The sequence below is a fragment of the Vicia villosa genome, unplaced genomic scaffold (assembly GCF_029867415.1).
Source record: "Vicia villosa cultivar HV-30 ecotype Madison, WI unplaced genomic scaffold, Vvil1.0 ctg.000010F_1_1, whole genome shotgun sequence".
NCBI lineage: Eukaryota > Viridiplantae > Streptophyta > Magnoliopsida > Fabales > Fabaceae > Vicia > Vicia villosa.
This window is the reverse complement of record NW_026704940.1, coordinates 250-72338: the sequence shown is the minus strand read 5'-3', so window position 1 is coordinate 72338 and position 72089 is coordinate 250. Positions and strand designations below refer to the sequence as shown.

At 33.6% G+C, this 72089-nt stretch overlaps 7 protein-coding genes across 9 annotated transcripts in view; 3 read left to right on the top strand and 4 right to left on the bottom strand.

Moving 5' to 3' along the window:
• Positions 1–1592, bottom strand: part of LOC131621669 (transcription factor bHLH155-like) — a 5987-nt gene extending 4395 nt beyond the window's left edge. For all 3 annotated transcript variants that reach the window (XM_058892695.1, XM_058892696.1, XM_058892697.1), the window contains exons 1-3: positions 424–1592; positions 140–310; positions 1–52 (exon numbers count right to left, since the gene is read on the bottom strand). The exon at positions 1–52 is cut by the window's left edge and continues 33 nt beyond it. In XM_058892695.1, the coding sequence (XP_058748678.1) occupies positions 1–52; positions 140–310; positions 424–524 (324 nt within the window). In that variant the 5' untranslated portion in view covers positions 525–1592. The remainder of the gene's footprint in view (positions 53–139; positions 311–423) is intronic.
• Positions 1593–36644: 35052 nt separating this feature from the next.
• Positions 36645–44022, top strand: LOC131621667 (autophagy-related protein 9-like). The gene is made up of 11 exons (XM_058892693.1): positions 36645–36931; positions 38220–38291; positions 38554–39198; positions 39304–39624; positions 40057–40279; positions 41217–41396; positions 41487–41693; positions 41826–41903; positions 42019–42089; positions 42248–42358; positions 42887–44022. Exons 3-11 carry the CDS (start codon positions 38627–38629, stop codon positions 43782–43784), a joined length of 2661 nt encoding a protein of 886 aa, XP_058748676.1. The 5' UTR covers positions 36645–36931; positions 38220–38291; positions 38554–38626; the 3' UTR covers positions 43785–44022.
• Positions 44023–44151: 129 nt separating this feature from the next.
• Positions 44152–45579, bottom strand: LOC131621668 (RING-H2 finger protein ATL16-like). The gene has a single exon (XM_058892694.1). The coding sequence runs from the start codon at positions 45422–45424 to the stop codon at positions 44453–44455; it is 972 nt and encodes a 323-aa protein (XP_058748677.1). The 5' UTR covers positions 45425–45579; the 3' UTR covers positions 44152–44452.
• A 5524-nt stretch (positions 45580–51103) lies between these two features.
• LOC131621572 (ethylene-responsive transcription factor ERF098-like) lies at positions 51104–51604 on the top strand. The gene has a single exon (XM_058892611.1). The coding sequence runs from the start codon at positions 51104–51106 to the stop codon at positions 51533–51535; it is 432 nt and encodes a 143-aa protein (XP_058748594.1). The 3' UTR covers positions 51536–51604.
• A 210-nt stretch (positions 51605–51814) lies between these two features.
• Positions 51815–52873, bottom strand: LOC131621620 (F-box protein At2g26160-like). The gene has a single exon (XM_058892658.1). The coding sequence runs from the start codon at positions 52871–52873 to the stop codon at positions 51815–51817; it is 1059 nt and encodes a 352-aa protein (XP_058748641.1).
• A 1282-nt stretch (positions 52874–54155) lies between these two features.
• LOC131621619 (F-box protein At2g26160-like) lies at positions 54156–55866 on the bottom strand. Its single transcript, XM_058892657.1, has 2 exons — positions 54794–55866; positions 54156–54402 (listed from the first exon to the last, which is right to left on the bottom strand). The coding sequence occupies exons 1-2, from the start codon at positions 55864–55866 to the stop codon at positions 54156–54158; spliced, it is 1320 nt and encodes a 439-aa protein (XP_058748640.1).
• A 237-nt stretch (positions 55867–56103) lies between these two features.
• Positions 56104–59869, top strand: LOC131621571 (small ribosomal subunit protein RACK1-like). Its single transcript, XM_058892610.1, has 4 exons — positions 56104–57133; positions 57185–57285; positions 57406–57636; positions 59681–59869. Exons 1-4 carry the CDS (start codon positions 56104–56106, stop codon positions 59867–59869), a joined length of 1551 nt encoding a protein of 516 aa, XP_058748593.1.
• Positions 59870–72089: the final 12220 nt, after the last annotated feature.

Here is a 72089-nt window from a genome sequence, read left to right as displayed (position 1 = left end):
ATCTGCACAGATCCACCGATGTTTTCCAGTAACAGCTACCTGTCCAACAACACTGTACACAAAGAAGGATCTTAGGACAAGCACTAAGTAATCGAAAGTTTCAAATCTCAAGTAAAATGTTACATTTGATTAATCATACCCTTCCCCTAATGAGTATACATTATTCGACATCTTTGCCACAGCTAACCCCAAAGCCTCATGAGAAAACTTCCCACCCTTAATCTGTTCCAAGGCCTTTTGACAGTACTTATTTTCTGAAGAGCCAAAATAATCTGAATTATCATAGTAAGCATCCTCCAATGTTAAGATCCTGCAACAAAAAAAGCACCGCGTCCCGAAAATTTAAGGTAATAGTACATAACTCTTTGTGCTAAGTGCATTAGTAACATAACCAAATGAACAATAGTTGTAGTAATAACATACATTGGATTTGGAGCACAATGTTTGAGCTTCCAAAATATAGCATAATTCCAATGAGTATTGAAACAAAGACTTCTGAGTAGTTGATGTAAATTGCTACCCATCTTGTTCCTTTAAAAACTTACAAACCTTGAAACCTCCAAAAAAAGACGAAAAAAACCCCCCAAATCCAATCACACAGAAAGAACCAATCAATCAACTTTCCCCTAACTATCTAGCTCCCTCTGTAAGACCCTCTTCCAGCTTGCTTCCTCCGCAACCCAGCTCGCCGTTTTAATGGCGGTTCTTTTCCAACAGATTGTAATAGTAACACACGATCCCCACCCATCACTCACACCACAAAATTCCCACCACCTCACCAACAAAAGCTTCAAACTTTACCTCACAATCGTTAAATTAAACACAACCAAACCCTCAATTACGCGGAAAAAACAAAACTACTAGCACAACAAAATTTCCCAATTGCCATCAAATTAACGCGCATTTAAACAAACACCTTATGTTCTTGAAGCTTAATTCCGAAATTTAGCTTATATCTGATGACATATCAAAGTGTTTAAGGTTGTTGCGGTGTTGAATTTCTCTGAAATTGTGATAGAATTTGCTAACAATGAAGAATTGTGATAATTATAAGGTAAATTCAGTCCCTTTTCACAGAGGAAGAGAGAGAATGAGCTTACAGATGTTGGCAATTTCTGAGAAGAAAGTGAAGATGCAAAGAGTGAAAGAATGTATATGGTGGAAGAGAAGAAGAGTGTGTGAGTTCTTTTATTTTCTAGTTGGAAATTGTGACACTTTGCTCAACTTTTAATCTCAACCGTCCGATTCATCTTAAAATGATGTAAAAATTCTTTAAAATAATTTTACTATTCACCATTACTAAAAACAACAACTGATAGTGCCGTTAAATCAGTTGAGTTGATAGTTGTGGAAGGATATCAGATACAGTAGTGTGAAACCGAATATACAACATTTTAGTTGTTTATTTTCTAAAAAGTGAATTCAACAACTAACTCAACTCAGTTGATTAAGTCGATTCAGTTTATAATTGGGCAAAGATATCTTAGGATAAAACTCGGATAATTGTTAATCGTGTATTATGTAAAGGTGCTTGTAATTAAAATGATGAAACATTGTTTACTATGAAGACTAGTAAGGGAAAAAGTCCCAAAGGTAAGTCCATGAGGATTAGGGGGTGATTAGAGGTGGGTATTTAAGATTAAGAATCACCATTAAGAAAAATCCAAAAAGGAAGAATCCAATTGAGTAATGACTTTATGGTGGTGAGAATGGATGGCCAACAACATGATATAAAATTGAGGACATGCTTCCTTATCTTTTCTCCAAGTTCTCAAACCTTTCTTTGACATTCTAGTAAAAGGAGTCTCTTTATTTACCTACTTTTTCAACAATGGTCTTGTTGTGCCTTATTGTAAAAAGAAAATAATCATCTTATTGATCTAAAGTTATCACACCTTCAACCTCCACATTGTTTCATCATAGAAAATTATAAATGTTTATTTTCATGGCAATTTTTCATGAAGTCAATGTGTTTATAGATTGCTTCTTAGACAAGAGATGTAAATGGTGTTTTAGGCAGTCACGTTTCTACTGAATTGATAAACACTTGGATTGCACCACCTACTTCGTATTGGAAAATGTTATGTGAATATTGTTTTTTTTTAATTAATTTTATTTAATTTAATTCGAGTGTTATAATGCTCAAACATATTATTTAATTATTTAATTTAATTCAAGATAACTGATTTATATAAAAAATAATATAGAAAAATCACTTATAATAAAATGGTATCATTTATTAAGTCAAACGTGTTATTTCTTTGATGAAGTCAATTTTTTTTAAATTATCAAAAATAAAAAATTTAATGAGTAAAAGCTATCTCAAAAAAAAAAAAAAAATCAGAATGATGAAAATTTTCTTTATGATTGATTTTGAACATAATTATTGTGATTACAACCCTTAAAATTTGTAAATTTCTCAACCATGCAGAAACTCTATTTTGGGGAATCCTATGATTTGTGTTACCCTATTAGACCTTTACATATTCTAGAGTAATTAACTATACACTCTCATGTCTCGTCTGAAAAAGTTATATTTTTATTTTTATCATTTTAGATTACTAATGCAACTTTTCGTTTACAAAAGAAATTAAATTTATAAAATTTTGTATATAATTATTTTACTAACTAAAAATATTTAATTTAATTAACTATTTTTCTATAGATTGCATACATTTAAAATGTAATGTCATTTAATATGTGATCGACGAAAAAAAATTATATTTACAAATAGTGGTACTACCATACACTTCATCTTTTTAAGTTTATCGTTATTTAACATATTTGGGGTTAGTTGGTAGGAAAAAACTTAATAGACACAATTATTTCGGAGAAGTATCAAGAGGCATAATCATGCTTACTAGTACTAGTTGTTTGTTATTCATTAGTATGCTTGCATTTTTGGGAAGCAATTACTCCTCTAGATTTCCTTAATTATCTATTGTATAAGATAATATGAGTTACTAGTTTATTTTAAAATTTTAGGTGGTTTATAATTTCTTTTCATATTAAATTATAATTTTGATATCTTTGTCATTTTGTCATCTGTTCGCGAAATCAATCTTTCTATTTTATTTTTAAAATAATTTTGGTCTCTATTTTTTATTTTCAATAAAAAAAGTGTGGAAAAGAATAATATGTGTCAATTAATGAATGACGTGTAGTATATCAATTAGATTATGTGCCATTAATGTAATTTTGCAATTCTCATATGACTTAAACACACTCCAGATCCAAATACATATCTGATATAGACGTAACACATTTCTGCAATTCGAATATGACTCAAACGTACACCTCACATACGAGGTTTATTAAAAGCAATTATGGGTACACTATTACAAAAAGTACTTTTAACCTCGGACGCGAAATGCGTTTTACCTCGGCTATATAAGCGAGATAACAAAGGACGTCATAAAAAGTAACGACTTAACACCTCGGCTTTTAAAACACCGAGAGATAAAATTATTTGCGCATGAGTTTGAACTCCATCATCTGCACTTTTATTATTTACAATACTAACGCCTCATATATATATATATATATATATATATATATATATATATATATATATATATATATATCGATTTATCAATAAAACCGAGAGGTAAATTAGTTATTTTAATTAAAACTCGTTACATTGTTTGCATTGAAAATTAATATTTGTTTAAAAACAACATTGTTTATCTAAAATATTACATTGTTTACATAGAAAAAATTAATTTCCCCAAGATATAGATTTTAGATCTTCAAATCATATAATTCTGAGAAAGATCAATTGATGGGTGCATAACATTTTTTATGGCTTTTGCTTGCATTGCATTTGTTTCTGATATGAACAAAAAAAGGATTAGATAAATAAATGATTTTCTGCTAAAATAAATATATTTAAGAACATTAACCTTAAACCCAAATAATTTTATGCTCGTGCAGTTCATCATAGATAACTCTTCATAGAAAACACTTTTGCAAACATTAAAGTGTAGGATAGTTTCAAGCACTTCATGGTGTTTTATTATCAATTTTTTATATTCAGAATATTTTTATAATGGAAGTTATTTATGTTTCACGCGGATCACTAATGGTCGTGTCTTGAGCGTTGATAGTCAAGAAATGGACGTTGAGAATTTGATGAAGGACGGTGATAAATATCCTTAATTTTAACACTAAATTATCCCATCGGTTTTTAGGAAAACTGAGGTGAAAAATCTCTTTTTTAAGTTACATTGTTTACATAGAATATTAAAACACAATATTGCAATAAATCCAACTTTTTAGCTATGAGGAGTTATCTATCCCATACATTGGAAAATGTTATATAGATTGAATGCATCTAACTTCTAAATGAGATATATGTTTCAACAATTGAAAAATATTTTTATGCACTTGCAATCCATCATAGAGTTCTTTTTCAAGCTTCTTAAAGGAAATGATAAGCATCTTTCCCAAAGAATGATGTGTACGAGTTATGATTGGGGTTTAGGGTATCGGGTTTAGGGTTCAACCATTGGAAAATGTTTTTCTGCACTTGCAATCCATCATAGAGTTCTTTTTCAAGTTTCTTAAAGGAAATGATAAATATTTATCCTTAAGAATGATGCGTACAAGTTAGGATTAAGGTAAAATCTTTTTAAGCAGTGCTTTTATAAAAAATATAATAAAAAGAGAGGTTCCAATTTTATTTTTCCCATCGGTTATGCGAAAATCCGAGGTAATATGTTGTTTTAAAAACTAATTAAAATGTGGCGTGCATACATTGGAATCATATCACTAGAGCAACAATAATCATATATATTCAAGTCGTAACGTCTCTTTTGGATTTTCAAGGAGACTTTTGAGCTATTTAAATGTCTCATTTCCAACTTTGTGACTTCAAACCTCGTATTTTCAACGTCTTATTTCAAACTCTTTGTGTCTTGTTTCCTTGTTTCAAAGTTTATTTTATTCAAAAATGGATGCAAATATTTTGTTCGTTATCAATGAAAAGTTTGTTGATTTCAATGATTTCGATCGTTTTAAACTAAGGAAAGATGTTAACAAACAAATGTTGAATGGTTACTTTTACATTCTACATGACCCATATACACTAATCTCGTTAAAGAGTTTTGGATGAATGTCTCCGTTGTTCCAGCTGGTCATGATGAATTCATCTAGTCTTATGTCAATGGCTCTCATTTCTTCACTACTCCATCACTGATTGCTATGACAATCAACTGTCAAGAGACAAGTGGTTGTGTTGAACATCATCAATTCAACAATATCTTCTCAACCCACATTCACCAAATTTATGTCGACCAAGATAAGTCCGCCAGTCCTGCTTCTCTACTCCCTATTGAAAAAATTTGGTTTCAATTTCTAGTGACAAATCTCCGCCCAAGAGAGAAACAACTGGAAATCATTACTTGGTATGACAAGCATCTCTTGTACTTCCTCACCGACAACGTCAGAGTTAATCTTCTTACCATTTTCAACTTCTTGAAGGAAATGATAAGCATTTTTCAAGAGGAAATGACTTTCCTCATACCATATGGAAGAGTTATTTCTAAACTTTTCTCCAAGTTAGAGATAGTTAGAAATAATGTTGAAGTTGAGTGGACTGAGAAGTTTAAATATGTGGAATAGTTCTCTCTGTTGTCTTATTTTTTTTATTTTCAATGAAATATATCTTTTTTTTTCTATTATTGCCTATTCTTGTCTATTGATAACAAATTTTTTGAGAATTACTAATTAATAAAGAAAAACATGAAATTTGGAAATGATGTCAAGTGATAAATCGTTGAAAAGGATTTTAAATGCGGTAATGGAGATTCAAAGCGAGATACCTTATAGCTATATTACCTCGGTTCTCCAAAAAAACCGAGAGAATATGTTTATTATTTTTTTATGTATAAAAAATGGCGCTCACTTATAGCTTTGTTACCTCAGTTTTCTTAACACCGGGGTAAAATATTGTTTATTTTATTAAAAAAAATTAAACATCGCGCTCCCATGACATATACTCTCAGTTTTTAGAATGTTTGAGATGAAAGCTTCGTCATAAAAAGTATTATTCGTTATAGTGGTAACTGGCGCACCTCCCTCAAATCTAGTCAATCCTAGGGCGTAGATGGTGGAGCCTGAAGATGTCCCCCTCAATCTAAGCCAAGCCTCAGGGGCAGGGACGGGAATCCTTCCCTTGGCCAGGGAATGGTCCTTAGTGACTAGAGTACAATTCAAAATGCAATCACATGACATCCACTTCGCCGATCACGGGCGTCGCCCGTGAAGCACAAACAATTTGCCAAATGTGACGTATGTATATTCAAAGTAATACACCACTATCACAACAAACTTTGAAGACAACAATTGAATATAAAAGATAAAAAGGATGGAAGACATCAGTTGACACAACGAGTTAATTTTTTTTACAGAGGCGTATTTTCCATCTTATTACAATCAAATACGCTGATTCTTTCATAAAGCGGAGTAATAAAGGCTCTCACTCTCACAACAAATATTGTGCCATCAGCGACAAACATCGGCAGTCCAACCTTAATTGTTAAAGTAAATAAAGACCTTGCAGATTAAGTGAGCAATCCCAGAGCAGTAACAAATAGTCAATAACAGTAATAATAAAGCAAAGGCCGACACATACCTCTAAAGCTAACAATACTTGAGATATCAAGGGAAATTATTTTATTAAATATCCAAAATTGTTACACTCTGAGGTACGAAAGCCCGAGAACTTTGCAGGAAGTAAATAATACAATGCAAAAAGAAAATCAAACTATAACATTTAAAGCCGAGGCCATCTCCCAGATTCACCCTAGAAGCGGATTTAAACAGGTCCAGAGCCTCGGCAAAAATTATTTTACCCAGACATAACTTCTCCTTCTGCTCCATAACTCGTTCTTAAACTCCGACCATAAAGCATAGTCTGTTCAAGAGAAACATGGAGCGCCATCCTCAGGCAGACCACCTCGTCTTGGAGAAGTTTCAAGGCCTCTACGTCTTTCTGGTATTTTTTTCACCTAGCTAACATTCTCCTTAATAGAAGCTAAAGCAACCTCATTGCGCTCCTCTGCACCTCTGAGGGCATCTTTCACCTCGGCCATGCGAGCCGCCAAGGAAAAATGAGACCTATGTGTTGTCACAGCCTCTTGGAAAGAGTTAACGAACTTAGCTTCCTCTCGCAACTTAAGAATCCCCTTTTAAAGGTTGACACACGTCAACTCTATAGCTTCACCATTCCCTTTTCAAGATACTTTTCCTTGAAGGGACTACTCAGGTCCAATATATCACCCAGCCTAATAGAAATGAGACATAAGGTAGAAGAGGCTTTGAACATGCTGTAAGCAAGCTCAAAATCCATTTTCATCTTATCCCTCCCAGGAAGGTTTTAGATGAAGGATAAACAACAGCTTCTTCAAGAGTGCATGAAAGTCAGAAAGAAAAAGTGTATGCCATCTTTATAAAAGAAGTCACCCTCGTAGAAGCATCGCCCTCAATAAAATGAGTTCGTTTGGGAGAAACCTCAACCCAGGCAGATTATCTTTCTTTTTCCCGAGCCCTATTAGTCAAAACTGAGGGAGAAATTGGTCCCCCCCACTACCAAAACGGATGAAACATCCACAATATGAGCCACCTTGTGCACATAAGCCATTGATTTTATAGTTGGGGTAGGAGAAGGGGTCGGATTAGGAGAGGATGTAGAAGAAGTATTAGTATTCACAACAGTTCTGATGCCCTAAGCATCGGCAAGGTGGTAGAACATGTTCAGTTTACTAATTTTATCCATGTTGTCTACAAAATGCAATCACGCATGTTAAAAATATCATGAAGACTCCACTTTCATAAAAAATATTTCTCATCTCCTGAAGACTAATTGCACTCAAGATAAAGCAAGTATCAATTTGCCTTTTCCTCACTTTAGTAAGAGGCACCTGACCAGGGCCGAACCCTTTCTCATAACCACATTCCTAAAACAAAGATTGTAGCTCCTCCTTTGTTATCACCCTGTCTGGAGAAAGAGAACCTGTCTGAGTACAATAAGATCTAACATCCTGATTAAAATGGATCTTAGACATATACTTAGGATATGAAATCTGAAAATATTAAGGAGAAACAACGGGGATATAATAGAAAGTAGAATGAGTTGTAGGAGTGAAGGGTTTCACTAAGAGAAAGTGTCTAAAAAATCACCCATACTTCACGCCGAACTACGATGTAAAGGCCGATCAAAATAATACTTAAAGCTTACCTCGACCCCTTCGGTGCCCGGTTAAGCCTTGGGAGCAATGATTCTAGACCGGCCAAAGGCCTAATTGACCAAGGATCAATCCATCAAATACCTAGTTTATTCGACTCGAAATATAGCCTTTAATGTGAACAAAACACACCAATTCGTGTCCTCTTCCTTTGACTCTCGTTGGTCTATTGTGAAAAGAATGTTGAGGTGTCTTATTGAAACTCTCTCTTATGGATTATTTGTATCTCCTTCTACCTTAGCTCACAAATTCTCTATGAAATTCTATAGTGAATCTCACTGAGAAAATGATATAGATAATAGAAAATCCACATTTGATTCTTGCATTTAATTTGAACCAAACCTTATGTCATGGAGCTCTAAAAAGTAATCTTTAATTGGACATTGGCTCACACCACCTTCGAACTAATTTGGTTTAAAATCTCTATTGATTGGATTGTGCATTCCCTTATTTCTATTTACACTCACATATAACAACTTAAGAACAATTTTTCTACTCCATAATTCAATTCTTCAAAACTGCATTAACCATGTTGAGATTGTTGATTCAACATGTCCTTATAGACACAAAGACATAAGTGTTTTAAGAACCTAGGTCTAAGATAAATGCAAGAATAGATACCATTTCGAATCTACAAACATTTAAATACTTTATAAATAGATCCTCATAAAATTTTAAATAATTTGTATAAATATAAGTACCTAAATTCAAGGTCCTAATTAAAATAGTTTTAAAACATACGAACCCATTAAATATTTAGTTTGAGAACTTATAATTACAAATTACTAGCAAATTTAAAGATCTAATTACAAACTTTTTAAATAGAAAGACTTATTTTTAAAAATTTAAATAGTTCAAGGACCTATATAATTACATATTTTGTAATAATCAAAGGACAAAACTTAGGTACAATTTCTTAGGCGTGCTTCTTACTATTTTCCAATGAAAATATGACAAATATGCGTAAATATGATTTAGTGAGTGAAAATAGGAGAAATTTGCATACGTGTAAAAGGAAATTATACATTTGTCATATTTTCATTGGAAAATAGTAAAAACCACACCTAAAGAATTGTACATAAGTTTTGTCCATAATCAATACTATTTTACTTAATAGTACAAAATATCTAATACAATTGAAAACTTAAAAAAATCCAATAAAAGAAAATTTTCATGATGGTGTTACTTTCTTTGCTTTACCTTTTTTGCTTAACATGGTTGGGAGCCAAAATGATCTTAAATAGATATGTAGCCTAACTTTTAGCTAACAAGTAATCTAATCAACAAAGGTTGACTCCTCAACCTCCAAACTAATGAGTAGTGTGTTTCATTTCATTATGTATTCACACTCCATTGATCACTCTCTTTCACTAGGTCAATATCGATGGCCATATCAAAATGCAACACCTATATTCTTAAGTACTAGTATTAATTAATATAAGTAATTAATATGATAACTAGAACTTTTAATATATAGTCCAAAACCATGTTGTCACTTTCACTTGAGGTGGGAAAATGAAATTACTATTTACTCTCTCTCTCCTTAACTATTCATAATCTTGTATATAGGACAAAAACTATATCATTCTGATTAATAATGCTAGTCAATTGTGATTGTCTCTTTGTTAATTCAGTGGATCTAAACTGTTAATAATGAAATATTTGAGCAATAGTTTTGTCCTCTAACTATTCAACATTCTTTGTGCAAGCAATCATGTAAATGGGAAAATGTTCACCACTACACATATGGAAAGCACTAGCCGCCAATCTTGGATATGGAAATTAATGATGGTAAAATTAAAAATTCTTTAAACTTGGTTCATCAATAAGATCTAGCTGTTCAACATGGAAATTATGAATAATAATAATAAGACATATATTCAACTTTGAATTGTAAGTAAAAAATTGAAGTACAGTTAAAATCAAATTATAGTGTATATCTTTGCTATTTAAATTAATTCTTTCTTATCTTAGAGTAATCATATTGAAAGCCACTAATTAGACTGAGAATTTGAAAAGGAGTTGATAAATTTTAGGAAGATCATATTAATCATCTCATAATATTGGATGAGCTATTGTAAAATAATATGGATGAGCTATTGTAAAATAATATGTTAGATGGAGGCGCCAGATCATATTAATCATCTCATAAACCGAAAGAAAATCACCAATACTTGTCTTTCCTCATGCAATTATTTTACCATGCATTAAACATTATGATAATTGATGAAAATTTGTTTAGCCACCTCCCCATGGGGTCACCCCCAGCGAAAATCCCAAAATACCCCTGCTTCGGAAATGAACTTCCGAAGCGCTTTTTTTTTAAAAAAAAATTCCATAATTCGGAAGTGCATCTCCGAAAACACCTCATGGGGGGTGTCTTCGGAGATGAACTTCCGAAAACACCTCATGGGGGTGAATTCGGAAATGAACTTCCGAATTATGCAGAAACTGTGTTTTTTTTTATGTTTTTTCTTAAACTGTCTCGCATTTTAATTAAACGCAAACGCCAAATAAAAATAAGCAACAGATAAACTGAAAATACTAAGATGATAAATCCAATCCAAAAACACTGTGCGAAAGATACAATCCGAAATCAAAACAAAACAAAACAAAACACGTCAAACAAAACAAAAACACGTTATTCTGCCCGACGAGCGTTACAAAATACACATCAAACAAAACAAAAACACGTTATTCTGCCCGACGAGCGAACTCCTCCGAATGAAGATAATTATACCAATCCTCATCCCACTCAGTCTCAGAACCATCAGCGTTGATCATGACTCTCACGCCTGAAGACTGAGCCTGCACGTCCGAGCCATGGACCCCCAGGGGACGAGAAGCAGAACCAGTCAAAACCTTCTTCTTCACCTTCACCTCCTTCACCTCCTTCACTCCGCGAGAGCACGAGGTTGAAGAACCCTTTCTTCCCTTAGCGCCACCCATTCCTGCGTAAAAATGAAGAAAGAAAGGTCCATGAGACCTCCTTTTATAAAAGAAGAAAGGGGACAAAAACGCTTGGGAAACAGACAAGTCATTAAAGAACAAAGACGTTGGAAACCATCGACACGCCGTCAAAGAAGTCAGAACGCATGCACACAAACTTCAAAGAAACAGGCACAATAAACAAAGGCGTTAAAAATAAAGTACTTGCAAATTAAAACGGACACTCCCTACCCTCTCTAGCCGACGCAGTCTGGGTCTCCCTACCCTGTCTGATGCGTGCTGGTTGGTTGTCTGACATGTTCCTGTAAACAATTGAAATCCATTAATATGCGAGACAAAATAAAAAACTAAAAAATTTGAACTTCTGATACAATTCGGAAGTTCATTTCCGAAAACTGGGATGGAGGTGTTTTCGGAAATGAACTTCCGAAACATCCCTGCGATGGAGTTTTCTGCAACTTCCATGGCAGACCCCAAAATCAAACATAAAACCAATTCAAAAAGCTTCTAAACAACCTAAATACTACTAACAACCAGTCCATATATCATTTATGCAATTGAAACCCTAAATAACATGCATTTGAATAATGAATCTAACAAATTTAAAACTTACAAATTGAGTGATTTGTGGGCTTTTGAATATTGTATAGCAATGTGATTGGAGCCTTGATGCAGCCTTGGAAGTGTGTTTGCACAAATTTTCGCCTTTGCTTGTTTGATTTGAGTTAGGGTAAATGAATGGGGGAGGGGGAGTGTTTTGATAAATCTGCATAACGCGCAGCATTTCGGAAATGAACTTCCGAAATACTGTTTTCGGAAATGAACTTCCGAAATAAGACAATTTTTTCAAGAAAAAAGGCGTTTTCGGAGATGCATCTCCGAAAACACCTTTTTCTTGCATTTTCGAAAATGAATTTCCGAAGTCAGGGGTAGTATGGGGTTTTCACCAGAGGTGGACTAGAAGGTAGGGAGGTTGGCAAAGAAATTTTCTAATTGATTCCATATAAACCGCTGTTTTTACTTTACTTTCCTAATGAGAAACCAAAATGATATATTTATGGTGAGATCTAGGCTACCCTTTATAAAATTAGGGATAATTTACCCCCAAATAATTTATGCCAATAAAATTTTGTTACATAAAATAAAAATTTAAAATTACATATTAACCTAAAATCTTAAGACATTTGGTCTATGCTTTTTAACATTCTTTTTTCCATCCAATATGAAAATCATTACTCACACTTCACATGCCAACATCTTACTATTTAAAGATCAAATCATATATTCTTTCTTTTATTTAATTTTGATTTTTTAAGTTTTTGGTTAATATGTGATTTTGAAAATTTAATTTATGTGAAAAAATTTCATTGGTACACATATTTAGGGTAAATTACCGCCAACTTTACAAGGGGTAGAAAAAAATTACCTACATTTATGCACAAGAATTATTTAAACGCGAAACCAACGAGCACAAAAAGAACAAAACATAAATAAAAAATAAGGCAATAAAATTCACACACCCAGTTCAAAGAACAAATAACTAAACCAAAATAAGGAACCAACTTAAGATAAGACATGTTAGATGTCAGTCGAAAGAAACCACAATCTACAAAAATGCATTCTCCAAAGACACCCCGAAGAACTCTCATATGTAAGGTCAATGTCTCTTCTCTAATGGCTAAGACACAAAGTAGGATTCTCAAGACAGATAAAAAAAAGTCAAGAGTTTCTCGTATGCATACCAATATATTTTTTTGTCAAAATCCTCGCCAAGTTGCTTATGGGTCATCTTTCATTTTTTATGTTTGTTTCAACTCGCCTAAAGGGCTTTGAGCCTTATCATTCTCTTTAGTGGTGGAGGCCAATAATGTTTAGGTTTTAGTAAAATTTCCTCCTTCATTGTATTCAACCTAATTTTGAGATCCACAACATAGATGTTTGACTAGCTATAAGCATCAAGCATCGCTCGTTCTAGCATCAGCACCTTTAGAAGATAAGCTTCTATAAAGTTTGACATCCACCCATCCCCCAATTGAATCACCATTTTCTGGTCATTAGGGAAGTGTGTGGGGAAGTCAGCATGATTCCTCATAAAGCTCCTCGCATCAACATCATATTCCCATATGAAAGGTTACTACTTAAAGGAGTCAGGGAAGTGTTTCCCTATGATGGTGTTTCCTCGAGGTCGACGGTTCATAACACACTACTACAAAAAACACATTTAACCTCAGTTGAATATGAGGTGTTACCTCAGTTTCAAATGCGAGCTAACGAAAGGCGTTATAAAACGTGCACCATTTTACCTCTCGGTTTTAACTCAACTGACAACTAATGTGTAAAGGTCATGGGTTCGATCCCCATGGAGATCTTTTTTTGGAATTTTTAAATGGCGAAAATACGTTTTCCCTTAGATTTGACATTCCACCGACGGGTATAACACCTTTCACATTGGTTTTGACATTCCAACGATGGGTAAAACACAGTTGTGTTTATTATATCTAATGTAGATTGCTTATTTAACTAAACCCTAACTGAACATACAACTTCTCAAAATTGGTTTGAAAAACAATTATATGAACAATTGTGTTATATTTGAAAAACAACTTACACTAACCAATAATTTTTTAGCATTTTGTAACTCATCATTCATCTCACGTTCTTTAATATTTAAAATCTCTTCGATGTTTCAAGTTCTTTATTCAACATTTTCTTTTCTACTAATTCATTCTTGAAAGTATAGTACTTGATTCTTTGAAAACTGAACAAATATGGAAGAAGTTGAACAAAACCTAGAAGTATCGAAGAAATTTTAACGATAACATAACATGAGATGAATGATGAGTTGCAGAATGCAAGAAAAACATTAATCAATGTTAGATATGTTTTAAATACAACATAATTTTTCATATGAATATTTCCAAAATCAATTTAATAGGTTATATGTTCAAAGAGGGGTTAGTGAAACAAATAATCGACATTATATATATAATAAACTCAACTCGACAGAACAAAATGAGAGTCGCACAAAGAATCACAAAAACTAATATCAATATCAATATCAAACTCAAACTCAGTAATAACAACTAAACTACAACATATAGATTTTCATAACTTTGGATTGTAGAACAAGTAAACAACAACAACAATAACATCAACAACTCAAAAACAACAACTAACATTAAACAACAACTAGAAAAAAATCTCTCAATAAAACTACAAGAACATCATCAATAAAATTGTAACATAAATATGTTTAAACAACAACAACAAAATTAAACCTCTAGGATTTCAGAACTCCACAACAATAACAACTATAAGAACAACAACAAACGACGACAGTAACAATACCAACAATAACAGTAAAGTAACATGAGTAGTGATGTTTGATGTACCTGATTTGTGAAGAAGAAGTCAAAGAAAATATTTTGAGTCTTTCATCAAGTCAAGTACCAAACGAGAGTCCTAAACACATATCATCTTTGTATTGAGGATGATATGTGTTTAGGACTCTCGTTGTTTAGAGTTATGTTGTTTGCTCTCTTATTTATGGCTCTCTGTTAGGGTTTAGGGCTCTTTATTAGGGTTCCGATTATGTTGTTTTAGACAAGTGAAACTGAATGCTACAAGCTACGATATAAAACATAATATGAAACTGTTGGGATTTGAAGCATGTACCCTGAATTAGTTTACCCTCAGTTTTCAACTAAAGCCGACAGGATTTTAACCTTCAAATTTATTACAAGAGAAATATGCTCTTGAATAAATACTTTCAACACAACACTAGACAACAATTCTCAGAAAGGAACTTTTCACTTTCTTGGCACTAAGATCACTATAGTGAAACTACAAGTTTCTAAAAGAATGAGATAAAGAATTTTATAAAAAGGTCTTTATTTAAAAAACTTGTGTTTGAAATGAGGATAAACCTCCTTTATATATGAAGAAATTCAGATAAAAAATGAAAGAGTCCATGGATCATTTTAATGATTTAATCGATTAAATATATGTATTAATCAATTGACCAAGCTAAAATAGGAAAGTTTGAAATTCTACTTTTCTTAATCGATTATTAGCCTCCTTAATCATTTAGGAGGCATTACACTTTGATTTAATCAACTAAAAAAATCTCTTAATCGATTCGATAATGTATTTTATATTCCTAATTGATTAACCAAGTTTATAATCAATTAAGCGTATGTCTAAATTGATTTTAAGAAGCTTTATCAAAAGAGAAGAGATTTGAAAACACTTTTGTGTGTCTGCGTGTCTATGTGTGTGCGCGCACATTTGTCTTAGTATCTCAAGACTTACTCTTGTCTCTTTTACAATTAAGCTGATAAGAACCCTAAGCACAAGATCATACGAGCTTTCATACTTTAATTTCACAAATTTCAAGTTTTCACATCTTTAAGACTTCAGGGCTCACAACACAACTTTAAGATCATTTGCTTGATTTATCATTTACTAGCACTTTCAAATTGATCTTGACACATTTGACTGGTGAGGTTTGGGATATCTCTTTGTTTTTCGCATGTCATCATTAAAATTCTTTGGAAGAATTGTCATGACCAAATCCATTTGAGAGTATATTCTTCCCCTTGAGAGTACACTTCTCTCTCTCTCTCTTTTGCATTATCTAAAAAGAAGAATAAACCAACAACACATAGAACCCAATAGTAACTCATTTGAAAAAATAAATACATTAAAAAAACCACTTAGACAAGCCACATCAGCAAAAGTGAAGATTCCTTGTCAAGTTGTCACTTAAGGCGCCAAAGCAATACAATCTTTATATTACAAGGGGGGATCCAAAAAATATTACAGGGGGTAAACCAAAACTCACTCACATTGCAGGGGGTAACATATATTTAACCATATTATAAATGAAACAAGATATGTTTTTATAGCCAATATATGCTACAAGTAAGTGGTTGTAATATGAGAATTTTTAACTCTTTTTTTCCAACAGTTTACCAAAAGTTCTCCCGTACTTTAATTTCATTTACTATTTGTTATATTGTTTACTCATCTACTCTCCTCCTAAAGAGGAAACCCATCAATTATCAACACAAATGTTTGTCAATTGTCATCATCAAAATCAATACCTTTTGACAATAGTATATGCACAATACATAAAACCATATTTGAGTCCAAAAGAGGCCAACCCATATCTCATTTAGCCCAGGAAAATTATAAGAGGGTAAAAGGTGGGAAGAAACAGTGTTATGTGGCAGGCACGTAACAGCTCTCGACCTGGCCCGAAACGCTTAAAACATGTGTCGCCTACCCCAAATCAACCCACTCAATCTCCAAATCATGTGCAAATGTGTCAGTTAGTGTACTAGGCAAGTAACTGACACTACTACCATTCTAAAAAACAATCATTTCTCTTATTAAGGGGGAATGACCGATTTCCCTTATCCCCACGATTTATATATGCAGGTAGAGATGGAAACTGGTCAACGAACACCATTTGATCCAAGGGATCGATCTTATAAATATTCAGACCACATGATTAAAAGGATCATTCACTTTTTACAGATTAAGCATCCTAAATTCCTCTTGCTATCTCTATGCAAGTAAAGTTTACATTATTTTATTTCTCACAAGTGCAAAATTCTTATAAGTAAATGCAACTACGTTAAAATTTGAGAGGCAATATACACATTAAATTAAAGAGAGATCCTTAAAGTAGAGAAAGGGTAAAATTAAAGATTCTTAAAGAATATATTAGGAAAACTAATTTGACATCCAATAAAGAGGATAATTGAGCTTGATTTAGAAATGGTTATTCTGTCAAATAAGCATATAGTTTAGAGAAGCATATAGCTTAGAAATTGTGATGATCAGTTGCATGGAACGATTATGTTCCACCAAAAGTTACATTGTTAGTTTAGAGAATGCTCTAAAATAGGATTCTAACTAGATTTAATTTGATTAAAATAGGTGTTTAAGATAATAATCAATTTAAGTACCTACTCAAGTGTAGTATAGAGAAAAATACTTGTCACTTATTTTTGACTATCGATTGAAATCAAAGTCATGGCAAAAAAATATTCTACATTGGCTGAAAAATACATTTTGGTTTTCATAATTCTGCATCGATTCGATACATATTCATCAATGTGCAGGCTTGATTGGCAATGGAAACTTAAAGTTGGAAAGGCTCAGCTTCATTTGGTTTACTTGTATCTAGACAATGTGGAAAATGGTGCAGTAAGGAGATTTCAAAAACTTTGGATCGAACTTTAGTATAGTCGAAGGGTAGTTTATTGGTTCGACAAGGTTAAACATGAAATCGAAGATTGTTCACATGTTGGTGTCAAAATGTGCATGTTGTAGTCAAAGATGGATCTAGCATGCAGGTTCGAAAATGTTAGGGTTATTAGCATGTTAAATTAGGTTTAGTGTTTAAACCTTTGTTTATTAAGTTAGCTTGTATAATGGGCCTTGTGAAAAAGCTCATTAGTTTAGTATGTTAGATTTTATTATAAATAGCATACTAGTCTCTCATCATTGCACATTGCAAATCCTAATTTAGGGCAATTGATGTTATTTGTTATTCTTGTAAACATGTAATCTTGTTTTTTAAGAGAATGTAAAAGAATAACAGTTATAATCAATTCTTGTGTTCTTCTTATTTGTTCTTTATTTTTTTTCTTGTTTTATACTTCGTTATTTGACATTGAGTTCACAACATAACTTATTATTAAGAAATATTTTTAAAAAACTCGCAATTAATTAGGGGTATATTTTTTATTTTAATCAAATTTGTTTTGTCTTCTATTTTCTCTCAACAATTAAAAATTTATAAAATTATTTATATATTAAATATTCTATTTATATAAAAAGGAGTATGTTTTCTAGTTTTATCAACAAACTAATGAATGAGAGCTATTAAAGACATTGTACAATCTATACATTTTGACAATATGGGAACACAAATGTAATTAATGTAAACTATCACGCGCAATGATTCCACGTTATTTTTAAAAGTTGTATGTTAAATGAGTTTGGATTTTATCAGTTTCAAAACCATACAATCAAGCTCTATTGTTGTTTCGAATCAAACCACAACATTCAGATTGAGAATCTCAATTCTTGTTTATTTTCAACAAGCCCACCTTAGAAGCTCCCAACCAACAAATTAGTCTTTGAGTTTTTGGATGAGATGATAAGGAATTTCTTCCAACATAAATAATATTTTAAAATGACACTAAAAATATTAATTTAATAAAAAATATTCAAGTTAATATATAATATAGCATGTTAAGTAAAATATATGATGATTTCGTAATAAAATATAGCATAATACATAACCAAACGATCCCAAAAACAATAAATCCAAATAGATTGCACGAAAACTAGTGACCCTTATTTTCACCCTATTCATTTGCAAGATAGGCTTAGTTTCCTTCAAAGTCTCCTGAACTTATGAACACCAGTGCTCTCATGTAAAGTCCCACGAAAGAATTACTTGGTGACCAAGTCTTGTACGGGAAGGGCTTTTATTATACGGTAATTTTGATAACTTTAGTTATCTATTTACTTTAAAATATTAATATAATTGTTTTAATCATTTATTGATCCATAAAAGTGATTAAAGTTATCAAAGTTAAGGTGGAGTAAAGTAACCGAAACCAACCTCAAAGGGTTGGCTCAGTTGGCAAATGAGTTTTCTTCATAAAGGGACGGAACCGGCTAGTACCCGGGTTCGATCCCGGCTGGAGTAAAAAACGCCCTGGGGCCACGGTGCCGTCGCCTCCGAGCCCGGGTCCGAATTAGTCACGTGGGGCCCCTTTCCCCCGCGGATACCGGTCGGTTAACGCCCAAAAAAAAAAAGTAAGGGAAAATATATATGACCATTTCACACACATTTTGTTTGAATCAGAATGCAACATGTCATAGTTTAGATTTGACAAGCAAGAATAGGACTGAAAGAAAAGTATCATATAGATTAATAGCAGCTTCAACCATTAATTAGAAAAAAGAAGAAATGTTATACAATTACATGCATGAAACATCTTATCATCCATATAGCATTTTCATATCACAAATAACTAAATCAAACTAGACTTTTGAAGAAGAAGATCAGTAACAATAAACTAAATCAACACCAACCCTGTGGCCACCTATTGTTACGATCCAATCTCGGAAGCCATGTCTTCTTTGAATTAGAACCTAACACAGTTACTTTCGTCTCTCTCCGCATAAACAATAGTTTGAAAACAACTAGACTTTTGACCCGTGCGACGCCTCTATCGTACGATCTCTTAACACTATACTTGAGAGAATACAAGTTATCCAAATCATCCGGAAAGATCTCGTCGCGTGTTCGGATTGTGTTGAGTTTTGCATACCTTTGTTCAAGTGATTCCTCGGGTATATTCCTTGCTAATAAAGGTGATGCACCTCCCCAATAATTTGTGCCCAAAGATGGATGTTGAGGTGTTCTAAATTCCAACACTAGTTCTCTTTGTTTTTGCTTCATTCTTGATGTGTTCTCCATTGTATCCTTCACCACTTGTATTGGACCCCTATAGAATAAATTGAAAATTTATACTATAATCTTAACTATTTTAATGAAATATATTAAATTATCTTTATTACTTGAAGTGGATTAATCTTAGTTGGGGTAATGCCGTGGAGGAATCTCAATGGGGGTAATGCCGTGAAGGAAGCTATTATAGTACGATAATATCAAGAATTAGGTAGCAGCTAGCATAGATGAGAAAGTAAAACATTTTCCGACAATGACAAATTGTTTGAGACAAACGTAATTTAATAGTCGAATGATGTCAATGTTTTTATAATTATTAGATTAGATTAAGAAACATATCAGATGTCAACTTGGTGCAACAAACAAAGTTCTTGTTTATGTCACTGATTTATTTCTCGTCTCCTTAACCACTATCCTATCAGTGTGAAGTATGCTAATCAATTGTGGTGTTTTAAATCTTTTCGGTTTAATAACTATTGATTGTCTCACCCCGCCTTAAGTTGGTTTGTAGTTTATGAACTTCTTCAAATAAGGGTTGTAAGGCATGTGTGCTTATAGGAAAACTTATATCTTTAACCGATTAACACGGGAGTGTAATCACTTACAGACGGAAGAAAAGTACTTTTAGAAGAAAAAACAATTTTGAAGTTGCGTTAAGTGGTTACAATTGTTTGTGTATTTTTGTGTTTTGTCTGCTATAATCGGTTAATAGTTTGTGTTAACATGTTACAGTCATGGGTTTTGGTTTTTTGTGTAATAATGCGCAGACTTCGACGTCGTTGAAATCCTTCAGATAAAGTAAAGAAATAAAAGTGAAAAGAGAATGTAAATGCAAAGAAAATGAAGACCGAAGTGAAATTGCATGAAAAATAACTTAATGTAAAAAACTTTGCATAAATAAATTGTGGTGTTTGAATACATACGTTGCACTCATTTGAACTCTTTTCTCACTTTCGTTCGGATACTTTGAGTATAATGAATTTCTCTAGTAATTGCAACACAAATTTAATGCTATAATTTCCTATTTATAATAAAATCTACATAACTACCGTAAACGTCACCTTCTTCAGACGCTGATACCTTTCTGCTTGCATGGTTTTCGCTCTTAACTTGTTTCCACGCATCCTTTGTGTGTAGATAAGGCCAAGAAACTGTTAGCCTTGTTTCAAATTTTGAATCTTTCAGTTACAATACTTCCTAAACCAAATATTATTAAGTCCCGATACTACTGCGTGTATAGGACTTCGCCATGTTCCTCCGATTTAAGTCGTCAAACTCCTCTCTTAAAAAATTGTGTCGAAGAGATGTCAACGTACGCGGCTGAATATCTTTAAACGTCTTAAACGTTTCTTGACTTGTTGAATTTGGGATACATAAAAAAATCTAGCTAACAGATTGCCCCCCAAAAATGACATTTTCGAACAAAGAAAGAAATATATTTTTTGAATGTTTTCGACGTGGTGGTACTATACGGACGTCACAACTATTATAGCCACTTTTTCTAAACGTCACATCGAGACATCAAATATTTAGAAAGCACTCATGATTTCCTATTTTCAAGGAAAACGTGGGTCACTCAAACATTAATCGTTCAATCCCCCTCTAAACGCATTACACGTGCTCCACGCTTTTAGTTCAAATGTCAATTTTCAAACACTTAATGATTTTCTTCCTTCCCTTTTAAAGTCTCACCCCTTTACACTTTTCTCTTTTTCTTCTCCCAGCTCTCCATTTCACCTATATTCTTTGTATTTTCTCCACCAAAAATCATTTTTTTTTAAATTTCTTGTTGTTTCAACAATGGTGGCCTCTAAATCAAGGAACGCCAAGGATCCTAAGAGCTTAAAGGCCACGTTACCTCCTACAAAAAAGATCTTGGGTCCTCTTCTCTTTGGGAATTAGGAGTATGTACCTGAACCTCCATTTTTAGAAGAAAAAACTCGTATTTACCAACATCAGGTAATTATCCATTTCCTCATTTCTGGAGACACTCATGCGCTGATTGGTCCTTTGCCCGATCCTAAGGCAAATGCTAACAAGATCAAGGAATTTTTTTCCGCTTATCATCGCACCAAGCCATTAGTGTTCTTAATAAAGCCAACGACTACTGCAGATGAACTTAGCGCCAAATCGGCAAACCAAACAAAAACCTCTAAGGTAAAACCAGTCGATGAGTCAAAAAACCCTGAGGCAACAGTGCCTAAAGACAAATTTGTTGTTGAAATTGAAAACCACAATAGACCTGAGCTATATGAGAAAAACTTATCGAGTATTTCGCTCTTGTCCTTTTTCAAAGACCCTGAAAACTATTTTTCTTGGATGGAGAAAGTTGAGAAGAAAAAGGCTCAAACCTGGAAAGATATGAGTATTTTAGACTTGATCCAACTGTCGAAAGTAGGTCCAACATATTGTCAAAATATGTTGGTTGCTTCCCTATACTTCTGGGAAAGCACCACCAATACCTTCCAACTTCCCTGTGGCATGATTACCCCCCATGCTCTTCGACGTGGCCGCTATCACTGGTCTTCGACCAATTGGAGAGGTCTTCGACCCTAATGAGAGGAATTAAGACACCGTCAACTTTAATACGGGTTGAGCCAGATTTGGTCACTACATGGTAGACCATCATTGTGACACCCAAAAAATCTAAATTAATTATTTAAATTATTTATTTAATTGATTTGGTGTGGGAATATGAGTCCAAGGTAATTATTGTGATTTATCGACGAGATTATGTGATGTTTTGATGAATATGATGTGTTGGGATAAATTATTTGGGTTAGAGAGAATTAAGAGGATTATGTAAATGATATTTGGATAATTAGAATAATTAGTTAGAATTATTTTAATTAGTAGAATAAGCTAATATTGGTGTTGGTGATGACAAGAGTAAGAAGTTAGGTGAGGGCAAAAAGGGAAAAGCCATATTAGAGGTTCTAGGGGTAAAAAGAGAAAAGAGGGAAAATATGTTTATTTTGTGCGATCGAAGTTTAAAGAAGAGGCAAAGAGAAAGGAAAAAGCTAGGGCACGAAGAATTCGGAGGGATTCATAGAGAGAACGCAACAAGAATCAAAGTTAGCTACAACCTAAGGTAAGGGGGTGATCCTTGTCATTATAATTGATATACGTAAGGTTTGTTGGGGTTTTGTGATGAATTTGATGTATATGATAAAATTATGATGATTGACATTTGGAATGTGTTATTGGTATGAATAATGGTGTTAGCATTTGACAATAGGATGAGTAGTAACATGTACTAGAATCAATTCCATGTTTCTATGAATTTGAAGGTTTAGGTCTTGATGATGATTACTGGTATTATGATGACTAATTGTATTTTGATGTTTGTGATGGAAAATACATGTTAGAAATAGGTTTTTATGCCTTAAATTGCAAGAAAATGTTGATTAGAATGTGTTTTGGGGGTTAAGAATCCGTATGGGACTAGTGCTGATCGCGCATGAATTTTCTGCAGAATCGAAGAGCGCGCTTAGCGCGTGTGCGTTAAAAGAATACAGTCCAAGTCAGAGAGTTTGGAGTTTAGCACCAATGAGGCTCTCTTAGCGCGGTCTCCTGGGACAAAAAATTGTTGTATTTTTGTAAAATTGTTTCGAGATTGTGGGAGTTTATATTTTATGTTAATTTTGAGTAATTTTCTAGAATTTAATTAGCATGCCTGGATGGGTTTTAAGGGTTATTTGTCAATGACATGAGACTTGTTATATGGCTATATGCATGTCTTTTGCTTATGTGTATGTTTGATTATGGTATGTGTTTTGTAAAGAAGATCATAAGTGTGTACATGCTTGTTGTAATGAGTTATTGATGTGATGGTTTATGACATGACGAATATGAAGTGTGTGGTATTAATAAAGATGGTTGTGATGTTGATGTAATTGAATGATAATTTTATGATATGATGAGTAAATGAACGATGATGCATTTTGACTAGTTGTGGTCGTCATTTATTATGACGTTATGCATCATACATTCATAGCATATGTTAGGACATTGGTCTAGTGATGTTTGCAGGATGACTGGTCCCGTGTTAGGACGCTAGTCCAGCGACGGCCTCAATCCCATTGTGTGGTTTGGGTGCGATATTGTGAAGTGCTCTAGTTTCAAGCGGGAATCGATCCTATTGGTGAGGATCCTTGAATGTAAAGATAATTGAGTCATCAATGAAGTTTTGGTACCACATGCATGAGTCAATGATGTTGTATTAGATCCTTTGTGGCATTTCACGATATTAAGTTAAGTGACGTTTGACTATATGTGATTAAATGACATTTTGTATGATGATTGTTTAATATTGATGTGTTCATAAGATGAATGAAATACTGAACTAATCTTGTGTGTAAGCATGTGAAGTATGATTGAAGAGTGAGATCCTTGATAATTGTTGTATAACTACTATGATTATATCTTATATCTTTTATAATCACCTTTCTGCTTGGAAATGTTGCCTTGAAATGTGGGTAACTTGCAGGTGATCAGGAATAGTTCGTTGAAACTTAAAGGATAGCTTCAGAGTGTTTTATTAGTTTCTTTTGATTTAGAGGTGTCTTGCTCTAATATGTAACATCGGGTCGGGAATGCTTGAGTCTTGAAGTTGTTGTTCTTTTAAACTTTACATTTACACTAATGACGTTATTTGAGAAGTTTCCTTGATGTCAACCTTAATAATTACGAGGTTTATGAAGTTTTATTTGAATAAATGAAATTAATTTGAGACTATGAATTCTGTTGCGAAGTTAAAAAGTTATATGTTGATATCATTTAAAGAATTGTGAATTTATTATTTGAGAAACCATGTTACGGAGCAAGACGATTATTATGATGTTTAATTATGAAGTGTGCCACCTTTGAGTTGGTGAACTCTATTTGAATCATTTTCGTAAATTATATTCAAAATATTTGTGGGTTTAGAATGGTATTACAATCATGACAAGAAGACTGATGAAGTTTCAGACGAAGAGCATACATTCTTAGCACTTTGGTTGTCACTTTGTATCTTTTGCTGCAAGTCGCTGAGTGTTGCAAAGAGATTCCTGGCTTTGGAAAACCAGCTACACAAAAGGCAAAACATTTGCCTGAGTCAGCTAATATTGGGGTCTTTTTATGAAACACTATGGGGTGTTGTCGACTCTCAGAAAAAGTACAAGTCTGGGACCAATTTTTTGCTGGATGGATCTTATTGGTTGCTTCAAGCCTTCAACTATGGTTGAATGCTATGTTTGAGCCTTCACTCCAGATCGAAAAACCAAATGATAATGATGAAGACATCAGGAACAAAAGGACCAAAGGGACTCGCCTGGCTTCAATGACTCCGACTGATACAGGGCGTAGTTTGCAAGACGCCTTTATTGGATACATGATGATGTTTGTGAAGCGTCATAACTTTGTTCCATCTATTTCCCCCTTTGCTAATTGAACTCATGGCCCTGAATGGTTCACTAGAGAATTCCCTCCCCCTAAACTTAACCAAGAAGTTGAATCCATTATGATATGGGAACCTTTCCTTGTTCCAAAATTAATCTCAAGTTGACTTGGGATTTCTAAGGAGCATGTAAAACTTTTCAGTTACCAACCAAATATGGTGTCTCAACAATCCGGTCTCAATCAATTACTTTCCAAGTCGTTATATAGTCGAAAGAACAATATATGTCTTAATAGTACCAATTTTTCTAAAAACGAGTATGTCAAGCGTCTGGGTCGATATTCTGCAGAGGCTGCAAAACTTAATCCCATTTATTTTTGACCTTCTTTCTATTGCACCCAAGAATTTGATGCTTGGCGGATAGCTTACTATTTCGAAGAATTGTTTGAAGTGTCTATCTTGTCGCAACATCTAAAGAAGGTTTTTTTATTCCATACATGCGCATTTCAAGAAAGGTAAAGACAAACACATCAAGGAGATCCAAGCTTTCTAACGCTACTTTGAAACTGTGTTTAGGCCAAATGACCTTAAACGAACCATCCGTGAAACAACAATTATTCTACAAGAAAAATTTATGAAGAAACTACCTGGTTTGAATCCCTTCGTATGTTAAAAACGAAGACAAGTATGAGTTTGCTTTCAAATTTCATCCACCTAAGTTCCCACCTTTGCCAAGTTCTGATCTGGCTTTGGCATTTCGACCTCCATTTCCACAATGGTTCGTCTTTAGTGTTTCCTGAAAGTTCTAAAAAATAAATCTTTAAAACTTGCTAAACGAGTGGTTTTGACTAAGGATACCTTAGACAGTTTCAAAGGCCACTTTCATGTCGACATGAAACATGTCAGAGTACTGCCTCTAATACAAAAAGGAGAGGAATGGGAAGGATCTCTCGATGAACTCTATTTAAAGTTTCCCTTATTCTCGTTTAATATTGACATTTTACCATTTTTCCACTTTGTAGCGGTTGATCGAAGGAAGCGGATAAAAGTGATGAAACTGATGTTGCGGCTGCTGCCCAGAAGAAAATAGAAGAAAAAGAACCAGCCAAGGGAACAGCGTCGCATGTTTGTTTCGCGCCACACTTGAACTTTTTTATGCACATAGTATTCTTTTACTTCAACACCTTTTGCATTAATTTAGGCTCACAAAAAGCCTCATCTCACGCCTGCAAAATGTAAGAAGGTCGATCAACCAAAAGAAACTCAAACGATATTTATTGTCGAAGATGTATCCCCTAAAATTTCTCCTAAAGCGTCTAAGATAAAAACGAAAAACAAGGCAAAGACTTCAGGGTCAATCTCTCAAAAGACCCAAACCGCTCCAAGGGTTTCCCCCAGTACTAAAACAAAGAAAACAAATCATGTTGTTCTTGAGGTAGTCGAAGATGATTTGGGAGTAAAAAAGAATGCCGCTTCTGATCACGTCTAAAGTGATAGTTCTAGTCCTGATGCAGGTGTACCCAAGGTAATTTATTTTGCTTTACTTTCCCTTTTTATATACATATCTCTATACCTTATAATTTTTCTTTGTTCTTTTTTCAGGAGTGTCATACCCTAATTTTTAATCCAAAGATCCATCATCATCTTACATTCATGCAATACCTCAAGATCACAATCTTGGGATACCACTTAGCCTTTGCTCCCTCTCTTTTCTCTAAGTGCGCCTTTGAGGGATCATTAAACACCCATTTGTGTATCTTGTACATACATGTTTTAGGTTTTACTAATATCTAACCAAAATAAAAAAAAGATTGTTTTGTGTCTCTTTATATTTTACATTGTAGGTGCTGAGCCAAGTACAATCACCTCATCTCATTAGCCAGGGTTCTGAGGATCGACCCTCAATCAACTGATCATTCATTGAAGCTCAATGACTTAAACTTCAAAGTGACACTCCTATCATCAAAGTATTATGTCTTGAGCATCTTTTAGCTACACTTGATCAAGTTCATATCAAGGTTATGTGATTGGATTCATCAATAAAACTCCATAGGTTCATGTGTTTATTTCCATGCCTTTTTCAAAAAGTTTCCTCATGATATGAGCACCATCATCAAGTGTGCTTAAAGATAACATCACTTCAAGGTCTTATATGCTTCATCATGCCTTTGATAGAAAACAAAATTCAAGGGATTCAAAGTTGATTCAAGATGTTTGACCTAATTTGGCAAGTTGTTGATTCTATAATCAAAAGGGCATAACTCTCTCCATTTTCAACATTTTTGAGGGCCTCTTGTTGCTAATAACTCTCCTTGATATTCCCCAACAAGTTCTCTTTACAAGTCAAGAACTAATTTTGCTTAAAAAGTCATCTAAGATGTGGAAACATTATGGGCCATTTTGAAGATTCAAGTGATTTTTGCCCACTTTGCTAAGATCATAACTCTCTCAATTTTCAACATTTTTTAGTGCTTCTTTTTGCTATGGACTCTAGATTTTATCTACAAGTTCTCTTCAAGGATCAAAGGCTAATTTTTCATAGAAGGACATGTAATTCATTAAAACATTATAGGTTATGTTTAGGCATTTTGGACTTTGAATTTTTTCTAAGTGTTAGAGCAGTTGTTTTAACCATTTTCAAAACCATAACTTTTGACTCAAATTGCCAAATGAAGACTTTCTTTGCACATTGTGAAGTTTGTAAAAATGCCTTCCAATTGCAAAAGTAATCAGATCATAAAGCCTCCTATAAAGGGTGCCCCATGGAATTTGAATTTGGTAATTGGATACCAAATTTTGCACCATGATCAGAATTTTGAACTTTGCTAATTCAAATTACAGGCCAAATTAGCACGTGTTTTGTCTTCTAATCATGTTTAATAAGTGTCCATAAGTTAAAATAATCTTGAAACACAAGTTTTGGTGAGTTTTGATGGTTTTCAAGTCACACATTCCATGATTTAAACCTTCACACGATTTCACTCATTTTAATTTATAAGTCAAGGAGCTATTAGATCATTACATCAACCAAAATCTTATTAGTACTTAGGACAAATTTATCATAAATCTAAAATACTCAAGATAATTTTAATTTAAAAGGAAATGATAAAACTAATATAGTAAAAATGGGTATAATTAATACTCCAATCAACTACTATAATAAGAAATTTAAAGCCCCATCTAATTACATCCTAATCCTAAAGTAATCCATAGATTATTCAATTTTTAGGGATAAATACGTCATTACGGGATTATTCAATTTAAATTAATTATTTAAGTCAGCATTAATGATTTTTTATACCCCTAACAGTAATTACACAACTAAACCAATTAAATTGCTACAACCCTAATTAATTGAAATCCTTTTATTGGAACACGCTTTATTCCATCATCACACACTTTAGTTTTCCCAAGCATTGAAAATACATTGCTTATGGGAGACTTATTATCACTTATGTTATTTTTTTTCAATATCTGCAACATTTTAATTGAATAATGTCATGAGTTGCATTTTATGGGAGACTTATGGATCGAAGTTTTCAAGGACGTAGGGATGGAAGAAAATCAAAGCCATGGATATGGATACTGACAAACCCCTCCTGATCTGCGCTTCCAATAAAATCAGATCCGCAAATATTTGTTTCAGATCTGCAAATATTTGTTTTTGTTTTTTTGCAATCAGATATGCATGAAGAGCTTCTAGAAAAAATTGATGTTTCATCATAGTCAAATATGTAGGAAGAGTTTCTGGAAAAAAATTGAAATCAACTTAAGCATTCAAGGACGTAGAGGTGGAAGAAATCAAAGTCATGGATATGGAGACTAACAAACCCCTCCTGATCTACGCTTCCATCAGAATCAGATCTTCCAATATTGGTTTCAGATTCGCAAATATTGGGTTTTGTTTTTTTTTTAATCAGAATTACAAGAAGAGTTTATAGGAAAAAAATTATGTTTCATCATAATCAAATCTGTAGGAAGAGTTTCTGGAAAAAATTGGAAGTAAGTTCTTTTATATTTCTAAGCATTATTCTTAACGTGTTTCTCTATATTGTTTTGGTGTCCCTTTTCTCTCAATCTGTCTCACTTCTATTTGTTATTTTATTTCTAACAACTCAGTATAGTGTACATCTCTTTACAGAAGATACAAACTTTTTTAGTTTTTACAACTTATTTTTGTTATTTGGTGAATTTTCTCATTCTTTTCTATTCTTATTCAAACTAATATTTTTTTTATTTGAACTTGGTTATTTCGCAACACATTTTATGTCTTCTTCTTAGATTTATTTAGCTTTTAAACGTGTATTAAGCAACAAGATAAAGGGTTCGACGGAAACATTTTTGTAACTGTTTTTCTTCTTTCTTTTAGTCTCACCAATTTTTTTATTACTGGTTATAATTTTTTTTCCAAGTACATCAAATATGATATTTGTTGAAACAGTTTCCAAAGCTATTTATTATAGGTTGAGAGAAGATGTTCTTTTCAAAGAGTTTTGGATATGAAATTGTTTTATGTTTATTGTTTTGCTTCTATTTTCTATTGGTTGTTAGTCAAAGAACTGGTTGTACTAAAGGTATTTGTTTCATTCTTATTTCTTTGATATGACATTAACATAGTTTCTTTTCACTAACCTGCAGTTGATACATTGAGAATCATTAAACAAGATAATAATGGGAGTTTGAGCGATTGAAGTGATGGAGACCCATGTACATTACCGAAATATTCCAAAAAATGGACAATATCAAAGATTTAAAGAATTCACTGTTTTTGTGTTTATTTTTATAATATAAATGTAATTTCATGGGATTAATATATATTATTAATAATTAATATTGGGAAATTATGTAATTATGGTTGCATTAATTTTCTTAATTCAAACTGATTTGATTTTTTTAGAAAAGTTTAATATTTTATTTAACTATTATTAATGATAGTATTCATTAGGCGTGCATACCCTATCTTTAAAAAAATTATGAATTAATAAATTTTATATTTCACACCGTTTTTAAAAAATATTTGTACGAATATCTCCTTGCCTTCTTTAATTTGCAGATAAATTTTTCATGACCCGATTTTTATTCCTCAAATATATATAAATAATAAATAATTTTTAATTATATTAAAAATATTTATTATATGAAAGTTTTGGTATTATTATTTAATAGTTTAATTCTTAATAAATTTGAAGACGGACAATGCTATAGTTTTGTTTAAAAATATTATATTATCTTAAAAAAATTAATTCATATACGTTTATGAATTAATAAATTTTATATAGGAATCTAATACAACTACTTTATTTTTTGTCCGATACTATTTTGTTCCACATTTATTTAGCCGTCATTGGGAGAATCCCACCTTAAATTTTCAATGTTTCAATTATCTTTCGTAATCATCATCTCACATTTATTTAGCCGTCATTGGGAGAATCCCACCTTAAATTTTCAATGTTTCAATTATCTTTCGTAATCATCATCTGTCTACCTATACCTTCATTTGAAAACTCTTCATAACTCTTACCTTCATTTTTTATTGATATATTCAGATTCATATCTTTCTCTTTATCAACTTCATTTCAATTTCCAATTTTTTTAGATTCAGATTCAGATCTATCTCTTTATCAACTTCATTTAAATTTTCGATTTTCTTAGATTCAGATTTAGATCTATTTTAATTTTCAAATTAAATTATTTTAAAATAATCAAAATAATATAAATTTAAATGCTTTAAAATTACTATAATAAAAAATTATTTATCAAACAATATTTTTATGAATTTACTTTAAATATTAAAATTATTTCAAGTCACAGCTTATTATTTTTAAAATGTTCAATATCACATGTCAGTATTAACACGATACTATCCGTTTTTAAAATATTTGACTAATTAAGGTTTTTACATTCTAATTCAATAAAGTCGTAATGTTGAGGTACCTATCAGTTTTTTTAGTACCAATATCTTAGATGGTTGATGGATAATTGTGATGGAGAGTTAGTATATTTATATGATAATACAATATTTCATCTTACGGATTATACAATACCGAATTTGAAACAAATTACTTTTACTTGAGAAATAACCTAATATTTTAAGTTATAAGAAAAATAAATAGATTCATACTATATTTTTGCATATGTAAATTCATAGTATATGAATTTTATATTCATATGAATTTTATATTCATATGATATTTTTACAATTTACTTGTCACATTCCATTTTTCAAAAACTTTTTTTTTAAAAGATTTTCAACAATTGTTATTTTATTTTCCATTAGATGATAAGACTATATAAAATCAATAGAATCCTTAAATTTACAATACAGAAGAATTTAAAAATTATAGACATGTTCGACGGGCCAAACCTATTTTTCTTACGGGCCGACAAAATATTTACTTAAATTGAACAGATATTTGAGATAACTAGTGTGTATACCCGTGCGAGGCACGGGTTTAAATTTAGTATGATTGATTCCGATAAGTATGACTATAATGAAATTTAAAATAACTATATAATCATTAGGAATATACTCACGGTCTTGGATCGTTTGGATCGTCTCCGTGCGAGGCACGGGATAAAAGGATTCAATAGAAATTTATACATAATAAAAATATTTTCTTCATTTCAAACATTCAATAAAAAATATTTGATAATTCATTTATTTTCCGAAAATATTGACTTTTGAGATAGAATTTTTTAAATATTAAAAATAATTTTTATTTATTGACTCAAGTTTTAAAATTAAGAACTGTTTTTTACAAAGGTACATAAGATTCATATAATATGAATTTACATTAACAAAAATATTATATGAATATAAAATTCATATATTATACATTTACATTTATTCATCTTTCTTATAAATATTTTATACATAATAAAATAAATTATATATATATATAATTATACAATTGTTTTTTTCATAAGAAAATTATACATCATGATTATCTTACATTTTTTGTTAAAACAAATATTATATCAGTTTTTAGTATAAATGTTACCATTTTAGAAGACACATGCACCATAAAATCTCCACATTATTTTTTAAATCTTTTTCCTTTAAGTTTGATTTTTTAACCATATTTTATTAATTATAAATAATAATATATAATAATATGTAATAAAAGTTGATTTAACGATAAAATATATGATTTCATTCAGTACAGCAAAACAAAATGTTACCATTTTTTATATATAACTCGTAAATTTTCTTTAATAAATTTCTCAATTAGGCTAATAAAATACTCCATGCGTCTCATAATAAGTATCTTATTTGAGCTTTTCACTGTTATTAAGAAAATGATTAGATGTGTTGATTTTAATGATAAATTTAATATCATTTACTAAAATACCTTTATTTATTATAGGTAGTGAAGTAGTTGGAAAACGTGAAAGTTAATATATAGGGGTATAGTAGTGGAAAAAATAATAAATGTTGCATTGATATTCTAAAGAGACATTTATTTTGAGACATAAAAAAAGTGCAAATGAGACACTTATTATGAGACGGAGGGAGTAATTATTAATATCTTTTTAGTCATTTTTTTTGTTTATCATAACAATCGTAAAAATAACTTATTTAGTTTGTATTAAATAAAATGAGATCTTTTTGTTTCATATATTTTTGATTCTATTAATCAGTATATTTTTTTTGTTTAAAATAGTAATTATTAAATTACTATTGTCAAATTTAATACAACATTAACGTTAAAATTAATAATATATTTTCTTAAATAAATGCATTATTTGTTTTTAATCTATATTGATTTATTTTTATGTTTTTTATTCTACTATTTAAATTAAAAAAATAAAATTGACTTCATCATTATTACTGTCTTAAACGTTTTTTTATCCTTACACTTACACGTTTTTTTATATGACCGGGCAAATAATTATGACTTTTATACGAAAAATGGTTAATCTAAAAAAGTTTATTTCTTCTATTACCAATGCAAAATCTTTCTTTTACGGGTGGAAATGCATCAACTCTAAATATTAGCTCTTGCTTTAATGCCTAAAAAATTTGACAAATCAGAATGTTTTAATGCCTAAATATTATATTATTATAGCATGATTCTTTGATCTTTTTTATTTATTAAATGTTTTCTTATTAATGGAATTTAAATTTAAAATCAGAATGTGACAAATCACAATTTAAGACCTTTTATTAATAAGTTATATGAATTTGAAATTAAATTATAAATCATAAAAAAACATTTTACTAAATAAATAATTATTATGCTGCTTCAATATTAAAATTAATTATTAATATTATTTATTACTCAATCCGTTTTATATTATTTGTGGCAATTGAGCTTCTCACGCGAATTAAGAAAATGTGATAAAAAGAAGAAAGAGAACTTCATTTTTATTATATTACTCTTATTCTATTTATTATTATTCTTTTAATTTTTGTAGGAAATCATTCTCCCTCTAAGACAATTTCCATAAAAATTCCATAAAAATAATTGTTAAATTAGATTAACTGGAATATAATAAAAATAAATATTATTTTTTTCTTTTTATATCAATTATTACGGTATAAATTTGGTTTTTTCTTCTCATTTTAATGATAAAACTAAATCCTCTTTGTTTGCAACGTGTCGCGCACCCATTTCCTCCATTTCCTCTGATTCTCTTCTCTATGATTTAACAATAACAATCAAAACATCAAGTAAAATACCCGAAATCTTAACCCCAATCCATTATATGATTTTATTGTTACAATTACATGACTAGGAAATGAAAAGTAAAAAATTTCTTTTCTATGATTTAACAATCGAGTAAAATACCCTTAACCCACAGAAATGTTAACCCCAATCCATTATATAATTTTACTGTTACAATTACATGGCTTGATGCGGATGCAAAAATTAAAATACGAAAAACAAAATCGAAATCTTAACCCCAATCCATTATATAATTTTACTGTTACAATTACATGGCTTGATGCGGATGCAAAAATTAAAATACGAAAAACAAAATCGAAGGAAATGAAAAGGAAAAAATTTACTGATTTAGGTTTGGGGCGAGGTTTCTGCAACAACAAAATTGGTTGAGCGAATTTAACCAATCGTTAGTTGGTCCAGTGGTGATTGGCGCTGAGACTTGGTAGGGAGAACCACGGTTCGATCCCCGTAACTGCGATCGGGAGGGGGATGAAACCACTTGATGCCAGAACTTGCCCCCGAACCAGACTAAACCGGTGGTATAAAGCCAAAAGGTGGTATAAAGCCAAAAAAAATTGCGATCGGGAGGGAGATGGAACCACTTGATGCCACCACTTGATGCCAGAACTCGCCCCCGAACTAGACTAAACCGAACCGAACTAGACTAAACCGAACCAGACTAAACCGGTGGTATAAAGCCTAAAAAAAAAATTGGTTGAGCGAATTTAGTATTTGTACGTGGAGAGGATGATGGAGGATTTTGGCAGAAGTTTGTTATGAGTGAAGGTATGGTTTTATAATCTGAGGAATGAGTGAATTTGGGCAGATTTGTATTGATTAATTATTGGCCCAATAAATTCCAAACCTGAGAATCAAAACAAAACCTAAAATAAGATTGGAAAATTGCAAATAACTATTATTGAATGAAAAGTTGCATTGTTGAGATTTCCAATAAGGGATTGTTGAGATTTCCAATAGTGAAGCTAATAATAACAACTTCACGTGTTTCAAACCATTTTTATTATATAATTATGTAAATATAAATAATATAACCAAATAATTAAATAAAGTAAATAAATAAATAAATAAATAAAGAAGTAATAAAATTTACTATAAATTCACGTGTTTCAAACCATTTTTATTATATAAATATAAATAATATAACCAAATAATTAAATAATTTAAATAAATAAATAAATAAATAAAGAAGTAATAAAATTTACTATAAATTCACGTGTTTCAAACCATTTTTATTATATAAATATAAATAATATAACCAAATAATTAAATAATTTAAATAAATAAATAAATAAATAAAGAAGTAATAAAATTTACTATAAATAGAATTGAAAGAAATTGATAGAATGCATAAGGGAGTGACACTTGACAAACTTGCCAAAATACTCCTTTTGCTTTATTATATTAAATGATATGTTTAATGACTTCTGAATTACTTTAGCATATTTATAATAAATAAATATAATAAAATAACAAATATTATTAAAGTATTAAAAATAATTAAATTAAATATCATTATAGAAGGTTAATGATTCAAAATTCATTTAAAAATATATGGTTGAATTTAGATGTTACTTAATAGGCTGATACACTACCTTTTAGTTAAGCCCAATACAAACTCAAAGGTTCCAAAACACAATCGTTACAAAATAATTGCATAATTTTTTTTTTGCAAAATAAAAAGAATCGTAAAAATTTACTAAATATTTAGTGATAAAATGGTAACAATTATACTAACAATTGATATAATATTTGTCTCTAACAAAAATTATGAGACAATTATGGTGTATGAAAAACACAATTTTCTTATGAAAAACTCAAATTCGTCATGATTTTTATTTAATTTATTTTATTATGTATTAAATATTTATAAAAAAGATGGATAAATTCATACTATATTTTTGCATATATAATCCTAATATATGAATTTATATTTATATGAATTTTATATTCATGTTATATTTTTTACAATTTACTTATCACATTTCATTTTTCAAAAACTTTTCCTTTTAAGTTTTTTAACAATTGTTATTTGTGTAAGATTTATCAGAGATTCGTAATAAAACTTAACTGTATTTAAATTTATTTTCTATTACATGATAAAATCATATAATATCAATAGAATTCATAAATTTACAGTACAAAAGAATTTAGAAATTATAGGCATGCCCGGCGGGCCAAACCTATTTTTCTGACGGGCCGACAAAATATTTACTTAAATTGAGATATTAGAGATCATATATTCAATAACTTCTGAATTACTATAGCATATAATTTCGAAATTACTACACAAATTTAACAAAAATAATATTATCCCGTTCATTAAATCTAATTAATTTATTAAATCAATATGTTTTTTTGTGTATAATATGTTTTATTTTATAATATTTGTTAATAGAAATTGTAAAATTATAATTATAAACTCTTATAAAAATTATAGGCATGTCTGACGGGTCAAAACAACATATATTTGTTTAATAGCAATTAAAAAATTTATGTATATCTTGACAACTACTACAACTTAATAAATTAATTTAATATTAATTTTTTTTAATTTGTATAAATTTATATATATATTTTTTAACCATAACTATATAAAATTTATTTAGTATTTATATCGACTTTACGTGACCCCTGCGAACGCACGGGTCCTTTACTAGTTGTCATTAAAAAAAAAAAAAAAGTAACTTTTAAAATTCCAGTCACGTTAAAAATAACCCTTTTAATTAATTTATCATATCATATTATATACATACTTATTAATTAATATTATATTCAATTTTTTAATATGACGGTTCAAATAGAGTAAATCATGCACAACCCGACCCGAAATAAATATTTTTGCGCGAGCGAAACGGGGCGTTTCAATTGGGCAATCTTGTTGGAAAGGAGAAGAAGAAGAAGAAGCGATTGAAGAAAAGCAAGAAGAAAGAACAATCAAAAACCTATGCTCCTTCCTAACGCAAACTTTATAATAATAATAATAAAAATATTAATATTGTCGCTGTAATTTCTTCTTCCTCCACGCAACTACAACACAAAAATCCCTCTTCTTCATCTTCTTTCCCTCTCCGATTCTTCATCTTCTCCAATTTCATTACTTCACTCGATTCATCCGTTACTGTTCCATTCTCACCTCTCTACTCCCAACTCTTCTCATAACTTCAACGTACGTCACTTTACCCTTTCTTTTTCATTTCTTTTCGCTTTTTTATTTTTTATTTTTTATTTTTATTTTTTTTTGTTTTGCTTTTATTTTACCTTTGATCAATACATATACACGTGCTTTAACTATTGTATTTCGCATGCATGATTTCGGTGCGGATTTTCAATTTTATTTTTGTTGAATCAGTTTCTTGTAGCATTGGAATTGAAGTTACTATTTATTTGAATGTGTTGTGGACTTGTAGGAATGTGAGGAAATATGATAAAGCTGATTTTTTTCCTTTATTTTGGTATGATGTTTATGGAAGTTAGTATACAATAACAAAATACAGTGATTTTAGGGTTTGGAATTAGTAGTTTGAGGCAAAAACTATGTGCTTATTGTTGATGTCAATGAAAGCAGTTGCAATTAGTTGATAGTCATTAGCTACTAAGCACGGACTCTGACACGGGCACAACACGATATGGACACTCCGACAAACATAGGACACCGACACTCTGCAACATATAAGATATAGTATTTGTGCTTCATTTATCCATATATTATTAAAAGACTTGAAAATATTTTAATCAAAATTAATGTCTTTAATTCTTTATTGAAAACGCTATTTCAATACATGTTTAAATGTGTGTTAAGCAAAGAAAAAACAAATTTTTGTTTGAAACACTTGTCTGAATTGTGTAACATATTTGGTATGAGTGTCATATGGATGTTGGACACCGATTAAAAGAGTGTCAAAGCAAAGAAAAATACCATTTTTTAGGAGATACTTGTCTGACTTTTTCTACACTTTTTTGACTTTTCCGACACGTGTCGTATGAGTGTCATACAAGTGTCGAACAAGGCGACACGCCTACTCCTAGGGGTGTCCGTCCATGCTTCATAGGATGTTAGCAGCCTGGGGCAAAAATTCTATGCAAATTGTTAATGTCAATGAAATCGGTTGCAATCAATGAATATTCGTGTTTTAGAGTTTGGCTGGTGCTTAATGTTGATAGAAGTTATTAGTGTCTAGGAGTAGTTGAAATGACATGACATTGTTGAGAAAGAAAAATGTTTGGAAGATATAAGCTGTTGATGCCAATTTGACTCATGTTGGCCTTGCCTATTTTTTTATGATCATTGGTTGGTCGGTTGGTTTGTTCAAAATTGGGACCGAAAATTTGTGCAAATCAACCTATCTTTGTTCTTATTGAACATTTGGGACTTCCTAACTTTCTTTCACGAACTTTAGTTTTTTGTGTGCTTTTGTGAAATGGTTTCATGCTGACATTTTAGGATGTCACTTCAGGTGCTGCCCACCCTTTCAAATCATTTTTGGATTTTGGTGTTGACAGTTTTATACGACTTTTCTCATGATCAGGTATGTATGACTTTCATTAGCTTGTTGAAATTTTAGTCTATTGACAATATTCTGTGTTGCCAACTAGCACATGATGCAAGACCTAGTCTAGTTGCCCATTTATGGCTGGTGGTTCATATTGTCTTTTTTTTTTTTTCTTTTTTTTTTTTTTTTTCCTGTTGTTGATCTGATTTGCCGAATAAAATTGCAACTACATAGTCTCTTACAATATCTGTTTGTTTGCCTTTGTAAGATTCTAATATTTATTCGGTCATGAATGTAGAGTCTTGTTATAACCGTTTTGGCCTTTGGGGAATGGACTGGCTGTTTACACCTACTGTTAGTGTCTGTGAACAATGTTTAGCAGACCAAGTAGTTCCGGTGCTTTTAGTATATTCAATTGGAAAAAGCAAAGTCCTTCATCTCTGACAACAGGTTTACTGAATGATTCACCTGAGATTGAATTGTCTACTTATGGAAAAATCCCAAGTCCAGGAAGTGAGAGCCCTTCTGATCTCCTTAATAGCGAAAGTGTATATGTAGAACCAATTGCTGATTTGGATCTCTTCTTTGAAAGACTTTACAGCTACTACTGCGAGAAAGGGCTATGGTGCATTGTTATAAAGTGGATTGTTGAACTTCTAAGTCTGGGATTCACCATATGCTTTTCAGGATTTTTTTTATTATATGTTGATTGGAATGGACTCCGTAATGCAAAATGTGGGATGGATGCAGTCGAATCTGGAATTAAGCCCTGTGATCTTAGCAAAGAAGCTCTCCATCAACACCCTTTAACCCCACTGACACTTACCAAAGCTATTATTGTTGGATACTTGGGAATTTTTTCGATCTATTGGATATTTTGCTTTTTGAGATTCTTTGCTCAACTAAAGGATACTCTGGAAATTCGTCAGTTTTACTACAACAGGTAAGTGTGAATGATGAACAACCAAAATGTATAGAAGAAAATGGTTAATTTTCCACAGTTTTGCATGTTTTTTTTTGGTCATAACATACCATGGCTGTCTTGCAGCCTCCATGTTACTGACAATGAAATTCAAACTATGCCCTGGGCCACAATTGTTGACAAAGTTGTTCTCGTTCAGAGTACTCGAAAATTATGTGTGCTAAAAGATCTTTCTGTCCATGATATAGTCATGAGACTGATGCGGAAGGAGAACTACTTAATCGGAATGCTCAACAAGGGTGTGCTTGCTTTCCCCATTTCACAATGGTTTCCAGGTGCAGGTCCTACAGTTCAATCTAGTCCTGATGGAGCACAGCGTCGTTTAGTACTTCCCAAGACCCTTGAATGGACTTTAAATTGGTGCATCCTGCAGAGCATGTTTGATCGGTATGTTGATTATTGTATAATCTGATTGTTCAATATCAGTTGTTTTTGTAATTTTTAATAATGACAATGTATATGAATATGAACTATTATATTTTGAGGTTTATTCGTCCAATTTTCCCTTTTAACCATTTTTTGTGAAAATGGTTTGTTTGTTTGAAGAATGGAAGGACTATTTAGATGCACACTAGTGCCTTATAGAAGGATACATTTGATATCTGATGCTTAAGATTTAGATTTTTTCACATTAGTTTGGACATTACGCTTGTAACTTCATAGTTGGATAGGAGTTGGTTATTTTATTTTGTATGTCTTTGATATGAATGTATTTAGATTGACCTATGTGGTTGTTCAGTAAAGTAATTAATATGAGAATTTTCATATAATTAACTCTTACATATTTTTATTCTCCTTTGAACATGACTTTTTCTGCAGGAACTTCTATGTCAGAAGGGATTTTGTGTCAAATCCAAAGACATTAAAGAAAAGGCTTATGGTAGTTGGGTTGGCAATGCTTTTACTTTCTCCATTCCTTGTCATATTCATGCTGGCATATCTATTTCTGAAGCATGCTGAACAATTTTATAATCATCCAAGCACTGCATCGTCTCGAAGGTGGTCAAATTTATCTAGGTGGATGTTTAGGGAATTCAATGAGGTATCATTATTCATTTTCTTGGTCTTCCATTTTTTCAGCTCATCTGTGGTTGCCTTAAGCTCATTTTGTAGCTTTCATAGTGTCCATAGACACTTTAATAGTGTCATAGACCAAGTGCATATTTGATTCAATTTATTTTCAAGAAATAACCGGCAACATACATATAACAATTATCTAAAAAGCTTTGAGACCCTTCAGTGGTTGTGTATTTAATTCATGCTTTCTCTGTTATCTTGAAAAATCACCATCAAAGAAAGATTTGGAGTTGTACACAACTATTGATGAAAATCCTTATTGGAGGGTTTAGGGAAATTACTAGAAAGGAATTCTTGATAAAAAATATTTAGTTTAGGAAAATTTGACACTTAACTAGTTGATGGTGTTTGAAAAGCGGTTAATAAGTGACCGTGTTATGGTATTATTCTAGTCTAGCCACCCATTTTGGCTGGCCTATTCTTGGATATTTTTTAAAAGAGGTTGAATGTTGATGAAAATTTAAGTTTCTTTAATGTAATTTTTGACTTTGTTACTGTTGAAATAAAAGAGAGTGAGACATTTGAATAAAACCGTGTGTTTGAATAGCACTATGGAGATTGAATTATATAGTGAGATTTATAGCCTATTGTATTAATTACATAAGGAATATGCTACGGTATATTCTATTCAATTCTAGATAGGCTAAGGAATATTCTATGGAATAATCTATATATAAATATTGATTCTTAACAGTTACCATGTAAGTCATTTGAAGAGAACCTTTATATTACTGAACAGTAGCCATGTAGGTTGTATATGACATTTTGATAGCTACTTCGAGATTGATTTTTATGTTGCATTAGTATATGTCTTCTGTTGTACCTAGTTACCATTTTTAACATTATGTCACTTATATTCTTTTACTTTTAATGCTAAAATGTATCAATAACTTGTGTTACAGGTGGAACATCTCTTCAGGCATCGAATTAATAACAGTGTGTTGCATGCTTCTGATTATCTCAAGCAATTTCCATCACCTATCATAACTATCATTGCAAAATTCATATCTTTTGTATCCGGTGGATTTGCTGCAGTTCTGATAATTATTGCTTTTCTCGAGGAGTCTCTTCTAGAGGGCCATGTAATGAACTTCTGTTAATTTTGACTAAGTTTACTTAATGCCACGGTAGTCATTGAAGGTTTTTATTTTTTCTCCTAAAATTCACTGCAGATATTTGGTCGGAACTTGTTTTGGTATGCTGCTGTTTTTGGAACTATAACAGCTATTAGCCGGGCTGCAATAGCAAATGACCTTCTTGTATTAAATCCTGAGGTAGCAATATCTATGGTGGTTCAACATACACATTATATGCCAAAGAGATGGCGTGGCAAAGAAATTACTGAACTTGTTCGCATTGAGTTTGAAACCTTATTCCAGGTACCCTGCCCAAGGTGGTTGTTTAATACATTCACATTATGTTAGATTGACCCTTATTTGTTATTTATTTACACGGTTGCATAGGTTTGAATACTTGTCATGCTCATGTATGTATTTCTTTGTATGCTGCAGTATACTGGAATGATGTTACTTGAGGATATGGCTTCAATTTTCCTCACTCCTTATTTACTTCTATTTGTTGTCCCAAAGGTTATTTTCTATTTATTGTCTCAAAGGTCATTTTTTTCGTACTTGGAGATTTATTTTTATGTCATCTAAGCATAATATATTTCATTGTAGTTTCTTTTTCTCTCTTCATTTGCAGCGAGTTGATGATATCTTGCAGTACATTGCTGATTTCACTGTAAATGTTGAAGGTGTTGGGCATGTTTGCAGGTTAGCATGGATTCTTTTGTTTTGCGATGTACATGTTTAATCTCCAGCCATTCTTTTGGACTTTCATGATTTTGTTTTAGGGGAAGGGGTGTCTCAATTTCTATATGCTAATGGTAGAAATTATTGATTACATTGTTATGTCTTTGATGTTGTTACAGTTTTAGCACCTTTGATTTTCAAGAGCATGGAAACACTCATTACGGTTCCCCCTACAATGCCCCTCGTCACCGGAGGAGTTCACAAGGAAAGATGGAGAAATCGTTGTTGAGGTATGGTCTTGGAAAGTTTGTTATTATAATCAGAAGACAAACCCATACATTATGTATTCATTGAGGTCGTTTCCATAATCTCTTAGGACTTCCAGGTTATCTTTCGATTGTTGTCTGCTACTCTGCTATCACATCTTCAACTTTTTATAGCAGTAGCAATGGAGCAACTATTGCTCTAATAGCTTTTTATTTTGAATGAATTGTGAAACGTATAATTTGTGACCTAACTCGGTGAAGGAAAAAGTTCCATGAGATATCCATATATGTGCTTTGATTTAAAAATGATTTCTGTAACACTATTATGAAGATTCCAAAACCTCTCCGTGTGTATGGTTTTTAATTGGTCGTCATTAAAACAAAAGTAAAACAATGTTTACATTTAGTTCGACTTTAGTTTATATGTAAAAATAGAACCCTAGGCAACTCATTTCTCAGAGTTTTTATTTTGGAGCCCGTGTGATCCGGGCCTATTCGAGCTGTTTTATTTATCTATTTATTTGTTAATTTAGTCTTCTGTTGTCATTACAGCTTTCAGAGTAGTTACCCATCATGGGAACCAAATGCCCAGGGGAAGCAGTTTTTTCTTAATCTTAGAACATTCAGAGAGCAGAAGTTATCAGCATATGCAAACAGACACAGATCTTCATCTCCTAGAACGTGGAGAGGTAGTCCCAATATGGGAGACAATGGAGACAGAAACCGATTTGTATCTCGGGAAATGCCACACAGTACTTTTGTAACTGGCAATCACTTGGGTTCTTTGTGGCTGATTGAAGGCAACCAGAACAATCTTCCCTATCTTCTTGATTGGTACTACACATCTCAACCTCATGAAGCAACTATGAGTGATGTTCCATTCGAACCATATGGAGTAACAGAACGTTATTCCAGAGACTATTCAATGCCCTCCAACTTGCAACAGAACGAACATGAGTACGAAGAATACTCAAATGAGTACCAAGAGGAACGGGCTGGATCTCATCTTGGGGCTTCCACGTCATCTCCCATCTTCAGGGAGGGCCTTATTCATGATCAAAATTATAATGAACTTCCCCAAGCAACTAGAAGCCAATGGTGGGCTAGAAGTCGCCTTCAGAGTGGAAAGGCTCAGACAAGCTTCTTTGAGCCTCCAGATTTCAATGACCAAACAGGGTGGGCTAGAAGTCGCCTACATAGTGGAAAGGCTCAGACAAGCTTCTTTGAGCCTCCAGATTTCAATGACCAGACAGCATATAAGTATCACGACAAGTTTTCTGATAGAGGCTCCGAGGATCAAGATCAAGAACAATACTCTTACTGGAGAGATCATCACGACAAATTATCTAGAACAGCACTGACAGATGACTTAGAGGCAGGGGAAATAAATTTACATTTTGGTGATATATATAGCAGCAGACCTCCAGAAACCCCCACTGCAAGCTTTTGAATAATAAATAGCTTTGTCCCTCTCCCACATTATTTGTTCGGGATGTTCTTGCTTTCAATTAAATGGAATGCATGAATTTCCAAGTCATGATTGTCCCTTTCTATTTTAGTTATTTGGAAATTTCGATTCTTTGATGTACATAGATTCATCTAAGTGAGGTTAGACAGTTAATTGAGCCTCAGCTTTATGTTAGAACTTAAAAATGTCTTGAAGCTGCCTATAAAGGGTCTCTGATAAAGATTTTCTAGTGGCTTCTCATTCTCTAGGTCCCTCTATTCTCTGTCTTCCAATTGATAGTGTACCCTGCATTCTTTACCATCTTTGGGCCCAAATGACACTAAAAGAGAAGACAGAGGAATCATGAATTGAACATGAATGAAAGCTGCGTGCGTACAAGTAATCATTTGCTTTCATTTGTTATTTCAAGCAATGACACACTAAAAGCAACTATTTCTATTTTTGATAATACTTCTAATAGTGTCATACTAACTCTATTAAAGCATTGTCTTTTATGTCACTCCTCATTGACCCCACTCAAATTTAAAGATCTCACCAGCAAAACTGGAATGAAAATTTAGAATACAACATTGAGGAAAAAAAACAATAGAACAACTTTTCTAATTGCATCAGTTTACATAATCATAGTGTTATTATCATTATTACCATTATTATACTCTGTTCTCTCTAGCAAGCGATGAAGTTTTTGATCCCCTACCATAACGAAATGGAAAGAATGATCTTCTACCCTTGCTACTATTACAATCTTCACTGCCACAATCTTCATTTTGACGATGCCGACTATTCTGTCGAATGATGTCTTGAACTTCCAAGTAAGCTTTTCTATCACTTGCAGAATCCAATGAGAAAGATCGTCTAATCGGCTGAATAGAGAACTGTTCATCTTTTTTTCTAACATCAATACACTCATCACCCATGATGGAAACACTGTGACATTTCCATGGTTTCAGCTCCACCACCTTCTCCTCCTTCATGTTTCTAGCTGTAGAGTGAGTTCTACTCACTGATGCTATGATTTCCCTTGACTCATTTCTTTCTTGCTGCATATGAGACATTGTTCCTCTATGCTCTCTTTCGCCCCACAATTCAATCACCACAAAATCTTCATCACTACCCATGTTAGAGAATAACTGAGAATCCTGCGGTGAAGAACTCGGTGCTGCTATGTTACGGTTCGTCGGAAACTGCGTGTTACCCGAAATGCTTGTTCTACAAAGAGGACAATTAGCATTTGTTTGAAGCCAGATGTTTATGCAATCCAAGTGAAAGTGGTGGCTGCAATTCGGAAGTACTTTCAACATATCTTGTTCTTGAAAAGAATTCAAACAAACCACACAACCTTTGACACTTCGACGATCATCGCCGCCTTCTCCTTTCGTGAACTGAAACGTTGGGATTTCTTGGATGACGGATTCGTCGACACCGCGGTTCCATGTCCTCGGAGAGAACGCTATGAAGGGCTCTTCATTCTGTGAAGGTGGTAAGATTGATATCCATCTCAATGGATGCCACCAGTTAGAGTAACATTTGGTCACAAGAATCAAGTAACTGATGAATATGAAAACAATGGCCAAGATGCTTAGCACAACAATTGCAACTATAGGCCAAGAAGATTGTGACATTTGAAAACTATGAAACTATGAATGTTAGATATGAGATTGCTTTGTTTCTTAGCAATGAGAAGGAAGAAAGAAAGATTGTGTTTGATAGAAATGAGTGTAATTTAAAGAAAGAAATACTAAATAGTGATTAAAGTGGAAAAACAATGAAATGAATGCATTGGATTGTTATTATTATTATGAGTTCTAAGATGTAAGGAACAGGCACATGCATTTGTCACAAAAGGAACTACACATTGAGAAGTACGAGGGGTCAGTGTTTGACTTTACAAGTAAGGTTATCTTTTTATTTGTAGTAAAAAACAATCTTTGTAGTGTGTCATTTTTGGAATGTGGTTTGTCTTTTCTGAAATTTGAATGAATGTTGTCTTGGCTCTTGTCCCTCATGTTTACTAGTGTAGTGTCTTGGATGGTCCTGCTAGACAGTGGTGTCCCTTAGTGACAGCCATGGTTCATGGTCAACAAGATAATTTGGGTTGGTCCAATCCAAAATATTGGATAGGTTCGGTTTGTGTTTTACAAAATCCATTGTAAGATTTTGGTATCATTTTGAAAGATATCAAAATTTATCAGAAGTTAAACTATGACTAACATAATTTCATAAAATATTTGTAATGACTAAACCGTGTTAATATTTTGATTTTTTACAATTGAATTATGATAAATATATATAAGGCTTTCGAAAACTTGAAAAAGTTCCAATTGATTTTGATATAATAGTGTAATATTTTGTTTAAGGAGGTGTTTACTTGGTTATGGCACCAGTTTGTCTTTTGTTTTTCAACTTTTTTTTTTTGCCTTTTGATTTCGAGTTCCAACATTTGTTGTTGATTCTAACAAAAGACCATAATAAATTGGAAATTGTTCTTGTCCACTGAATTTCCATCCAAAAAAGACATAAAAAAGCAATGCAGAAAAATCGTTCCCCTTTAGCAGCAACATCTCTGTGACTGATCAGAGTCAAGCACAGGAAGGGTATGATTCATGGTATTAAAGGGTCTAAGGTATGATAACTGAATATGTTCTATGCCATGAATCAAGTTTGACTGTGGATTTTATCAATCATGCTGATCTTAATATCAAATTCTACTACACAAACATTATAATTCCGTCTTTCAGATGATTTTCGTATGCTATACTACATAAAAGTCACGAAGCTTGTTAAACTTGCAAAATTTATTCTTTTCGAAGATTTTTGTTTGATATAGTACATAAAAATCACGAAGTTGGTTTAACTTGCATACATTGTTATTTTGGAAGATTTTCGTGTGCTATACTACATAAAAGTCACGATGTTCGTTAAATTTGAGTTACTTTTTGATCCTTGATGAATTATCTTGATTTTCTTTGGCCAAATGACTTTAATAATCATATATTGATGATATTGATCCCTAAAAGTGTTGGCTTGATCTAAAACCCTAAAAGTCAAAGGTGATCTTGTACAGTTGACTTTTTCCAGAAGAAGTGAAATCTTGGACTTTTGTGATGAACCAAAAGTGATACCCCCTCGTATGCCAAGTAAAGGCACATTAGGATATTGTCCACAACGGTCGATCATGGTGAAACTTTCCTTGGATAAAGACAGCCAACGGATATCAGAATGTGAAAGTGACATTATTCTCTTGTGCCATTTCAGCCTTTGGTCGTTCCTTATTACTGATCGAGGCAAGTGCGAAGTAAACCACTTAGATAACAAAGGTATGCAACACATAAGAGTCCCTCGCTTCTTCATAGTACGAGTGTGAAGAGAGTGTAGGATATCTCCAAGCAAGGTAGGAACTGGATTGCGTGTCAGAAATATCTTTATGGCGTGCACATCAATGAACTGATCAGGATTAGGGAACAACACCAAACCATAGATGAGTAATGCTAATATGTCTTCGAAGGCTTGATAACTCATGGACTTCAGAAACATGCGAGCTTTCCCAAGTAAGAACTTAGCGAGGAACCCCTTGACTCCACTTCTGGTTTCCCAATGACCATCAATATCAGACTTCTTAAGATGTAAAGCGGGAGCGATAACTTCTAATTTTGGAATTTCTTCCAAACCAGTGAACGGAATCTGATCTCGGATGGGGAGTCCAAGTATGTCAGCAAACTCTTCCATAGTAGGTACCAACTGATAATCCGGGAAAGTAAAACAATGATGCTCGGGATCGAAGAATTGAAATAGTACACTCATCATTTCTTCATCAAAACCTGAAGTAACTAAACTGGGCAAGAGACCATGTCTTTCAGTGAATCGGGAACCTCCAGGAATCTCTAATACCAATTCTTTCAATTCGGAAGGTATCTTCACAAAGTTAACTCGAATGGTGTTTCTAGTCTCCATAACCTACAAAACAGAACAAAGATGAATTCCTTGGTCCTCGAATGGTTAGTCATGATGTTATGATGCTCATGATGTTTATGATGTCATGAATGCCAAGTAGATAACAAACACAAACAAGTCACACAATTTTGCCTTAAGGTTAGGCTTGCATGTGGTCTGGGGGTGCGTACCCTCCCCACTGAAGTTTAGTCGGTTCAAACCTGTCCTATATACAGATCGGGTTCTAAGGAGCTCATATCATTGACCTTTCTCGAAGGCGCTTATCTCAGTTCGGCAATCGAATCGCCAACCGAAAAGGTCCTGAAAGTCCAGTCCATATGAGTGTAGCTTCGAGTATCAACCAACTTCAGTCGGAACCAAAGCCAGCCATCTCGCTACTTTCTAAAAGGCCAAAGTCAAGTTCGACTAAGGTTCTAAGGGCGAATTAGTGCTTAATGACACCACGCGGCAGCCAAGCATTTCCTCAGGTCGGATCCCAAGGAACACCAGGACAAACCAATGTGCCACACTAACGATGGCCATCAGATCAACCACATCAGTATACGCTGTGCAGTCTCCTTGATCTCATGCCATATACCTAAGGTACTCAGATCCGGGTTAGGATCTTTCACACAACAGAATACCCAAAACAGCCCTGCAAAATTAAATCAAACAAAGCAAACAATAGAAAACATTTAAATGAATCCTAAACTTTTAAGGTAACCCCTCTTTTATCGAAAATTTATCCCCAGCAGAGTCGCCAGTTCTGTAACACGGTGAACTGACCTTTTAATAATCGGAATGTCGCGGTAAGCAAGAGTCGCCACCGACTTTTATTTTATCCAAACTAAATCAGAAAGGCAAAAAGAAACAGAAAAAAAACCTTTTTAAAGAAATCTAAGTTCGGGGGGTAATTTATGCAAAGGGAAGGTGTAAGGCACCCTTTGCATCCATGGTTTTCCATGGGCTCTTAATTGCTTTGCTTGCTCGTTTTCAGAAAAAGTAGATGAAAGAGATAGGGACTTTAGCTTGTGAATAAGCGTTGCCCTTTTGAAAAATTATGAGAAAGAATATAATAAAAAGGTTTGAGCATTGCAAGGCAATTAGGGGCAATTACCTTAAACTCAGATGATAGGTCTCTTTTTGCCTTTCAGAATGAAAGGGTCTATCCTTGCCATAAGAGGGCAGGAAGCCTTTCGTTTGGAGGTTGAAGGGTCATCGAAGCATCCTTTGCCATAAGCATAAGACTGTCCCATGCCATAGAAGGGCAGGTAGTCTAAGGCAAGGATCAGAATAAGCCATTTTCGTAGGCAGCCAGAAGATACCTCAGCCTTTTTTCGTAGGCAACATCCGAGGGTCGAGGTCATTTGTGTATCGAAGGCAGCATCATTAGGGTCATCATTAGGGTCGTGACCTTTTTATCGAGGCAACATGGCTGAGGTATCCTCGAATTCGAGGGACGTGGCTTATTCTGCAAAAACACAAAGGCAACAGGCAACAAGGCAACAGGCAACAGAGAGGGTTACCCAAAAAGCGTGCGTGTGTGCATCAATCACGTGATTCAATTCAAAATATATTATCTTGTAAATTAGTGATTCTAGGTTAATTACAATCTTGCACTCCCTAAATTACTAACCACGCAGTACATAATAATATAAAGCAATAAAGGGAAAGGGGGAAAATGAAACCAGCGGAGGAGAGGGGATTTGTAACCAGCGGATATAAAATAATAGGTCTGAACAAGTAATAATTAAATAGGGTCGAGGTTTTAGGGTTACCGACTATTCGAGCTTTGGCAATTGGCGAACCCTGGAAAGAAGAAACATGGCAAACAACAATAAAAAAGGGTGAGTGCATTGTCAAGTTCGATGGCAAAGGGATTAACCCTAAAACCATAAAGGATAAATAAATATAAAAAATAATAGTTAAAAAGTGAGGGTACTTAGCTCTGATTTGATCTGATATGGTTAATAGGGCGCCTTTAAGGGTTGACCCTGAAAGGCAAGGCAGAAAAGAGAGTGAATGCAAGGCAAACCCTAAGAATAAATTAATTTAAGTATAATTAAACTTAAATAGAATAGAACACTTATCTTGGGGTTTGTTGAAGGCGCGTGCTTAGGAAAAATTATATTGCTAACCCTGAAAAGGCATAGAACAGAAACAAATAATTTTCAGTGTACTATCAATCCTGATTAAGATTCAAATGTGATATAATGATAAATCGATTTAATTAATTATTCTATTTGATTATTTAATAAATTTAAAAACAGATTAATCTCTTATAAAACGGACGGGTAGAAGATAATTAAGAGTAACATAAATAAATGATAAATGATGCAGTCAGGGATTGAACACCGAAACAACATATTTGAACACATCATTTCTCACTTTTACTTAGTAAATGGGTGAGGGGAGATGACTTGGGCGGCCAAAGTCCAAATAAGAAGTATGCCAACCAGATCTGGGCAGCCACATGGCGTATCAGGCGATTTGCCTTCACCACATTAGAGGTCTGCCCAGAGTTGAGGCCATGGACTTGCATCTTGCATTCCTGAGCCTTACTTACTGATTTGGAATTTGTCGTAATAGATTATAAAAAGATTGTTCAAATTCCACTATGCAAGCAATACCAATTTTAAAATTTTCCATGTTAATTTCATTGGTTTTACATGTTAATTTTTGTGCAAAAACACTACATGATTATTCATAAATAGAACTCTAATTATTCAACACAAAGGACAAGAAAAAAAGCCACCAAGTTCTATTTCATTATCTAAGAACACATGATGTAAGACAACATGGACAAAGCTTGAAGTTCAATGTTTCAATATTACTACCTCAAGTTACCATTAACCACGTGATTAATTTCATCTTCCTTTAATTAAGGACTACATAATCGTATCATTAGTACTTCACAACAAACAAGTGGCACTTGTAAAACCAATTGTCATTTTTCTATATCCAAAATTTTCATAGATTATTCCAAAATTAAACTACTACATTATGATTAGCATATATAATAACATAGCTTCTCGATGCATGATATCATCCTTCTTACCTCATAATTTGTCTCGTTAGAAATATATATCAACTAGGTGATTTTCTTTATCAACAATAACAATAATAATAACAATAAATAATCAAAATAGAAACTATAGGCTTATAGCATCAATCACATTATCTGATCATCCACATACATTGAATTGAATTCTACAACCTATCTCAATCATGGATGTATCTTTCATCACGTTTGTTAATTTACCAATCCATTGAACCTTGAATAAATTTCCAAATAACTCTATTTTTCTTACTTAATATAAAAGACTACTAAGTTATTATGCTAAATTGCTAATAAAATTCTTGTTCACACAATGGAAGATGAAATAAAGAAAGGTGAAGTACCAAAGCAAATAAAGTATAGAGGAGTAAGAATAAGGCCATGGGGAAAATTTGCTGCAGAGATTCGAGATTCGACTAGACACGGTGCTCGAGTTTGGCTTGGTACATTCAACACGGCTAAGGAAGCGGCAAGAGCTTATGATCGCGCTGCATTCGATATGAGAGGTTCTGCGGCTATTCTCAACTTTCCTCATGAATACTTTCCATGCCATGTGGCTTGTAATCCCTCTAAGCCCTCTTCTTTACCCTCCTCCTCGAGTTCAAACTCGTCGTCGTCATCATTATCTTCAAAAGTTAAATCAAAAGATGGAGAAGAAGTCATAGAGTTTGAGTATCTAGATGAAAAATTGTTAGAGGAACTCTTGGATTGTGAGAATACCATCAATCATAACTGGTTCAACTAGGAGTTACCCAATTAAAATAGTACTCAAATGTCAATTTAATTACTTTATATTCAATTGTTTTCTATATAAAAAAGCAAGACATGTTTGACAATAATAATATGGTCCACTATATTACCTAATCATAAGACAAAACACATCATTATTATTCAAAATAATTATTCTTTAATAGATATACAAATTGGTAATAATAACTACTAAAATCTCACGCACACAATCATAAAATCTAGAATTCGAAACCTGATATTGACAGATCAACTTAGCAATATCGAGTTTAGGCAATTACTTGTTCTTTGGATGAAACAAAGTTGGACAAGGCCAAAAAATATTACAAGGTTTAGACATTGAATTCTCCAAGCTGAAACAAAAATAGCTATAATAGATGCAATTTCTTTCGCATCCATAATAATCTTTAGCCAACAACGCAAAATTTGAGTCTGTACCTAAAACAAACGAAACATCACCCAAATCTTTCACATTTAACCATTTGCCCCATTCTTGATCAAGCTTAAAAACTTCCACAAAAACATTATACAAAACAACCACATAGAGGTTTCCATCATACTCCACAATGTTTATATCAGAATCCCATTTCTGTATATTTTCTTCGCACCACAAGTTTATCGGCGAAAACTGAACCAACTTCAAAGAGGAAGCATTGATCCAGAAAAGTGTTCCCATTTTATCCACAACATAAACCTGTCCCTTGTAAAGTATTATATCATCTAAATACTTATTTTCTTCACCATCATCCTTTAAGACGGTCGTTTTGTTCTTTCCGATATCGGAAACTGTCAAAATTTCATCACAATCGAGTTCGAAGACCATGCAACGATCCTCAACAGAAAACAAGATTACTTTACAAACATAACTACTAGGCTCAAAGCTGAAATCAGTTTCAACTTTAAGACAAAGAGTATATAATTCGAACAACTCCTCAACTCGAAAGTTCATCAAATTCAAACTGTTTTCCATAGTCTCCTCAATTGTTAGTCTCTCATTAGTGAAGAGATCTAAGAGGTAAAGTTTGGAAGAATTTGGGTCCTGAAAAACTTTAATGAGCCACCACTTATTAGAACAAGATGAAGAAGTTGAAGTTGAAGGGTTGTGATCATGTGATAATGATTGAATACGATATATTTTGGTTTGTAGTAGAGAACATAAGTGATGGGGAATGCAAAGGTTAGGAGATGAAGGTGGAAGAGGAACAAGAGAACGCCATAGACTGCAAGTACTACGAAATTGAATAACATGAATAGTAGTGTTGAGTTTTTGTCCTATAACAGCCCATAATTCTTCGGGAAGAGTTGAGATTGAACACTCCTCCTCTTTCTTATTCATATTCATCACATTAACATTCACAGTAATACTTTTCTCCCCTTATGTTTTGTTCTTAATAAACTCTAAACCCTAAATTTTATTCGATAACCCTCTTATAAGTTTTATTATTTTCAAAAACCCTATAAAATTAAAGAGAAAAAGGTAATGCATTGACAAGTGTAAAATAATTTTACACTCTCAACCAATCACAATTATATATCTAATTAAAATATTTTTTATTTTAATTTATTTTTAAAGACATGGGAGATTGATAATTTTTTAGAGTTTAATTGCTATCGGTGTAAATTTTTTTACATCATTTGTGCATCATGATCATTCCATTTTATTACTTTAAAAAATAAAAATAAAAATTAAATATTATTAACTTATTAACGGTTGTAATTAAGTGACCGTGTAAAACTTTTTTATGCAGTCAATGTATTTCAATAAAATTCAATTTTTTATTAGACTCAAACTGTGATAAGATTAAAAACCCTATTATGATTTTTATTATTTTCAAATCAAAAATAAAAAAATTAAATAAAATATTTGATTTCATTAATCATGTCATTCAATCAAAATAGGGAATCTTATGTCCGTAATTTTTTTTTACTCTATCGATAAATATCTCAACAAACAAAATTATATATAGGAGGAGGAGTCATAAGACATAGTATTTCTAGAAGAACAATATTTCTTATATTATAAATTCAAATTCTCACAAAATTTATAATTGATAGACTGACTATACATAAATTCCATTACAAATCTTCCCAAAAATTATATTATCACCTGCCTTCTTGAAAGTAATTTTTTTATATATTAAAAAAATATCATCACTACAGAACACTTGGTGAGTCAAATCACTCTTTCTTTGGATGAAATAAAGTTGGATTAGACACCAAATTCTCCAAGCTGAAACAAAAAGTCCTGAATTGAGAAGCAAAGTAGATGCAGTTTCCCTCATCCATGATAATCTTTAGCCAACAATACAGTTTGAGGGTGTGTTTGGATTGACGGTGGACAGAACTGATTCTAGTAGAATTGAGTTTGGTAGAATTGATTCTAGCAGAATTGAGTTTAACAAAATTGATTTTTGTTTGGATACATTTTTGTAAAAGTGAGTTGACTAATAAATTACAGTGTAAAAATCATCCAGAATCAATTCTGGAGGCAGAAGCTACAAATTCTAGCTTCAAGTAGAATCAATTCTGGAGACAGAATCAATTCTACTTTTGTCAAACCAAACATCTTAAAATCACCCAAAATTGATTCTACACCTCTAGAATTGCTTTTGGCCTTTTCAAAAGCCAAACCAAACATGCGCCGAGTCTTTTCCTAAAACAAATGAAACATCACCCAAATCTTTAACATCTAACCATTTACCCCATTCTTGATCAAGCTTATAAACTTCCACAAAAACATCTTTAGAGAAATAACCATTGTAATACTTTTTATCATTAATAAACAAATCAATCACATAGAGACTTCCATCACACTCTACTAATTGCTTCTTCTTTATATCACAATTCATAGTTTCATGCATCTTCCTTTCACCGCAGCACACATTTTTCTGCGAAAACTGAAACAACTTCAAGGAGAAAGCATTGATCAAGAAGAAGTTGAACTTGAAATTAAAATTTACAATTGAAATTAAAATTTGTCGAATACTTAGGTAACTTTTTTTTTTTTATGACGGTGAATACTTAGGTAACTTAAGAATACTTTTTCTAAGTTTATTGAACATCAAATTCAAAATCTCATTAAATATAAATAAGGATAAAATTATTTACACAGTGATAATTCCCCAACCTTACCAATCGACTTTGTAAAAAACAACTAAACTCAATATTTAAACCTAATAAAATTTACTATTCATAAATTCAAACAATGTAATACAGCCAACATGATTTACATCACACTCAACGTTTAATGCCTCACTTGAACAAAGTGGGATAAGGTCCAAATATGTCATCAACAATCTTAAGTCTTGAAGTCTTCAAGTTGTAACAAGAAGTCTTTCCTTTACACATGAAGTAGATGCAATTCCCTTCAAATCCATGATAATCTTTAGCTAACAATGAAAAGTTTGTGTCTTTACCCAAAACAAACAAAGCATCGCCCAAGTCTCTTACACAAATCCATTCACTTGATTTTTCACCAACTCTTAAAACATTGACATCAATGTGTAATTTCCAAGTATTCACTGTAGTTCTTTTCAAATACAATTCTACTATAAAGAGACTTCCATTTGATGCTATCAAATTCTTTTTCTTTAAAGTATCACAATTTAAAGACGGTGAACATTGAACCAACTTAAAAGATGAACAATCGATCCAAAAAACAATTCCGTTATTATCCACAACATAAATCTTCCCCATATGAAAAACAATATCATCATAAACTCTACTCCCATCATCCACTATAATCAAATTGTTATATCCAATATTAGAAACACGCAATTTTCTATCTTTATGTAGGGCAAACACCATTTGACCTAAACCCTCCACAGGAAACAACACTACTTTAAAAACTTCATTAAGAGGCTCGAATTTAATCAAATCACCTCCATCTTTAGAAAAATTGATAGTATATGCATGACACAATTCTTTAACTCGTATGTTCGTCAAATCTAGCACATTAAACGGATATTTATGTGAGATGAGAGTATTCGTCAAAACATCTAAATGACGAAATTTCCCCGATTTTGATTCTTCAACCTTTATAATCCACCCTTTATTAGACGAACACGAGGATTCTAGCCGATATATTTTAGTTTGGATGAATAGCAAAAATTTACCATCTGGAATGCGACATGTGCAAGAGGAAGACAAAAACGTAGGAGGAAAAAGAGATCTCCATAAACTACAAACACTGCGAAATCGAATAACATCAAATGTATTGTTTAGATTTTTGGATATAATAACTAACCATATTTCCGGAGGAAGATTTAACCATTTCAAAGAGTTATCATCCTTAAGCACACATTTTTTCTTCAAGTTGCCACCATTCATCACTGCCGTTACTAGGGTTTATAGAATAAACTGTGGAATCTTCTATGAAGTTTAAATAAAAAATATTTAAAGATAAAATCGGTTTTGGAGTAATTATAGTAATTGATAATAACTAGTTTGTTACGTGGCAAAAAAAAAACAAATAAATCCAAGAAATATGGGCTTTGGAATTAATTTCTGTTTAATATATATATTTATGTAACCTAGCAGCTTCGCAGTTTCTTCACAACCGCAACCATGGCTGAAGGTCTCGTTCTTCGCGGCACCATGCGTGCTCACACCGACGAGATTACCGCCATCGCCACCCCGTTCAACAATTCCGATATGATTGTCTCCGCTTCCCGCGACAAATCCATCATCCTCTGGGACCTTACCAAGGATGACAAGACGTACGGTGTCCCTCGCCGGCTTCTTACCGGTCACTCTGACTTCGTTCAGGATGTTGTCCTCTCATCCGACGGAGAGTTTGCTCTTTCTGGTTCATCGGACGGTGAGCTCCGTCTGTGGGATCTCGAGGCCGGAACTACCCGGTGTCGATTTATTGGCCACGAAGAAGATGTTGTGTCTGTGGCATTCTCGTTTGACGACCGTATGATCGTGTCTGCTTCTCGCGACCGCTCGATTAAGCTGTGGAACACTGTCGGTGAGTGCAAGGTCACTATCCAGCATGGTTATGGTGATCATGCTCATTCCGATTGTGTTAGCTGTGTTCGATTCAGCCCTAGCACTCTGCAGCGGACTGTTGTTTCTGCTTCGCGGGATAAAACTGTGAAGGTGTGGGATCTGTTGAAGTGCAGGGTGAGATACACTCTTGCTGGACATTCTGGATATGTCAACACGGTAGCTGTTTCGCCTGATTGTTCTCTTTGTGCGAGTGGCGGCGAAGATGGTGTTATTCTTTTGTGGGATTTGGCTGAGGGAAAGAGAGTTAACTCTTTTGATGCTGGCTCTATTATTCATGCTTTGTGCTTCAGTCCTAACAGGTACTGGATTTGCGCTGCAACTGAGGCCAGCATTATGATCTGGGATTTGGAGAGCAAGAGCATTGTCGAGGATTTGAAGATTGAGTTAGAGACTGATGCTGATGAGGATTTGAAGAGTGATTTAGATACTGAAGCTGATGAGGATTTGAAGATTGATTTAGAGACTGAAGTTGATGCTACCAAGAAGGTCATCTACTGTACTAGTTTGAACTGGAGTGCAGATGGAAGCACTTTGTTTGGTGGATATACTGATGGTGTTGTTAGAGCCTGGGGCATTCGGAGTTGTTAGTAATGTTCTTTTTGTTTATCAGATTTTATCCTGTTTTATTTTTTAGATTACTGTTTCATAGTAGTAGAATTTAAGAGAAATGATATCAAGACACAGGTTTCTTACACCTACATCCAATTTACTGTTTATACCTATATCCAATATACTGTTCACCATTTTAATCTATCCTTAATTTTATACATGATTGTATGATTATATAACTTCTGCACTAAATTAAATGTTATACTTATTGGATATATCTCACCCAACTGCACTTGGATGTTAAAGAGAATCATTAAGTGTAGAGATGCAATATGGGCACAAGATACTGGGATAAGGTTACATATACGGGATAGCTGGAGCAGAGAAGTTACTTGGATGATAAAGGGGGCTAACAAAAAAGGATGGAAGAAACAAGTATTGAAGGTTGCCTTTGTTAAGACAATTTATGAAATATGGAGGAGTAGAAATGACAAGGCTTTCTCCAACAGAGGTATTGATCCTTTGGTGGTGAACAAGGTTAAGCAAAGTATTATTGTTAGATGCCTTATGCATATAAATCTCCATCACCATGTAAATGCTACACAAAATTGTAGAGAGTAGTTTTATTTGGTCTATTTCTAGATCCTTGGGATCAGATGTAATAATTGTTTTTGTTTAATGAGATATAATGGTTTTATTCCAAAAAAAAAAATGTTATACTTATTGAGCATGTAATCGTTATCAAACTAATTTTAACAAATGGTATCAGAGTCGAAAGTAAAATTGGAATTACAATTGTTTTAACGTGCTTTTTTTTTTCCAATTGTCGTAACAAATTTTAGGTTTAGGTAGAACTCTCGTACTAATTTTGGAAAGGTTTTATCTGGTATTTCTGTGAAGAATACTTTCAGTGAAGACTGACATATTTGATGGTAAGGTTTGTGATTGAAGGCTTGGATCTATATATCATGGTTGGATGAATTTTTTTTTGAGAGGATTGTCATTTTCCCCTCTTGCTTTTGTTTGGTAAGTTCTGCCGGAAGGAAAGTGTTTATGGGTTTTTAGTTTAAAGAGATCATGGTGAAGTTTTAGAAAGAAAAGAGAATGCAAGAAAACATGAGACGCAGGGAAAGTGAGAGATTTGATACCTATTCATAGCGTGCATTCTGAGAGATTTGGGCTTGTACTCAGAGCAAGGATTGAATAAGGATTGTGTTGTCCAAAAATCTTATCAAAATTCGCCTAATTTTGGGTCTTCTAATTGGTTGGATTTTGTTTTCACCAATTGGTTTTCTCAATCTTTTCGATTTTCATGAGATTTTCCTTAATGTTGAGATTTGATCTTCTAGGTACGCCAGGTTGACTTGGATTTAATTTGAAATTTTGCATTTCAAACAATTATAATCGATTAGCAATTTGTGTTAATTGGTTATAATTATTCATCCAGACCTTCTAGCTGTTTTGGTCGGTTTGTTGCTTCCTAAACACCTTCTTATGATGCTTTTAGTACCCCTAAGCTTAAAACCCATGAACAAACTCTTTTTATAGATTAGATATGATCAATTTGAAAACGAGTAATTTTAAAATGGTTTTTAAAGCATGAAGTAATTAAATTAATTATTTTAAGGATGTAATCATATTTAACTAATCATTTCAACCTTAAAATAATTTTACCTCTTTTGTCAAGAATTGTTATTACAAGAATCCCTTAGGAAAAACTCCTTAGTGGTGTGTCCTTCTCCACACATCGTTGGATGCGAGAGTTGTAAATTCACAAAAATGAATAAGTCCATTACAGACTTATTCATTCTACTGATCATCTCAGATCATTACTCTTTGAGAAATACTTAAAATGTGTTGCTTTGATCACAACGGTTGACATTCGTCTTCATCATTCATCTTTAGGATCAAAGACTTAAAACATGTATACTTCTAGAGTATACTTATGCTTTGTACAACTTCTTCAAATAATCTTTTCTTATAACTTTAAGCTGCAAAGCATAACCTGCAAAACACTTAGGCTTTGTTTGCTAGTTTGGAGAGGAAGACTTCCGAAAACGATTTTTTTAAAAAAATATAGGAAAATATTTGACATTTTTTGAAAAAATGATTTTGTAAAGAATGGTAAAATAATGTTTATCATTACTATAATTTTAATTTTTAGAATACTATAACAACATAAAAGATATTTGAAAAATTTATGTAAGCCCTCCAAAACTCCCCTTCAATACAAATTTGAAGTTCCTCCAAATTAGGGGGTTTTTGGTGTTTTGAATAAAAGATAACCCTCCAAAACCCTCCCAACCAAAATCTTTATATTCTTTTCACCCAATCCTTCATATTTTTCAAAGTCCTCCCCTCCATTTTCCTCCAAACTCGCAAACAAAGCCTTAAGTTTCACCTTTGGTACCCCAAATCATCTTCTTGAGCCCAGGTGCATTAGTTAAAGAAGATCTAAGGTTTTTATCTTTAGATCCTCTTAGTTTAAAAAATATATTTTAAGTGTCATGCTTTCTTACAGTAGGTACATTTTTACGTTGGATGCTTTTTCTTTTCTATTCAGAATATATCTTCCTTGTAGGATTCCTTTGAGTATATTTTATCTTCTTCGTTGAAAGATGGTTCTTTCATGTTTCTCCCTAAGGTTGATGTCTTTCCTCTTCATTGTTCAACTAATGAAGGAACTTCTTCTTCTTTGTTCTTTGAACGAGTGAATCCTTCGTTTGATGTTCATCATTCAACGATAGAGTATGATCGTTCAAAGGCTTAAATTGGAGTTTTATGATATGAACAAGATGAGGACGATGATTCTTCAGTTTGGATTTGTTCATCTTTGAGTAGTTGAATTAGCCCACTGATCGTAAAAATAGCAAGTGTACTATTTTCACCGATGTAGTAATAATGGGTTTTACCCCAAGTATCGATCACGAGGATTGCGTAGGAAACACAAGTTATTTAAGTCAATTAAACAAAAGAGCAAATGGGTGTTTTGTTATAATGCAATAAGTAAATTTAAATAAAAGAAATAATAAAAATAAGCTGAAATTAAAGTTTGACTTTTTAGATGTAATTTGAGGTAATGCCAGGGTAGGTGTTTGATCTTCCTTATAATGACTCTGTAAAAAGATCTCTTCAACAAGTTCATAGACTGCAACTATTTGTTCTTAAGGGTGTTTCCCTAAGTCCTTAGTGGAAAACCTTTTGGTTTGCAATCCTATTGCCTAAGTCCTTAGAAACAAAGGTTTGCAAACCAAAGATGTAAATAATCAAGAATGTTCAAATAACCTTTCGGTATCCCTAGTCCTAGGTGATAACTACTAGATCAAATTGTTTAAAAACCTTAACAACCGTAGTCCTACAAATTGTTAACCGTAGATCAATCTTTGTTTTTCCGACAAAGAAGGCATAAAAACATTAAACAATCAAATTGCATAAAACTAATACTTGATTAAAGAAATACGGAATTCAAAAGTCATTACAATTCAAATCAGGGACACCCCCTAGCATTGGGGGGTTTAGCCTCTCATAATATTCAAGAAACCAAAATCAGAAAGTTTAGACATTTACAAAAGATTAGGAGAACTCTGATCTTCAATGGTTTCCACCCTTGAATCTCTTCGTCTTCCACAACCTTGATAACGCTATCTTGCTCTCTTCTGGAATTCTTTCGTACGATCAAAAAGTCTTTTCCCCTTGTCTCTCAAGCCTCTTTTAATCCCTCTAGGTTTTCAGATTTTAGCCTCAATGCCCAAACTGCCCCCGGACTTTAAAAATTGGAAAAACCACAAATTTAGAACTCCTGCCCGCACCGCTGACACGGCCGTGTCCTTTGACACGGGCAGACCGTGTCCGCTTCTGGTCTGGGAGATGAATTCTTCTTGAGGCCTGACACGGCCGTGTCAGGTGGCACGGTCAGACCGTGTCCGCCTCTGCCCATATGCTTTTTCCTTGCTTTTTGCTTCTTTCTTCACATCTTTTGGCCACGCGATCTTCCATCACTCTGAAGCTAACCTGAAACCATTACCAAACGAGATCAAAAGCACCTAATTGAAAAAGAAAACGACATAAAAATACATTGCTCATAGAATAACTAGAATTAGATGAATTAAAGAAAAACACTTAAAAACAACCACAAAGTGTTACCAAGTATGGCGATCTTATGCCGAATGTATGACGAAATTAAGTAGAAATGGTGACCGATCACAACCCCAAACTTATCTCATTGCTTGTCCTCAAGTGATGCAAGAGATCAAACAGAGGTCACCTTAAACTTTTCTTTTCCACAACATAGTCGATGTCTTTCGCCACTTACTTCTATTTCTTGATTAGGCGTTCGGGCTTATCGAACCTTGTTGTCCATCACACTTCACAACAGAGTGTATTTCACCTGCAAACTTTTCACACTTCTCACATTGTCTCTCAGGGTTAGAGTGTTTTTCGCTCAACATCACGATATGCAATATCAACCCTTGACTTTGCATGCATCCTACTTTCACTACACAAAGAGAATTAACACACTTTTGAGGACTTTTTAGGTTGTAACGGGGCTGAGGTGAAAGGAAGGATAAACAAGAGATTGATATGCAAATGGTTTATGAACTAGCACTTATGTTATTTTTCTTGTCTTTGTGTTCGATTTTGTGTGAGGGGGTTTCTTCTTAGACTCTCCTTTTTACCTAATTACCGGGTAATCAACATTGTTCGAGTCTTTCAAATCTTTTTAGGCAAGTGTTTTAAACTATTTTTTTCTCTTTTTTTTTCTTGTGCTTTACACACTTTTCTCTAAATTTTTTTTTTTATATATCACACTTGCCCTTTATTTTCTTAAGCACTACCCCAAACTTACAATTTCACACAGATTCAAAAGAAGCAATAATTACACAAGTGCCAAACAAAGATGATAGAATCATGGTTAAGGATGACATGTGTGGGTTTAACAAACAAGGGGGAATGGCTCAACGGGTTTAACGAGGGATAAAACAAAAATAAATGAAGGACGGAAAGGCTCTGGGGAGAACAAACAAGTGCCTCAGTGTGTGATTTCATAATTGTACTGTGTCGGTAGGACAAACGCAAAATTAGAGAGATAAAGTCATACCTGATTTCACTCTCATGATGATCTTTACATGTGTTTGGCATTTTATGTTCCTCACCATGTAGGCTAAGTTTGCAGCTTCAACACACCCTTTATGTCATGTGACTTTCCTTTCCGGCTCGATTTCACCACTTACCTTCTCAGTCCTGTTCTTCAAGTTGCGTCCGACACTTTCGGCTATGTCCACTTCCAAAGTACCTCGAGAGATTAAGTTCAGGTTGCACCTTTCATCCACTAACTACCAATCATCATTCATTTGGCATCCATCACTCAATCTATAACACAATGTTAACACAACACACAAACAAAAACAAAAATGGAAAACAACTAAAAGCAAATGCCACGAACCCCTCCCACACTTGAACTAAACATTGTCCTCAATGTTTTAGAACCAGCCTCAGAGAGGTTGCTTACAGAGGTATTGCATTCCAATGATCACTTCCCAGATTCCACTGGAGATGCTCTCTTTAATTTCCTGAAAATAAGATAAACAACCAGAAAGATTTATTATTAAAACCGTGGGTTGCCTCCCACGAAGCGCTTCGTTTAACGTCGCATGGCTCGACGGTCCATTACCCTCTTTTATGGAGGGTATTTCCTTTTCCAAACCTTGTTGCTTGCCACTTCCGCAACCGCAAACTCATGAAGATGAAAAGCCTGGATAACTTTTCTCTTCAATTTGCTTCCCACATTTTTCTTGATTTCCTTAGCTTTCTTAGGGCTTTTGGCGGCTACATAAGTTGGTTCCAACAGAGAGGCTATGCTTGAAACTTTTTCTTGGAGATTTTTAAGATTTTTGTCTTCTTTTTCACCTTCCGTCATACCAGTTGAAGTTTTCTCATTCACATCTGACCTATGTTTCCTGACTCCTAACCTCTTCAAGGTTACTTCTTCATCAAATGATTTCAGCGTTAGCGTCCCTTTTTCAATGTCAAAATTACAGCGGCCTGTCGACAAAAAGGGTCTCCCAAGAAGGATAGGAGTTTCTTCATCTTCCGGAATGTCCATGATGTGGAAGTCAACAGGGAAAACAAACTTATCAACTTCCACTAGTACATCTTCAGCTACCCCATAGGATTTCTTAACGGTGTGATCGGCGAACCTTAACTGTGTCTTACTTTCATTAATCTTTTCTAATTCAAGCTTTTTGAAAATGGATAAAGGCATTAAACTCACACTAGAACCAGAATCGAGGAGTACCTTTTTAAATGCTATATTCTTGATAGTGCATGGTATCGCCACCGGCCCAGGGTCTTTCCTCTTAATTGGGATCTTTCTTGCTGAAGAGACTATACCACACTTCTCGATTACAATTTTTGGTTCTCCTCCTAGTGATTTCTTTTTCGCCAACACCTCCTTCATAAATTTCTTATACAAAGGCATGTGCTCAAGTGCTTCAAAAAAATGTAGATTCACCTCTAACCTTTTGAACAATTTAGTGAACTTCTTAAAGTCTTTCTCTTTTGAATTCTTCTTTGTTATTCTTGAAGGGAAGGGTAGTTTAATTTCCGGTTTAGCACCTTTTTTAATTTTTTTCCAGCTTGTTTAACCGGTGGTATCACCACTTCTGGCTCTCTTGGGTTCTCTCTTATTTCCAAATCTACCTCTATCACCATAGGGTCATCTATCTCTTCTTTTTCCTTTTCCGGTTCTAACACCTTTTTACTCCTTGTTGTAACAGCATTGATCTTCTCTAGATTTTTTTGATCTTTCACAGTTTCGTTCGGAAAGTTTCCTTGTGCCTGTAGAGTGAGATGTTGTGCTATTTGACCCATTTGAACTTCAAGATTTTTGATTGAAGCCGTGGTGTTCCTGAGGTTGGCTCTTGTCTCTTCTTGAAACTGAGAGTTTTGGGTTGCCACTTTTTCAAGAGCGATCTCCCAATCTTCTTTCTTTGGTACCTGTTGTTGAAATTGTTGAGGATGATGTTGGAATTGTTGTTGTGGAGGTCTGTGTTGTTGTGATTGCGCTGGAGTTTGAAATTGGGTTGATCCTTGCTTTTGAAAGTTTCCTTGTTGGTCCTTCCATGCGAAATTAGGATGATTTTTCCAACCCGGATTATAAGTATTGGCGTATGGATTATTTTGCCTCAACATATGAATCTGTTCCACCTGTTCCTGCGTTGCCACACAATGCATAGAAGAATGTGGTCCACTACATATTTCACATACAACTGAGGCCGCTGGTTCAACTTGTGCTACCTTTTGTTCACTAAGATTCATCTTCTTCAGTCTTCTTTCTACTTCAGCTGCAATTTGGTCTTCCATTCTAACTACCTGATCAGCAAGCTTCAAATCAATTTTACCTTCCGGTTGGCTCATTGCACAGTCATATAACTCGATGTGCTCATTAGCAGCAATAGCTTCTATGATCTTCTTGATACCCGTGGCTGTTGAAAAATTAGTTGAGCCACCGGCAGCCGTATCAATAAGCTGTTTTGTCTTAATTCGGAGACCATTTACGAAAGTCTGCATTTGCTCGGTTGGGTCCATATTATGAGTAGGACATGCAACCAAACATCTCTTGAACCTTTTATATGCATCCCCCAACGATTCCCCTTCTTTCTGCTTGAAGTTTACAATATCATATCTTTTTCGGATGAAAACTGATGCGGGGAAGTATTCGTTCAAGAAAGCGGTTTCCATCTGTTGCCATGTTGTGATGCTTCCAGCTGGAAGTGAGTAAAACCACTCTTCCGCATCTTCAGATAAGGTAATGTCATACCCCAAATTTGTCCTACCCTTTAACTTCTAACTGGCTTAGGCTTTACATTCATGTACATGCATCACTTAGGTCATAATCCATACCCACGCATGCATATCATTGGTATCAATCAAAGACTAACAAGAAAGAACTCTTATGGCAAGGAATTTCCTACCAAATGTGAGGATCTGAAGTGTGATTATGTGGCTTTGTTTTCATTGAAGTCTTCCTGGATTAGGGTTCTTCTCAACTCAAGGCATTGGGGGAGTGTACATATTTGTAATTCATCTGGTTGATCCTAATCAGGGTTTCCTTGACCAAAGTCAACCAGTTGACTTTTTGGTCAAGCTTTAATCAGGAATGGATTTTATGAGTGAGAAGCTTTCATACTGACTATGCGGATGCATTCATTTGACTGGATTTGACTGGAGAAGATTTAATCAGGGATTCCATCAATGATCAGGAAAATCAGAACAGTTGACTTTTTGGTCAAAATCGGAAGAATTGTTCGAATATTGACTTTTGGTGGAAAATCGGTCAAGAAAAGTCGAGGAATGAATAAAATCGGGAGTTCGACAAAAATTGCCAAAAATGAAAAAATATCAAAAATAGAAAGTTTTCATACTTAGAAAAATTTTGGCATTGGAAATCTCGTTGAGCAGTCTACTTCAGCATCAGTTTACACGTGGCAAATGGCATTTTCTGGAGAAATTTCTAACATCAAAGTTGTTCCTCTCATGGAGGAGAACAACTTTATAGTTGGACACTTTTTCATTTGAAGCTTGTATGAAGAGATAAAATGGTATGAAGTTGCTGAAAAGTCATTTGAGCCAAGTCACAATTCAGGTCATGGACCAGGTCATGACCTGGCATTTCATCAAACATGTGGCATGCCAAATCTCAAGTTAATTTTAGAGATGTACAAATGTGCTATGAATGCAAATTGGGTATGCATCTCTCCTCCCCCATGCCCTCTACACAGTAAAACAAAAATAAATCCATTTGGGTGAGTATTGAGTCAATAGTGAAGCTCCATAGTTAAGCCCTTGCCAAGTCACGCATTGCCCGATGCATGAGCCAGAATCTAGGCCACGCGCAAGGCATTTCATCAAGCACTTGGTGCCCCATTTTCAAACCAGTTTTTAGGAGGCTACAAGTATCTCCAAGACTTCATTCTCACATAAATAGCTTCACTCCCATGTCCTTTATCCATTAAGCTTGAGATATTCAATTTTGATCAAATGATCATGGAGATATAGAGTCCTAAAGTTGTGTAATCACCAAAGTCATTTGAACAAAGACATAGGCCAAGTCTTAAGTCCCGCACGTAAGCATTTACACAATGGCATGTCAGCGTGTTTGCAATCTACTTTACTAAACTTCCGGGCAGTGTTTCAGAAAACTCTCAACACGAATCTCAATCTATTCCATTCCCTCTCCATTCTGAGCATAAGTTTGAGATGACTGATAACCTATGGACGAAGATATGATCACTCAAAGTGGGAATGTCCAAATGCTCAGTTAGTGTAAAGCTTCAAGCCAAAAATCTGAACACACGCATGACACAACATTAGTCACTCACCACAATAGCCATGCACATCACAATTACATATTGGCCATGCAAAGTCCTCTCCCATGAAAATCTATGTCACACTACACTCATGCACCCACACCACCACACAATACACCACATATAATTTAAAAGCCCTTCATGCTACACACGGCTTGACACTTCAGAATTTTTTTTCTCAGTTTCATCACTCTTCCTTTTTCTCTCTTCATTCTCTCTCTTACCATGGAAGAAAAAGTTTGTTACATCATGTAACAAACTCTAACCAATTTCTTCTGCTCCTTCACATAACCATCCTCAATCCCAAGCCTCTCCATTGAACCCGAATCATCATCATCATCATCAAGCTCTCAACGCATTCATTTTTCACCACCCACTTCATTTCATTTTTTCAGTTTCAAACTCTCTTCTCTCTTCACTCTCTCAACTCTCTCCACCTTTAACCACCATAACAACCTCTACCCCTACCTTCATCTTCATCGTTCTCGAACTCCTCTCTCTTTTTCTACAAGCTCATAACAACTGCACCCTCCTTTAACAAACCTTTATCTTCATCTTCATCATCAATATCTCGCTTCCAGCTTCATCAATCACAGCATCATCACCATCACTGAGCTACGCTTTAGAATACCATCAATATCGTATTGTTCCGCCAAGTTTCAGATTACGACAAGTCCTCGCACTAAAGCATGGCATCTCAAAGCTAAGTTCATCTCTCATCATTCTTGTACTACATCCTGGAACCATATGCCATCGTCATCAAGAATCAAGAGGGATAGACGCTTTTCGTAGAGTTTTCTTTAACTTTGATCCGAGATTCGTATCAGGTATGTTTTCTCAAACCTCTTGAGCATACTAGTAATATGAACTAAGAGCATAGGCCGATTTTGCATGATGATTGTTGTGAAGCTCGAACCTGTTTGATTACGAATGAAACTCTCGCGGTCTAAATATGTATTCGCGTGTTTAGACTCCATAAGGAATAAGGTTTAATTTGATATAGAGATCTTGAGTTTCCTTGGAAGCTTGTATAGGTTAGGGTTTTGCAAATCTTGTCGGTTTGGGAGATAGAGAATGAATGAACGAAAACTAAGCTCAGATTCGAGATTAGCATGAAAATCCGAGTGGAGTGAGGTTTGATTCGAGCCTTTCTGGGCGCTTTGAGTCGTAGCCGCGGCGGAGATCCGCCGGAGAAGATGACCGGAACGGCCGCGGTCCGGCGAGGGTTTGTATTTCCCCTTCTTCATGTTGAGCTTATGTGGCAGCGTGTGAGTGGTCCATGCTCCCATTTATTGTGGTTTTTTTGTTTTATTAAAATGATTGGACGTCACGTTGTCACGATATCATTGGCTGGGACCGCACTTTGTCTTGTAGTGACTTAAAATCCTATTGTCCAATTGACTTGCATGTGTATACGTTACATGTTAATACCATATGTTGCAAAATAACGCATGCTGAATAAATAAATAGATTAAACGGAAATAGAATTGGTTTGTTAGTAATTGGGCCACACGTATGTGGGCTCATCATCAACTTTTCTGAATTGCACCACCCTGCTATTAATACACCACCATGTAATGACCTTGGGCCTGGACGCCCATGCTCTTCACACCCCTTATTTTGGACCCAATTTATGTTTCAACTGATTTTAGTTCATTCAAAAAACTGCTGTTGCACCCCCCTGCGATTTGTAGTTTAGTTTTATTTTAATTTTAGTTTTCTTTTAACTTTTAATCCACAATTCCAATTTTAATTCACATAAAAAAGGCATAAAAAATGATTTTAGATATCATAGGATGTGTAAATGATAGTCACGATTTTTGTTATTTTTTCTAATTGTTTTGGTCCTCTTAATGAATCTTTTTCTTCACAATATATTTGAATTCCCTTTGATTAATACTTCTTTGTAAATAATCCTCTAATAGACTTAGGAATTAATTTTTAGTCTCATTTTTTTGTATATAATTAATGGATGTATGTGCGCTTGTGAGTATCATTTGTTTGCTATAGTTCTCAATTTTATTTGTCGCATATTGATTTTCCTTTACACATTCCATGTATAGTTTCTTTTAATAAATTGTATAGTTTTTCATTTTGTTTCCCTTGTATAGACAACTTAGACTAGAATTTAGAAATAGTTCCCTTCTCATCTTCTTTTTCTTTTTTGACTTTTAAAATACTTAATAAATATCGATAAAGATCATACCGTTACTATTTCGTAGTAGGAAAGAAATGATTGAGGTGTAGGCCTCGATGTATGTTCTTTCCTACTTAGCGGAGAAGAAATGATTGAGGTGTGAAGCCTCGATGTATTTCTTAACCGTTATTTAGAGAAACGATTGTGGCGTAGGCCTCGATGTGCATTCTCTAAATATTCACAAAAAGCTCCTTGTTATATTTCCTACTTAGCGGAGAAGAAATGATTGAGGTGTGAAGCCTCGATGTATTTCTTAACCATTATTTAGAGAAACGATTGTGGCGTAGGCCTCGATGTGCTTTCTCTAAATATGCAAAACAAAACACTTTTTGGTATGATCTGAGTCACAAATTAAATCCCCTTAAAAAACACCAATCAAAAACACTTAAAACACTAATAAATGGTCAGATTTAAAACAAAGTAAGGAAGTGATGCGAGACCTTGTAGTGGGTTCTCGTCATCATGGAATTACCCTAAAAAACACAAACCAATCTCTCTTTCTTCTCTTAAGGGCACCGTTATCTCCGCTCCATTGCATCCTAGGCTGTCCCCTTATGCAAGAGCGCGAGCGTTAACGCCGCCCAACTAAAAAACACAAAAACAAACAGAAAATCTTGAGCCAAGCTACGGTAACTCTGATTCCTGAAAAGGATACGTAGGCAGCGGGGTAGGGCCCGTGCGAGTACAATTTTTTATTTTCCCTACATTCTGCATTCATTTCGCATTTAGACATAGACATAGTACACACCCTTTAGATAGAAACAAACATAGGTGGATACCATCGAGTACGATGGGCGCGAGGGGTGCTAATACCTTCCCCTTGCGTAACCGACTCCCGTACCTTGATTCTCTGGTCGTAAGACCCTGTTCCTTCCTTTGTTAGGTTTTCTGATATTCCTTTCCCTTATGGGATAAATATATTGGTGGCGACTCTGTTCATTTTTCGCGAGCGTGCGACAGCTGGCGACTCTGCTGGGGATGTTGCTAGACCTGTTGCTGGTCCATCCATAGCGAGTCGATCCTAGCCTGCGTTTGTTTGTTTATTTACTGGGTGTTTATTTGTTTTTATGTCTATACCGTGTATATATGTTTGCATGTTTATTTTTCTGCTTGCATATCATGTTTATTTCTGTTTGCACATCATGCATATGGATTATATTCTGTGTTCCTTGGGGTCTTCTGTTCTGTTTTGCAGGTTGGGTGGGATGTTCTATGAGGTAAAAGGCCCAATACCCAGGCCATGAGTGATACCTTAGGAACTAGGAATAGAGTGGCCATGACGGACAGAAGACGTATGTCTGATTGATCCGATCATGTATCCACGGACAGAGCTTGGTTGAAAGAGGCAATATCGTATGATTACGCCTACTTTCAATCCTCTGTTGGCTTTTTTTGACCTACCCTGACCTAGATTCACCTGTGAGTGGGGAGGGATATACATGACAGGTACTGTTGGTGACTATTGGTCTTCCTGGTATTCAGAAAGGTGTCGGACCTTTGATTCTGTGATATTTGACCTGTATCAGTTATTCAGAAGTTTGTACAGTGGTTACTAAGATTATATGGACCGAGGATCCCATGCTTTTGCATTGCATAACATCATTGCTTTGTCCACTCCATTTATGAAAGATCCTAAAGTCTATTTCCAAAAAAAAAAAGGAGAAAAGAAAAGAAAAGAAAATATATGTAAAAGAAAAGGAAATAGAAAAGCAAAAAAAAAGAAAGAAAAGATATTCTATACGAAAAAAAGAAGCTTTAATTCCAAAAAAGAAGAATGAAAGTGTGTGAAAAGACTTTAGGATCTCTCATAAATGAAACATGCATTCATACTGTCATGCATTTCATGGTTCTTTCAAAGACTTATGGGACCATTTCTATCCAGATTTCAAGATCAACAACAGATTTGACTTCTCACTGCCACAACTCCAAGATCAAATATGGAACAACTCCGTGAGGAAATGGATGAGATGAGGGAACAAATGGGTCATCTTATGTTGGAGATGCAAGACTTGGTCCATAATCAGGATGCACTAAAGGACGAAAATAGTCAGTTGAAGACTCAATTGAGCTTGGTCATCAAGATATAATCAATGAATTCATTCTGATGAACAAACCATCAACACATTCACCAGGTGGCATATGAAAGCCCATCTCAGGTAATGTTTCAATCTGCCAACAACATTTCGCAGACGACATTCAAATGCAACTTCCAACACCTCTTCTGATCAAGGTAAGTGCAAATTTTCAGGGCATCTAAATATTCAATCATCTTCTACCTTCAGATTTCAGACAATCTCTTCAGGTTTAAGAAGATTGAATAGGGGCAACTGTTATACCCCAAAATTTGCCCACATATTTTTCAAGAAAACTCCAATCTGAAAATTAAGGGTCTCATATAATCATGGATTTTTATTTCAACAAATATCCTGACATATGAAATACTTAGTTTTTAGAATTTTTCTTATACAGTAATTTGGCTTGCAGTTGAACTTATTCTTACGCAAACGCCAAATACTGTGTATTACTTCACACATGCTATTTATTTATTTACAGATAAATGGTACTGACACAATTGGTACAAAGTTAAATCTTTTTGCAGGCGCAGAATCAGGAAACTCAGACTGTACTGGTAACAAGTAGATTATTACTATCTTTTGTTTCCCACTAATTTTTGTACTATATTCCATTATTTGCAAAAATCTTTTCAAATCTCTTTTTCAAAAATCAAATCTCTCCTTTTTCCAACACTATCATACACTTTCTTTCAAATCTTACTTCCACTCAAATTTTCCTTTTGTACGGAATCACATCATTCCCCAACGTCTCTTTCCTTCTTTCCATTCTATAAATACCTCTCATTTTCTTTCATAAAATCTCACATCAAATTCCAATTCATCTCTCAAATTTCTACTTCATAATCCATCCTTTCTCTTCTTCCCTGACAAGAATGGCAAAGTGGATAGAGACACTGTTTCTTACAGTCATCACCATTGCTACGGTGATCATGACTTTCTTCTGCCTGCATAGTCCTGAGGAGTGTGGACCTGCAATGGTTATGCTCCCAATCATCTACATGTTATTGTTCATAGCATGGGTCATTAATCGTCATTCTTAAAATTTGCCGTATTTCTTATTTCTTAAATGTACCGTTTATTCGTCGTACTGTTCAATATAGTATGTGATATTTGTACTGTCAGTATTAAATGTTGTACTATTTGTCATAATATTGCTTAATTACTAAGATAATATTTTGTGTGTTTTCTGCCAGTCAAATATTCCTATTTCTGTGCATTAAATGATTTTCAGGGTTATTATCGGTAATTTTGCCCGCATACCGTAAATATTAGTTATTTATTATGTCTGTGTTTTTAACAAGTCATGTAAATAAACTTTCATCTTTCTCATAAAACATAAAACAAAAACAA

Bases quoted from the DNA above. Each gene is read 5' to 3' on its own strand.
- LOC131621667 (XM_058892693.1), top strand. From the start codon at position 38,627: ATGTTTAGCAGACCAAGTAGTTCCGGTGCTTTTAGTATATTCAATTGG. The intron at 39,199-39,303 runs GTAAGTGTGAAT...GCTGTCTTGCAG, and splicing joins CGTCAGTTTTACTACAACAG to CCTCCATGTTACTGACAATG. The intron at 39,625-40,056 runs GTATGTTGATTA...CTTTTTCTGCAG, and splicing joins CTGCAGAGCATGTTTGATCG to GAACTTCTATGTCAGAAGGG.
- LOC131621668 (XM_058892694.1), bottom strand. From the start codon at position 45,424: ATGTCACAATCTTCTTGGCCTATAGTTGCAATTGTTGTGCTAAGCATC.
- LOC131621572 (XM_058892611.1), top strand. From the start codon at position 51,104: ATGGAAGATGAAATAAAGAAAGGTGAAGTACCAAAGCAAATAAAGTAT.
- LOC131621620 (XM_058892658.1), bottom strand. From the start codon at position 52,873: ATGAATAAGAAAGAGGAGGAGTGTTCAATCTCAACTCTTCCCGAAGAA.
- LOC131621619 (XM_058892657.1), bottom strand. From the start codon at position 55,866: ATGAATGGTGGCAACTTGAAGAAAAAATGTGTGCTTAAGGATGATAAC. The intron at 54,403-54,793 runs GTGAGGCATTAA...CTGCGGTGAAAG, and splicing joins CCTTATCCCACTTTGTTCAA to GAAGATGCATGAAACTATGA.
- LOC131621571 (XM_058892610.1), top strand. From the start codon at position 56,104: ATGGCTGAAGGTCTCGTTCTTCGCGGCACCATGCGTGCTCACACCGAC. The intron at 57,286-57,405 runs GTTCACCATTTT...TGGATGTTAAAG, and splicing joins ATACCTATATCCAATATACT to AGAATCATTAAGTGTAGAGA. The intron at 57,637-59,680 runs GTTAAGCAAAGT...TCTTCCTTGTAG, and splicing joins ATCCTTTGGTGGTGAACAAG to GATTCCTTTGAGTATATTTT.